At 31.3% G+C, this 50,951-nt stretch overlaps 1 protein-coding gene and 1 long non-coding RNA gene across 2 annotated transcripts; both read right to left on the bottom strand.

Annotated features, from left to right (window-relative positions):
- Window positions 1-12,380: 12,380 nt before the first annotated feature.
- Window positions 12,381-13,865, bottom strand: LOC115890613. Its single transcript, XR_004051669.1, has 3 exons — window positions 13,697-13,865; window positions 12,980-13,077; window positions 12,381-12,846 (listed from the first exon to the last, which is right to left on the bottom strand). It is a non-coding gene; the product is annotated as an uncharacterized LOC115890613 (long non-coding RNA).
- Window positions 13,866-18,157: 4,292 nt separating this feature from the next.
- On the bottom strand, window positions 18,158-32,623 carry LOC115890612 (fasciculation and elongation protein zeta-2-like). Its single transcript, XM_030910890.1, is given in 8 exon segments — window positions 18,158-18,230; window positions 21,434-21,499; window positions 21,588-21,663; window positions 21,723-21,959; window positions 21,961-21,974; window positions 23,183-23,315; window positions 23,377-23,508; window positions 32,501-32,623. Coding segments are annotated over 8 exon segments (777 nt in total). The 5' UTR covers window positions 32,603-32,623; the 3' UTR covers window positions 18,158-18,213.
- Between the last annotated feature and the right edge of the window lie 18,328 nt (window positions 32,624-50,951).

The following is a 50,951-nucleotide window of genomic DNA, read 5'->3' on the forward strand; positions in this document are numbered from 1 at the left end:
TTACATTAGAATTAAAAATTGTCATTTTTGTTTCTTAAAAATTAATTGATACATTTTTTACTGTACTTTGATTAGTGTTCTCCACACAAAACACATACACGTTCTCCAGTTCTCTGTCCAATTTTTAATATTATTTATTATTTTTAAACTTTTGCTGTTCTTGTTTCTTTATAATGTTGTCTTTGTCTAATAATAATCCACAGATTATAATTTGAGCATAATTCTATATCAAATCTGTGGCTACCCATGTTTCGAACCATAAATTAAAAAAGCTTTTTATTCTGTGGTTCCGTTCTTTTAATGCCTGAAATACGAAAAAGAAGAAGAATGCAGGTGGCGCCATTGTGCAAAAAGTGAGAAAATTTCGAACTAAACTGTTTCCAAGGTTGCCAAGCTATTAGCGAAATCCTGAAACTAATCTAAATCAATTATTTTTGTAAGTCTAAAAAAAATTGAACCGGTCCAAAATCAAGATAAATCTAACAAACATATAATACAAACTTTGTTTCGGTAGAATAAATAAAATAATATATTTTCTTTTAGACGCGGTATTAGATTTTTACGCAACAAAAAATTACCATTCTGTTTTACATGTGTTCAATCTGACAACGATGACGTGCGACATTTTCCGTTGTTAAAAACAAGTCGTTATGTCGGTCTTAAAATTTTTCTGATTTTTTGATAGAAAAAGTGAATTTTATGTACACTATTTCTGTTTATTCTATTCCTTAAGGCCTGTTTAATCTCCTGAAAATGTAAGTAGCCAATATTTTGCCTGTTTTTTATCGATTTTTTCACTTTCAAATATTTCAATTACATCATCACAAGCTTACATTTTTTCCAATTTTCTTTTTCAAAATCGAGTATATGGAAATATAGATACATTCCTTGATGTTTCTATTATACGATAAAAGTATAATTACCTAGAATATTGCTTCATATTTAGAAATATTTGATATTTTTCCTGTCATTTTTTTTTGTTAGAGTTTAAAGGTGTTTTTTTATTCCTAAACCTAAAGATAATTTTTTTGGTGTTTGTTTGTACAGGAATTGAGGTATTTTCTACGTCTTTTCGAATAAGTTAGTGTTAGTATACCTAAAGGTGCCCCTCATTCATCACAATTATAATATAATATTTTTCGATTGAAGAAACGTTTTTCAGTTTCAATATGATGCTTTAATTATAATTTTCTTTTTTAGGTATGTTATTAATAATACACACCCAGGACATAAAGACCACCTAAAATCAGAGACCTGGGTCACCCCTTATATATAATTCTGATGTTTGGCTATTACTTCAGTTTACAAGATTGATTTCATATTATCCGGTTAAAAGTAAGTTTATATATTTTATTATCGAAAAGCAATTATTAATATGATGAATGAATGAATAAACCAAATGAAACAGATTAATATGAAACAAAACACAATTATTATAGCATAAATCATTAAATGTAATATTATTTATTTCTTTTTTATAGATTTTGTACAAGAAATCGATGGATGTATACAGTTCCAGGGCAGTACATTTATCTTTTTGATCAATATATCCAACAATGCATCAAGTAAAAGGTAAATACATATATTTTTTAATGGGTTTTAATGTTCATCAGAGGATTTCATAATTTTTAAAGTTAAGTAAGAAAAAATTTCCAATGAGTTACAATTTATGGTACCTTATTATCATAGACAAACTCAGACCATCTATTTTCGATCTTTGGATTTTGGTCACTTTTTTCACACTAGATTTTACTTCATATGTTGTTTTTGATTTACTTTTATTTCCCAATAATTACTTGCTCCCATTTATTTGTGTTTGTGGGGAATTATATCATCATTTATGAATTCTATCAAATATTCCTTTGACTGCATTTCTATAGGTTCTATTTGTTTGGTAAAATATACAATCTGTTTAGAATTTTACTTCACTTTGTTTATGGTTTATTTTCATTTTTCTATAATAGCTTGACTCCATATTTTCTTCATTGTGGCAGTAATAACATCATTTATTGTTTCTATAAAATATTTCATTGGCGTTATTTCAATAAGAATTATTTTTTTGATGGTGTCGGTGTCATTCTTCTAATATTTTTTGGCTTGTGTAATTTCTTGTATAGAATTTTACTTTTGATGGATTCATTTTCAAGGCATTTTTTCACATCATATGACATGAATTTCTGTAATTTTACGAACTCTGTTGGCCGGTGTTTAAATATAATTTAAACACAAGATAATACACTTAAAAATCTTACAATAAATAAATGATTTCCTAGTCTATTCGTGGCGCATTCGCCATTTATTCACAAACCCTGTCTTCTACTGGGTTTTCTAGTATTTTTCTAATGAATTTTCCTGAGTAACATCGAATCCAGAGCATCATAGCTGGCCTCCCTAAGAGGAGGAGACCAGGTCACCCCTAACCCTGATGTTCGGGCATCGATGACCTATGTAGCATGCATAGGTACCCAAGGGAGTCACCACCCTCTGGTTTTAGCGAGCTAGGTGTTCTAACGCTAGAGGCTTCGGCCGGATACGACCTGGCACCCAAGCTACGAGACTTCTTCGTGCACGTATCCCGTGACGTCTCGACAGTAGAGGGGGCGGGATATCGGACACATTGGAGATGATGAGGGGGGTCCGCCTGTAGGGGGTCCCGGTGGATGTCCGCTCGATGGGTGACGAGGGTGACCCGAGACGAGGCTGCTTAGCTGGGATGGGAACTGACTGGCGAGGCTTAATCGTCGGCCAAGGGTTAAATCTAATGAAGGGGGCGAACTTATATGCTCTGGAGGATTTTTCCTTAAGTGCTTCATGTCAAATTTTCACTAAATATCCTAGATATTCTAGAGGTGGCTAAGCATAATCTTTGATCAATTTTCCAGTTTTTGTTGACCTCTTTATTTTTTCTCTTGCTTTTGGCCTACCTCTGTTATACAATTTTTGTCTGCCATATTTTTCTTTATTATTGGAATATAACCCATCATTTCCATATATACTCTTCCAATGATCTTATTTTGTATATTTGTATCTTTCTTTTAGTTTCTTACCTTCTTCAATTTCATGCCATTTTTTCAATTCATCAAATCATTAATTATTTTTCACTCATATTTTTCTTCCTTATTGAAATATCATTATTCATCACTCTTCTATTGGTTATCTTATTTATATAATTGTATAATTTTTTTGTGTCATCCTCAAAATTTTCTAAGACATTATATTTCACCATTTGTATTGCCTAAATTAAATATTTTTATTCGTTTTCATGCAATTTTTTTTAATTCATCATTTTCTTGCGCAATTTCTTTTTCTTATATTCTTCGTTACAGGAATGAATCATTCATCAATTCTATAAACGCTACCATTGATTGTTTTTCTCTAAGTTTATTATATATATTTGTATACATTTTGTCATTCTTCTGAGACTCTTCTAAAGACATAATTGTCACTTCTATGACCTGTATAGAATTATGTTTTTATTTTCATGCCAGTTTTTTCATTGCATCATATCTCTATTTCATTGTTTGTCTAGTTATTTTTCTTTTCATATTGTCTTCATTCTGGAGGGGTGCAAAGCTAGTTCGCCTCCTCGTGGTGCACCCTGGATAACGCTAAATGAACTAGCAAATTCTGGCAGTCAAACAATCTTAGGATCTTGGGACCGTAAGACACATTTCACCAATTTTCACTTTTCTTCAGGAGATATGATGCAATCAAACAAGCCTAATGGGTTTTCTCCTTATTATTTTTCTTCTATATTCTCTAAATATCTTTTATGTTTATTATTATTTATTTTACTCTATTTCTTCTAAGACTTTCAAGTCTTTGATTTTGTTTCTATTGATGCTTACATGGAGTTGTATAGTTTTCAGTTAATTTTTGAATTGTTTTTTTTTTCATTCCGTTTCTAATTCTTTTTAAAATTGAGTTTTTGAATGGGATATTGTACTGCTTTGGAACAAGAATTTTTTGGACAACTGTAGTTCAATTCAACCACCCTCTTCAAGATGCCATTAGGAAGATTAAATTGAATATTCAACAGTGCAATAAGGATGAAGAAATTCATCATTGAAGAGGAACTGAATAATTTTAGGTAAGTTGTACTATAATGTTTTTTTTAATTAAATATATTTAATAAACACCTTGCATTTTGTAAAATAGGTTGATATAAATTATAATGAAATATAATTTTTATTTCTTTTATTACAGATTTTCTACAACATTTGATACAAGAAGATCCAGTTCCAGGGCAGTACATTTATCTTTTTGATGATTTACCAACAATGGCATCATAACTTATAAGTATATCTAAAATTTAATTTCTTTTGAGTAACTATATTTTTACTGGTTTTTAAAATTCATCAGTCGATTTCATCATTTTTAAATTTGATTATGTAACAAAAAAATCCAGTGTATCAGTGAGTTACATTTTTATGGTTCCTTGTTGTGATAGACAAATTCAGACCGTCTATTTTCAATTTAGGCCAATTTTTATCTTTTGGCTACTTTTTGATAGAATACTATCTACTTAGAATTTTACTTCATGTTGTTTTTTATTTACTTTTATTTCCCAATAATAGCTTGACTCCCATTTATTTGTGTTTGTGGGTAATTATATCATCATTTATGAATTCTATAAAATATTCCCTCTGCTGCATTTCTATAGGTCCTATTTGTTTGGAAAAATGTACTATCTGATTAGAATTTTACTTTATTTTGTTTATGGTTTATTTTCGTTTTTCTATAATAGCTTGACTTCCATATTTTCTTCATTGTGGCAATTATAACATTATTTATCGATTCTATGAAATATTTCGTTAACGTTATTTCAATAGGAATTCTTTTATTTGCATTATTTCTTTGATGGTGTCGTTCTTCTAATATTTTTTGTCTTGTGTAGAATTTACTACAAACAATTCCTGGCGCATTCGCCATTTATTAAAAAAACAGGACTTCCACTTCTAGGCTTTCTAGTATTTTTCCTAATAAATTTTCCTGAGTAATATCGACTCCAGAGCATCATAGCTAGCCTCCCCTAAGAGGAGGAGACCCGGGTCACCCGCTAACCCTGATGTTCGGGCATCGATGACCTATGTAGCATGCATAGGTACCCAAGGGAGTCACCACCCTCTGGTTTACCAGCTAGGTGTTCTAACGCTAGAGGCTTCGGCCGGATACGACCTGGCACCCAAGCTACGAGACTTCTTCGTGCACGTATCCCGTGACGTCTCTCGACATTAGAGGGGCGGGATATCGGACACATTGAAGATGATGAGGGGGTCCGCCTGTAGGGGGTCCCGGTGGATATCCGCTCGATGGGTGACGAGGGTGACCCGAGACGAGGCTGCTTAGCTGGGATGGGAACTGACTGGTGATGCTTAATCGTCGGCCAAGGGTTAAATCTGATTGAGGGGGGCGAACTTAGCTGCTCTGGAGGATTTTTCTTTATGTGCTTCAGTCATATTTTGACTAGATATTCGTTAGAGGTGGATAAGCATTACTTTTTGTCAATTCTCCTGTTCTTATAGCCCACGTACCTTTATTTGTTTTCATATCACCTAAAACTTTTCTTTATCTTTCTTTTGCCCTACCTCTATTCCACTCTTTTGTCTGCCATATTTTCTTTATTATTCCATTCCATTCATCAATTCTACAAACTAACCCAATGATTGTTATATATATTTTTATATTGTTTTTGTCATTCTTGTAAGACTTTTCTAAGACATATTTCATCGAATTATACCTATTTTTCAATCATTTTATGCCATTTTTTCATTCACAATATTTCTATTTCATTATTTGTCTGTCATATTTTCTTTATTATTGGAAATATCACCTTTCATATATTCTATAAACTCTTCTATTTGTTGTCTTATTTGTGTTATTTTGTATGTTTCAGACTTTGTATCCTTTTCTATGTCAGATTTTTCTAAGACATAGTATTTCCACATTTCTATTGCCTGTACAGAATAATGGCTTATTTTTATTCACATTCAAGACTTCCAAATCTTTGATTATGTTGCTGTTGATGCCTAATGGGATTGTTTAGTTCTGGATTCATTTTCTAATTAATATTCTTGTAATTTCTTTTAAAATTGGGTTTTTCAATGGGGTATCGTACTGCTTTGGAACATGGATTTTTTGGGACAGTTGCACAGGAGGAAGCTAAATAATTTTAGGTAAATTATACAAAAAGATGTATTCTCTAAATGAAATATGTTTAATAAAGACGTAATAACATTGTATTTTGTAAAATATGTAGATATAAATGATTCATTTCAAGTAAAATGTTGTGGCGCGCAAGTTATTTATTGAACAGGCAACTAAAAATACACTTACCGTGTATAATGAGTTGCCTGTATAGTAAGTCTGAAATTTTTTGAATTTAGTTTTTCATACTTTTTTAATATTGTAATTAAAATATTTGTTAATTACAAATACAGCTAACTTAACCATATTTTTTTCTTGTAGTTTTATCAAAAAGAGTTCTCTATGTTACGAAGATTTTTGTATATATTATATATTATTTTTTATATACCTCACTTTACTATCATCACTTCTCTAATTATTTAAACATGTAGAATAGTTTTTAATCAAGGCTTGTTAGTGCAATAAATACATAAGTAGTTAGTGCAATAAGTACAAATAATTAATTATTTCTTTATATTTTTTTTACAGGACCAGAAGGATGGCCAGAAGGAAGATTTATTTGCCTCAACAAAGACATCAGCAAGTACATCAACACCTTGGATTTTAATATACTTTTTATATTACTCTTTTTAATAAAAATAATATGTAATAAATAATAATTAAAAACAAATGAGTTAAGTTTTAATTGAACCAAAATATACCTATTAGAAATACTGTCTAATCCCGAACAAAAAGAAAAAGTCATTTAATTATCACAAAAATAATATATTTTCAATAATTTTCATACTAAACAACTTAACAAGTCGTTCCCCTGGAATAGACAGCCATTTCATATAAAAATATAATACCTACGATTACCTCCTCGTTCTTATGCACTCCTGATACAAGTCCCAGAAAATTCAGCTTTTAACAAAAATCGAACGAAAATTTTTAATCCTTGTCCAAAAACACTGGTTTCTATCAGGAGCACATAAGTGTGAACAGGTGTGGAGTAAACTGAGTACCAATATTTATCTTTTCGCTCTTATGTACTCCTGATACATATCCGAGAAAATTCAATTTTTGTCAAAGGCCGCACGAAAATTTTTCAACCGGGTCAAAAATCGCCGATTTTTATCAGGAACACATAAGGGCGAAGAGGTAAGGATTAAATTTAGTACCACATGTAAATAAAGCATCGATCAACGATATTTCTGCTATCTCTAGCACTTCGACCTCGTTTCCAAACTTCAACCCTTAATATCTCGGAAACTATAAGGGTTAGAGAGGAACGGAACTCGGCATTCGATAGGCATTTCAACCCTCTATAAGGGCGCAAAACGAGGGCGCGATCGGAGACCAAAATTTTTTTTGGCGAAAAATGAGGTAAGGTAAAAACCTTCCTTCATTTTCCCTCAAAAAATTTTTTTGTCTCCGATCGCGCCCCAAATTTGCACCCTTATAGAGGGTTGTAAGGCCAATCGAATGCCGTCTTCCGTTCCTCGATATCTCTTATAGTTTAGAAGTTATGGCCGTTTTTCGAAAAAATCTAACTCATTCTAACTCGTTGGTCGGGTACTGCGATTTTTGCCAGGTCGAAATTATTTTTGGTCGGTTTTGTCAAAAGCGGAGAAATGTTGAATTTGTATCAGGAAAATATGAGTGCGAGGAGGTATTTTTCAATACCAGGAGCAGCCAAATATTTATTTAATTTATTTTTACCTCCTTTCTCTTTATGTACTCCTGATACCAATTCTTAATTTTTTAGTCTTTGCCTAAAATCCCAGATTTCTATTAGGAACACATAATTGTGAAGAGGTAGTTTTTACTACCTTGATCTTTATTTAAGGGATAGCCATTTATCTTCTCGCTCTTGTGTACTCCTGATACAAATCAAAGATATTCGAGCTTGTAACAAAACTTGTACTGAAAATTTTCATTTTCAACAAAATTCCGATTACTATCAGGAGAATATAAGAGCTAGGAAATGAACTGTATCCCTTGGAGTGAGTAAATGTAAGTAATTGTGAAATAAAACAACAATAATTCTTAATAGTTTTATTAATTTATAATATTTGACAAAGACACACCTAAATCTAAATAGGAATAAATTTATTCTGGATGCAGATTACACTAATTTGTTAAACTAATATACAGTATAAAAGAACTGTTTTATGGTCAAGTGGGCATTGATTTTGATCGTTAAAATACCGTACGATCGAGAAAAAAAAACGGCGTCAGCGATGGCTATAAAATGAAGAACGCTGTCATTTTATATGTAAATTTAAATGTCATCGATCGTCATTTCCCAGCCAACTGGACGCCATCTTTTTTTCGATCATACTGTATCAAGATAGTGCTATTTTCCATACGTATTGTTTCTTTGTAGTATTATACCCCATAATTACTCCTTTGATCATAAAACGTTTTGATCAGGGATGGTTATGGCGTAAAATACACGTAAAAAAGTTTAGCAAAAAGACAAAAAATACATTTATATTCCTTCTAAACATACATTTTATATTATTTCTGCTTATATTTGGATTTCTACATAAAACAAAAAATATATTTGTATTATCGAAAAAAAAACGGCGTCCAGGCTTGGAAATGAACATGATGACATTCCCCATATAACTTTACATATCTCTCCATATAAAATGACAGATCTTCATTTCATTGCCTTCGCTGACGCCGTTATATTATATTACAACTTAACTAAAACATTACATTTAATAAATACCGTATGATCGAAAAAAAAAAAACGGCGTCCAGTTGGCTGGGAAATGATAATCGATGACATTTCCCATATACATATAAAATGACAGCGATCTTCACTTCATAGCCATCGCTGACGCCGTTTTTTTTTCGATCTATTATATTACAACTTAACTAAAACATTACATTTAATAAATACCGTATGATCGAAAAAAAAAACGGCGTCCAGTTGGCGGGGAAATGACAGTCGATGACATTTCCCATATGCATATAAAATGACAGCGATCTTCACTTCATAGCCATCGCTGACGCCGTTTTTTTTTCGATTATTATATTACAACTTAACTAAAACATTACATTTAATAAATACCGTATGATCGGAAAAAAAACGGCGTCCAGTTGGCGGGGAAATGACAGTCGATGACATTTCCCATATGCATATAAAATGACAGCGATCTTCACTTCATAGCCATCGCTGACGCCGTTTTTTTTTCGATTATTATATTACAACTTAACTAAAACATTACATTTAATAAATACCGTATGATCGGAAAAAAAACGGCGTCCAGTTGGCGGGGAAATGACAGTCGATGACATTTCCCATATGCATATAAAATGACAGCGATCTTCACTTCATAGCCATCGCTGACGCCGTTTTTTTTTCGATCTATTATATTACAACTTAACTAAAACATTACATTTAATAAATACCGTATAATCGAAAAAAAAAAACGGCGTCCAGTTGGCTGGGAAATGACAATCGATGACATTTCCCATATACATATAAAATGACAACGATCTTCACTTCATAGCCATCGCTGACGCCGTTTTTTTTTCGATCTATTATATTACAACTTAACTAAAACATTACATTTAATAAATACCGTATGATCAAAAAAAACGGCGTCCAGTTGGCTGGGAAATGACAATCGATGACATTTCCGATATGCATATAAAATGACAGCGATCTTCACTTCATAGCCATCGCTGACGCCGTTTTTTTTTCGATTTATTATATTACAACTTAACTAAAACATTACATTTAATAAATACCGTATGATCAAAAAAAACGGCGTCCAGTTGGCTGGGAAATGACAATCGATGACATTTCCCGTATGCATATAAAATGACAGCGATCTTCAGTTCATAGTCATCGCTGACGCCGTTTTTTTTTCGATCAAGTATATTACAACTTAACTAAAACATTACATTTAATAAATACCGTGTGGTCGAAAAAAAACGGCGTCCAGTTGGCTGGGAAATGACAATCGATGACATTTCCCATATACATATAAAATGACAACGATCTTCACTTCATAGCCATCGCTGACGCCGTTTTTTTTCGATCATACGGTATCGACATCCAACATAATTATAAATGGTACTCTAATTATTGAATCAAAAATAATATTCTTCGGAGTATAAAAATTTATAATATTTTTAATGTAATTCTTCATGGGAAAAGATTATTATCGATGGTCAAAGCCTGCTCGATCAGGAAACTTTTTGATTGTACAGTATTAAGTCCCAAGAAAATGTTCAAGAATAAAAGTAAAACTTTGATTGTCTTGAATTCTGTGTTTTTATACAACTGGAACCTACTAAAATATATTCTTGATGATATAAGAATTTTTTTTAACTTAAATTTTGAAAAAGTATATGTATAAATTACAGAATTCAACATTACAAAATTTTATTTTTATAATTTCAAAAAAAGTAAAGATCAATTTATATAAAACAAAATTCAGAAATCGTTTAAAACATTTTCAGTGTTTCTAAAAATCTTCTTGAGATGTGTCCAATGGAGGAAAAATAGAAGTACCAGAATCAGCTGCAGCTTTTAACAAATGTTTTCCAAAAATTTGACGATCTGAAAATAAAAATAAATATATATTTAGACTAATTTAGACTCATTATAACAAAAAATATTTTACACTATTTATTACTAATAAACACTTTAGTGTAATTTACCTAAAATTATTTAGTTCCTCTTCCAGTGATGAATTTTATTCTTCATCCACTGTCGAATGTTGTATTTATCAAGCTAAACGCATCTTGAAGAATGTGGTTGAATTGAAGTGCAGCTGTCCCAAAAAATGCTTGTTCCAAAGCAGTACAATATCCCAATCAAAAACTTAATTTTAAAAATAATTAGAAAATGAATGAAACGAAGATCAATGAGAAAATGAATCCAAAACTATACAATTGAAATGTAGACAATAGAAAGACCTAGAAGTCTTAGTAAAATAGCAGTAAAATAAACAATAATTCAAATATAAGAGGGGACTTAGAAATGCAATCAATGTAAAAGAAAAATAATAAATTATACTTAACAAAAATAAAATTTAGTTTACTCTGTATGATATGATGAAATGAAAGACATGAAAATTATTCCACAACTACAACTCCCCTCATAAACAAACAATAGAAATAAAAAAGCTTTAGAAAAAAAAACTTACACAAGTAAATAAGATTTTAGAAATAATAAATGAAAAAAAGATTTCACAAAATAAAGATATAATAGAGAAACAAAAACAGAATAGAGATATGTAGAATTAACAAAAATGCATAAAAATGAGTGAACTAAGACAATTATATACATATAAAAAGACTTTATAATGAAAGAGAGATAATGATGTATTGAAAAAAATAGCATGAAAACGATTAAGAAAATATAAAAGGCAATAGAAATGTTCAAATGTCTAAGAAAAGTTTGAAAAAGGTGATACCAAAAAATTAAAAAAATAAATAAGACAATTGCAAAAGTGATAAGTGATGAATGATAATATTCCAATAACAAAGAAAACATGAGTGAAAAATAATGAAATAGGCATATGATAAATTGAAAAAAGCAAGAGAAAAAATAAAGAAGCATGTGGTCAATAAGAACTGGAAAATTAACCAAAAATTATGCTTAGCCTCCTCTAGCGAATATCTAGTAAAAATTTGACATGAAGCACATAGGAAAAAATCCTCCAGAGCATATAGGTTCGCCCCCCTTCATCAGATTTAACCCTTGGCCGACGATTAAGCCTCACCAGTCAGTTCCCATCCCAGCTAAGCAGCCTCGTCTCGGGTCACCCTCGTCACCCATCGAGCGGACATCCACCGGGACCCCCTACAGGCGGACCCCCCTCATCATCTTCAATGTGTCCGATATCCCGCCCCCTCTACCATCGAGACGTCACGGGATACGTGCACGAAGAAGTCTCGTAGCTTGGGTGCCAGGTTGTATCCGGCCGAAGCCTCTAGCGTTAGAACACCTAGCTCGTAAACCAGAGGGTGGTGACTCCCTTGGGTACCTATGCATGCTACATAGGTCATCGATGCTCGAACATCAGGGTTAGGGGGCGACCCGGGTCTCCTCCTCTTAGGGGAGGTTAGCTATGATGCTCTGGAGTCGATATTACTCAGGAAATTTTATTTGGAAGAAGACAGACAGAAGTAGACAAGTCAGAATTTATTATATATATTTATTTTTAACCAAAAACAAAATGAACAAAAATGCAAGTAGACGGTATTATTAACAAACAAAATGATGATATTATTTCCATAATCCAGAAGATATGGGAAGCCAAGTATTTAGAGAAATAGAAGTAAACAAAAAAAATCACAAAATAAAAAACGATCAAATGAAAATATAACATCTTGATGTACGCAATCAAGTAAAGTTCTAAGTAAATGGTATTATACCAAAAAGAAAATAGTGGCCAAAAGTTGCCAACAGCCAAAATTGACTCAAACTAAAAATAGATGGTCTGAATTTTTCTGTGATTATAAGGAACCATAAAAATGTAACTCAGAGACTCATTGGAATTTTTTTCCTTCTTCATTGAATTTGAAAATGATGAAATCAACCGACGAACATTAAAAACCAGTAAAAATATATTTACCCAAAAGAAATAAAATTTTAGATATACTTATAAGTGTTGATGACATGTTGGTAAAATTCATTAAATGTACTGCCCTGGAACTGTATACATCCATCGATTTGCTGTATAAAATCTGTAAAAAAGAAATAAATAGTATTACGATGGTTCTTCTCTGATATTACGTTTCACTAAATATGCTATATTTTTTTGTTAAGGCTGTTAATAAATTTTTAAAGATTAATTTCTAAGTAATAAATTAAACTTACTTTTAATCAGATGTTTGAAGATCAATCTCGTAAACCAGAATAATGGCCACACATCATGAATATAGGGAGTGATCCAACTCTTCTTAAAATATAAATATCTGTAAAAAAAGTAAAATAAATATACTTTTAAATCAAAGCAATGAGACCAATGTTGTAAACCAGACAGAGAGAATAATGGTCAAACATCAAGTAAGGAGTGATCCATGTCTCTAATAATAACGCTCCTAAAAATGGAATAAATCATTATATATTATTCTACTAACTTAATTAAATGTGACAACAGTCTACCTAGATATTAAACATGCTGTGATGTGTAAACGTTTTATTATTTAAAAATATTATATAATTATTGAAAATGGAAAGGCCCTTTTAGGTATAATAACACTGATTTATTCTAAACGACGTAGAAAATCTTATTTGTCTATACAAATAAAAACCTAAAAAAAAACCTTTGGGAATGCAAAACATCTTTAAACTACCAAAAAAAAATGCTCCAAAAAATACCAAATATCTCAAAGTATAGAGCATTATTCTAAATAACATTATTTTTAATGTACAATAGAGACATCAAGGAAAGTATCTATATTTCCGTATACTCAATTTAGAGAAAGAAAATTGTGAAAACAGGAAAAATGTATCAGCTCTTAACGATGATGTAATTGAAATATTTGAAAGTGAAAAAAACTATAGAAAGCAGACAAAATAAGAGGTACTTACATTTTTCGATTGAATAGGCCTTAAGGAACAGATTACACTCAAATAGTGTTCTGAATAATCACTTTTACTACCAAAAAATCAGAAAAATTGTAAGAGCGACATAACGACAAACTGCAAACAACGGAAAACATGGCGCACTGTCAATGTTGTCAGATTGAATAGATGTAAAACAAAATGATCATTTTATGTTGTATAAAATAAATAATGCTGTATCTAGAAGAAGAAATATTATTTATTCTGCTGAAACAACGTTTACGTTATATGTTTATTAGATTTATCATGATTTTGAACGGTATAATTCGTTTTATACTTACAAAAATCCTGATTTTGATTAGTTTCAGGACTTCGATAATATCTTGGCAACACAGGCGTAAAGAACAAAATGTTTGACCAACAAAGATTACGAAACTGAACTAGCAATTAATAAACAATCTGTGTTAATTAATAGAGAAAAGTATGTTTTATTTATTTGTAATGGTTAATTTACTTCTACTGGTAAAAATATTTTAAAAATGTTTAATTATGATTTTTTTTAGAATTTTAGTATTTCGGTAATATTAATCGTATTGCATTTAGTGCCATCTATGAACCTAGTGCTGTATTACACTAAAGGCATTTTATTTAGTGTATATCCTAAGTAATGAAAACTTAATTTACAGATTTAGTATTTCGGCAAAGTTAACTAATTTTATTTAGCGCCATCTATGTTTTAAATCAGAAATTATACGAAAAGACGTTTTATTAAATCTATATCCTAAATTTTAAAATTTAGGAAAAGTATTTTTGTTGCAAAATTAATTTTATTATTATATTCAACAAATTTTTATCAGATAAATTCTGAAAATTAAAAAACACTATTTCTTCTTTAAAAATAAAACAAGACAATTATTTAATTAGTCTTTATTTAAGCTTTCTGAACGAAAGGAAAGTTAATATTCCTCGAAAGGATGAAAAAAAATCCTGATTCATATCTTTAAACTTACATACTTTAGTAAATTCAATTAAACATCGTATATAGGCTATAGCTTTAACAATTACAGAGCAAGAAATAGTCTTATAATTTAAAAATCCTATTGGTTTGAAACATCAAAAATAAAAATCATAAATACAGGCAAGAAAGCGTGAACTAGATACAGAGGGTTGTTTAAAAAAATAAATAACTTAATAAACATTATGTAATTATATGTTACATCGCTTTTGTACAAATTACTGCAAATATCTACCTATGATTTAAAACAATATAAAGTTATAATAATACTATTGTGTTTTAACTGTCAGTTTTTAAAATCGTTGAAATCTAAATATATTTTGTGTTAATATATTTTTAAAACACCTATTTTATTTATACATATAAACGTGTATGATTATTTAGTTATTGTTTAATTTTTCTATAGGGCTTTTGTGGTGATTAAAAACACCACATTTTTTATATACAGGGTGGCCCATTATTCCAAAAAAAATCATAAAATATCAGGATATAAAGATTAGATTTTTACACATTTTAAAAATATTTATTTTATTATACAGAGTGATTCAAACGTATAGTCCGAATCGCTCTGTATATTTTTAACAGAAATAATATTAAAATATGAGCTACAGCTAATAATATAGGCGTTTTACGGAATGAAGAGTCCCCTGTATATTGAGTTCTAAAGATATTTATTAGGAAAAAAATAAATTTGAATTACTTTGTGATAATCTGAAAAATATATACAAAGGAGAACAAAAGATTCTCTCTGAAAGATCCGAACATTTTTATAATTCAAGAACGTATTAAAAAAAATGTCCATTCACGCAGTATATTCGCAATTTTATACAAATAAAAAATAATTATATTTATATGACATACGATCAATACAAGTTTTTTAAAATAAATATCAAAAATCACAGAAAGCTGCAGGTTGGTATGAATCCACGTACACAACATTAAATACTACGCGATCGAAAAAAAAACGGCGTCACGGTAACCTTTATAATAAAAATGAACGATAATTTTTATCGCACCGTCAAAATTCGCCAAACTATACTATTTAAACGATGAAGTAGATTTGACTCGCTGGACTGTGTGACGCCGTTTTTTTTTTCGATCACACGGTATGTCTCTATATTAAATGATCAAAAAATACATCTATAATTATATAAACTTAGGTTCTAAGTCTAAAATAAAAGAAGTAGACTAGAATCAGATATGACACAATAAAATGCATTTTTTATAATAAATCAACTTCCTTTGATTGATTTTGTCCCTATCAATCTCTTTGATACAGCGTGTCCAAATCTTTTGACACAAACAGTGGTGGCCAAAAGTATGGAAACTTTTTACTTTTTAAAATATCACAGAAAATATTGCTATGCTTAAATTCTCAGGAATATAAATGAACAGCTTATCAGCAAATAAAAGTATTCCAAAAATTACACAGCGAAAAAATCTGTTTAGCAGTTTTTGTAGGAGAACAATAGATTTCTTGTGGCCAAAAGTATGGAAACCATAAATAAATACATTAAAATTATTTAGTTTAAGCTGATAAACGGTACGATTTGCTTCAGATAAATATAAACATCATGCCCAAGTCTAAATATTTCTCTACGGATTTAAAAAATAAAATAGTTGAATTACACAAGAGCGGTTATAAACAAATTCAAATAAGTAAAAATTTAAACATTTTAAAAGGCACCGTTTCGAAAATAATTTGTAAATTTAATAAAACAGGAAACGTTTCAACAGCTTTTAAGTCAGGAAGACCAAGAAAGTTGTGCAACCGGACAATGAAAGTAATGAAGAGAATATCAATGGGAGATCCAAGAAAAACATCCACAGACATTTCTCGAGAAAAGGGTGAAAGGGGAATATCGGTGTCTGCACGCATGGTGAGAAGAAGGTTGGATGACATGGGACTTTTTGGAAGAGTTGCGGTGAAGAAACCACTAATATCAAAGAAAAATAGGATGGCCCGCTTTAAATTTGCTCAAGATCATCTCACCTGGTCTTATCAGAAATGGAATACTGTACTGTTTAGCGACGAAACCAAGTTTCAACTGTTTGGTAGTGACGGGAGACGTTATGTCCGAAGACCAAAAGGTACACGGTACAGCCATAAGTACAAGATGCTCACAGTAAAACATGGGGGTGGGAGTATAATGGTATGGGGGTGTTTTTCTCGCTCAGATGTTGGTCCTCTTGTTAAAATTGATGGGATAATGGACCGTTTTTTGTAGAAAGACATATTGGAGAATAATATGCTGCCTCATGCTGATGAAGAAATGCCACTCAGATGGTTGTTCCAGTAAGACAATGATCCCAAGCACAAATCTCGGTTTGTTCAAAATTGGTTAAATGAACATAATGTTCCAGTAATGGATTGGCCCTCACAGTCTCCGGATCTTAACCCCATAGAAAATTTATGGGACCATTTGGATAGCAAAATTCGAAACCATTCTATTTCAAATAAAAATGAATTATGGGAAGTGCTAAAAACTGAATGGGCGGCCATTTCCAGTAAAGATTGTACGAGATTGATCGATTCGATGCCACGAAGATGTAGAGAAGTAATTCAAAGGGATATTCCACTAAATATTCGTAATTTTTATATTATCTTGAATTTTAATAAACATTCTTCTTAAGTTTCCATACTTTTGACCAAGAAAATATTCATAATTTTTTATATATTTTTTGATAGCTGTAATTTTTTATTTAAATGTATTAGGTTTTGTAGGAAATTATTTGTAGGTCACGATTATATAAGTCGTTTTATTTCATATTTTAATTTCTCAGCATAAATGACAAATTAAAAAATTTTCCATACTTTTGGCCACCACTGTATATTGGGAAAAGAACTCAAAAATTATTATTTTAACTACAGATAAACTAAAAAAAATAAAAAATATTATTTTCTATACAGTGAATTCGCTCAAAAGTAAAATGACTTTCTGAAGTAAAAAAATAAAACAATACTTAACCTTCAATCGAAAATATAAATTCTATTTTTTTTCCAATACGTGTCTAAATATCTTAAACAAACTGTACCCATAAATATTTTAAAATGCATTTTTTAAATTAAAAAAACTTATTTTTAATTCAAAGAATAATTATTTGAAAATAAAGAGGCATATATATTTTAGGGAAACTATATTGAGTTAACACTTCATTTATGTTTGATTAATCATAACAATAATATTTTTTCTTGAATATTCCTCATTTTATGTATGATCGAATAAAAACAATGTCATAGTAAGAAACGTCGTAATAAAGCCCAAATGAAAAAAAAAATGTATATACGTTATTTCGCTAAGCCTACCATGACATAGATTTTATTCGATCACACCGGTATATTAATCGCAAAAAATTACAAGGAAAAAAATGCAAAAATACCTTAATCAATAGTCAAAAAAATTTGTTGGAATCCATTCCTTCGTAACGTCATATATAGACGTCATATATCAGTGACAACTAAAAATATTTTGCTAGATCTGTCAAAAAAACCACTCTTGTGCGAGTTTATTCTATCCTAGGTATTGGTTTACGTTGGGCATATAACTAGAAAAAAAAGGTTGTTTTTAGCTATGTATATAGAAATTATCACTAGATTTTCTATTTAAGTTTAGTTTTATAACAATATGCAAAGTGTCCCAGAAATAAGTGCAAGTATTTTAACTGGTAGCAACCCTAGAAATACGCCTATATAACATTTTTTTTTGAAAATCCGCAATTTGTTGAAAAATTCTTTGGAAATTTTTTTAGTGTTTATTTAAAAATAATAATTTCTTGATAATATGGCAACATAGGTAGTAGATTAAATGTACAAGAAATTAAAAAATACCCCTTAAAATACTTGCACTTATTTCTGGGACACCCTGTATAAGTACTTGAAATAATATTATATAGATTGATTGCTGTAGCTATAGTCTGTTCAAAGAGCCAGGGAAGGTTCTGACAGACAGAACCGTGGCTAACGTCATATTCAAGGCCTGACTGTTTTGACAGTTCTACCGAAGTGGTCGAGAATTAGTAGTCGTAAACAAACCAATTGTTTTCATTAGTTTCGCAACAAATCTGTGTTTTTTACGCGTTTCTATGCTAATAAAATTATACTAAATAATTTTGAGTGAATAGCGAACTATCTAGATCCGATTCATAACATCGTACCCACGAAAAAAACTATACTTTCGGTAAAAATTATAGTAACACCGGCGATGCCGGCTGTGTATCCGGGCTAAGAAAAAGTTGGGGAATTTATATAAAAACATAATTAATAGAGTTAGTGTTAGTGTATAGTGTTAAACCAACGTAAGTGACGTGTATTTTTAGGTAAAACAGTTGTCGTTTCTTTATTTTTACTTTGTGAAATAAAAAAATGCTGCGACATTGTTCTGTGCCTGTGCCTTGTAGCAGCAATTATAATAAGTACTCAGGATCTGTCTACATTCTCTTTCCCAACAATATTAACTGTAACTAAGTCACGTCCAAAACCTACAGAAGATGCTGTGCCTACAATTTTTCCAAATCAACCCTCTTATATAACTGTGCATATTTCCCATAAAGAGAAAACATCCCGATGAAAGAAAACAAGATTTGGAAATTCAGGATGAAATAAATATTGAAAATTATTATTATTATTATGAAATGGCAATATATTTTAAAGAAATTAAATGATTTGTACTTTATTTCAGTATTTTATATAAAAAAATATCTTTATCATTTTATTTACGATTTATGGAAATGGTTACTTGAACATCGAACTACAAATTACTTAATGATAATATGTTAGGCAAACTTTTACAATTATTTTTAATTAAACTTTAAAATGTATTCTGCCCTTATCATATACAATACATTTTCTAAACTTGTCGATAAAGTATAGTTTTCAAATTTTTTAATATTTGGAAACTTTATCACAAGATATATTATTACTAGCTGCTAAATACTCGCTAACGCAATTTTAGGACATGCTTTTTATTATCTGGATTTTATTCTGTTCATCTTATGCTGTTGTTTATTTCATATTAATATTCGTGTTTTAGATCTAAATTTTAATGCTATTCAATTACTTTAACGCGATAAAAAGTTAATGTTATTTTTTAATACCTTTGTGTATAATATTTTTCATATTTATATCTGGCAAAACTATACTCTGTTTTTTTTCTCAGGTAAGATTTCGACAGACGATGACAGAAGAAAAGCAGATGACGTCCCATACCAATCTATTTATTTTACTAAAAAAAGTTTCTAATAATTTTTAAGTTATCTATGGATGGGTTTTAAATATAAATCCGTCATGCGTCGTGTCTTGTTGTTTTAACCAGTTTTATTGGTTTATTTAAAAATGACAGATCGTATTTCAATTTTATTGGTTTGATGGAACGATGCGTATGAACTCGCTCTTTAGATTTTGTCATTTTGACGCTTGTCAAAGTCTTGCCAAATTATAGGTTATAATTTTTGTGTCAACTTTTTGTTAAATACCCTGCGTTTTGGAAGATGATGCATTTTGATTCGTATTATTACGTGTGTTTTGTGTCTTTTTGAAGTCAAGTGGAGAGAAAAATCGGAGTGAAAATTAACTGTAGACCCAGAGCACAGTTTATGGTTAATACTCGCTGCCCAGGCAGAAAGTCTTATACACCCCATCGTTAAAGTTTGTATACCATTTCGTCGTAGATAAGTGCATCTCGTATATAAGGATCAAACTAAACACATACTAAAAACTGGAGTAGCTGTAAAATATCGACATCACACGATAGATAAATAATGGATTTTAGTACTGCAGAAAAATAATGTCAAGAGGTAACTGGTTTATTAAAAATTAAGATTAAAGTTAATTAATCAACCTTCAAGGTATAAAATTTGGTAGGTGTTATTATTAATAAAATAGTTTGTTTTATTTACCTATGTTGTTGTTTTATTTATTCCTGTGGAATATTGCAAATTTGTATTTGTACATAAGTTATATTGATAAATATAATCATAAATGCGGGTAGTTTCCATAAAGCTTGAAAGTAAAAAAATAGTTCTTTTTTATATTTTTTGGTATGTAGTGTCTTTTTTTTCTGTATGTAGTTTGTTTTGTATTAACACATACCGGTTTTATTAAATAAAAATAACTCGATTACATTTTTTCAGTTTTATACAGTTTTTTCACAATATTTTGAAGTAATCACTTGTCATCTTGTCAATCAAATTTTAAATATTTCCTGCTATGCGTTCCAGTTGTACCAACTTATTTCTTTGTAAAATAAAATAAACTACTTTGAAATTAAAATGACAGACACATCTATCACTGTCAAGGATCTTCTCGTTGGACAGACTATATCAATAAATACTATTATTTATGCAAAAACTATAGGCAGTACCATATGGCACAATTCAAAAGCCCGACTATTGCGGTGACGTCACAAATCGATGTCTCTGGCCTGTATCTCTTGTTGGTTATGACAGAATATCCAAAACCGACAGAAAATACAACTGACCGGTGAATTGGACAGATTTAAATTCTTATATTCTTGTAAAAAACTTAAAAGTAGTTTATTAAAACAGTACCATACAGGCTAAAAACACTATGAAATATGTTATAAGATCGAAAAAAAACGGCGTCAGCGATGGCTATGAAATGAAGATCGCTGTCATTTTATATATAAAATTATATGGGGAGGGAATGTCATAGATGTTCATTTCCAAGCTGCAAGCTAACTGGACGCCGTTTTTTTTCGATCGTACGGTAGTAAAAAGAACGGATCTTTTACCTTTTAATATATAATCTGTAAGCAAGGTGGGTACAGTGGGACTATCTTCATTAATAGCTTTTAGAACTAGAAACAATAAACAAATAAATATTAAAGAAAATTATTTAATTATAGCTATAAGATATATTTTATTCATAATAAAAAACAAACATACTTTTTATTAGAACTTGTAAAGTTTGATTATCTGGTGTACCATTATCTATATGGTAAGGAATGACAGTGGTCAAATACTGAAAAAGGCAGGGACAAAAATTAAAAGTTATATTTTGACCAAACTAAATAACATTACCTTTGGGTCCAGTCCACTGGGCGTTTTAACTGAATTACTTTTCGAACTTCTTTTCCTTTCAACGTGGTACTGCCTTCTCTTGTTCTGGACGGCCAACAACAGCGAAATGAAAGTGTTTTTGAGTTCTTTCTCATACTCAAGCTCGTCTCTGAGTGCCAGTTCCGTAATAAGAGTTTCTGAGAACTCTCTGATCAGTACTTCTAATTCAAGGAAGAGTTCATTTAGTTGAGATAGACTTCAGATCCTTCAATTCTAGAGAAAAAAAAAACAGAGAATGTATTAAAAAATCGTATTTTTGCTTTTTGAAGTATTAAGACAATAATATGGCAGGTGCGTCTCAAAAGTGACTCACCCCTTCAACTTTTTTTTTTTTTAGATAACAAAAGAGATTTGGTATGTTAGTATATGACATAAATTGAAGTTGATCTTTACGAGTTATCGCCGATTTCTTTTTAAATATTTCTCCTTTCTTATGGCCCTGTATTTACTTATGAGCACCAGTCAAGGTAAAAAAGATAACTGTCAAAGGAAGTTGTCATTTCAGAAATTTATCTATTTAGTACTTTTATTATTATTATTAAAAACCTCATACCTACATCGAAAATATTAGCCATGAACTATACTACCGAAGAAAAGTATTGATGATTAAATGGTATTATCAAGGAAATGGTTATCAAAAGTGTCGGACATGTTTGCTGCTCTGTATCCGAATAGACCGATACCTGGAAAATCTACAATCGCAAGGAATATCCAGAGATTTGAGACTAGGTGGTACCCTAATAAATAACTGAAGATAAGTGAAGTAAGGCATGAACAAAGAGAAGATGCAAGAAATGATATCGACTTGGAAGTTTTATTGTGCGTGGAAGGGAACGATGGAAAGATCAGCACAAGGAAGCTTGAGGATGAAATAGGAATAGATCACACTACAGCGTTTTCGGAATATTTGAACATCTTCTTAAATCCTAAAGTTCTAACAATTTAATAGTACCTACCTAAATTAATAAGTTATTGAATATTGTAATAATACTATAATTAACCTTGTAATTGATTACTTTATTTTACTTTAATTCATATTAATTTGTAATACATCTTTAAGATTTATGTAGGAATGAGTTTTCAATAATAATAAAGAACTAAATAGGTAGGTAAATTTCTGAAATGACAACTTCATTTGACAGTTATCTTTTACCTTGACTGGTGCTCATAAGTAAATACAGGGCCATAAGAAAGGAGAAATATTTAAAAAGAAATCGGCGATAACTCGTAAACAGCCAAATCAAAAATATCTAAAGTTATTCTTTTTGAATGTGGGTTTTAGTGCTCTTCAATAAACCTAAATAGAATTATTCTCTAAAATAATTAGGAAAGCCAATAACTGACCCCATTAAAATTTACATGGGATTTCCTATGTCCCGCCCGACGATGCAACACCCGGCATACATATTTATTTGACTTACTGTCTTCATATAAAGGAGATGCCAAAACTTCTTTAGCTTTTTCCATTACTTCGCTGTTCTCAAACGAATCCCTAGGACTCTCGTCCATAGAATATTCTTCTTCTTGCATCATGTCATCAATTTCTTGAATAACCTGCAAAAATATTAATAATTTTGTTGTAATCTGGTTTAAGCATAAATAAATAATGACATACTTCATCTGCTGTTTTTAAGGGTTCTGCTTCCTGTTGAATACCACCCAAAATAAGGGCGTGCATGTCCAAATCGTTGGCTACAGCCTCGTCTTCAGAGGAGAGGTCTAGGTCGTCTTCAGGTGTTTGTGGTTGCTGAAAAATTAAAAACAACACTCTCAAAATAAACCTTTTTTGATGTGTCAAAAAATAAGTTTCTGTATAATTTTTCTACAACTTGTTTCCAGACTAGGGCAACAAAAATTTGTTTTATCGCTGTTTAAATAGTTCAAATAAAATAAAATCAATGTAAGGCACACCAAGAAATAATACTCTTAAAATGTATCAGTTAATTGTTGAGTCATAGCTCTGGAAAGCCATATTAGTACATTCCTTGTGGTAAACATCGGAATCCGTATAAAAACTATCAAATTAAATTCCTAGATTGTGGTTAGTGTGCATCACTGAATTCAAGTAACAAACTATTTATGTAATTTTTATTTTTTTCCAAATTATATCTGAACTAACGTCGATATTTGGATGAAAATTGGTGACTGGGTTTTTTTTGATATTATAGATCATTTTTTTTTTCAATATCATCATGACTCCTACTTGTAGGGTACGCCACCTAAATGTTGTTTAAGTGTTGTTGAGAGTAACAATTTTTCGTCCATACTTGTGTGCACTACTTCACGAAAAAATATAGTACATTTCTGTCGATTTTAGTATCTTGGTAAAATCATAAATTTGGAAATATTTGTGACAAAGGTTCGACAAAAACTGTTTTATCATAAATTTTTAAGATTGAAAAAAAATTCAGACATAAATCTATTCCCAAAAAAAATATTCTCATGTTTTAGAATAGAATAGAATAGAATAGAATAATTTATTGATGTCAATACCATACAAATAGTGGCGTACATAAGTCAAAATATAAAATAAAATACATATATAAAACACAATTAACTTAAAAATTAACACAAAAGACATAAAGTTAAAACCATCATATTAGATGGGTATACAATGACAGTTATATATGTTGGAATATTGTATCAAAAATTTAAATTTACCGGCACCCTAGCGGAAGTAGATGAGAATGTCATATGGGAACTGTGTATGGGAATTATGGGTAATAAAAAGTAGTCTGAAATAAAAGATGGTGTGTGTTGTATCGAGTACAAAATAGGTCGTTTTGGTGTTTTATTTATCCTAAAATCTAATAGGTTATGGGCCCAGACACCAGCCCAAAACGCGAGTTTCGGTAGTTACGGCAAGTTTACGGAATTTCGGTAGTTACGGAGTGAAAGGGAAGAGAAAAAACGTCGTTTTTCGTTGCGTCGTAATCGGGTATCGGTGGCGTTCCTTTTTTCACAAGATGGCCGTCAACTATTTGGCAAGCGTTCCGAAGCTAGTTGGTCGAGAAAACTACGACGAATGGTGCTTTGCGGTAGAAAACGTTTTTGTACTCGAGGGACTTTCTAAATGTTTGGAAGGCACCGAGACAGACAGTGTACTTCTGGCAAAAGCTAAAGCGAAGTTCGTGTTGACATTAGATCCTTCCTTATATGTGCATGTTAAAGACGCGGCCACATGCAATGAAGCTATGAAAAAGATCCAATCACTCTATGAAGATGTGGGATTTACCAGAAAAATAGGGCTTTTGCGACATTTAATATCCTTGAGATTGAGTAGTTGTGAAAATATGGAGTCGTACGTGAATCAAGTGATTGAAACATCACAGAAGTTAAGGAAAACCAAGTTTGATATAAGCGAAGAATGGGTAGGTTCCCTTCTGCTGGCCGGTTTACCAGACAAGTACGCCCCCATGTTGATGGCGATCGAGCATGCAGGAATCGCAATCACAACAGATACCATCAAAAGTAAATTGCTTGATATGCAAGAAGAAAACTCTGGCAGTGTCGGCAAAGCAGGTGCCTTTGCAGCAAGCGGTAGTAACTTCAGAAATCAGTCAAGAGGTGGCAGTAATTCTAACAGAAAAGTGTCAATTAACAGTAGTAATCAATCTGTGGATGACCGGCGTGATTCTGACAGACGCCAAATTGACAGAAGTAAAATAATTTGTTTCAAATGTAAACAACCTGGACATTTTAAGTCGAAATGCCCAAATTTAAGTGTTTCTTCGTCGAATTCTTCGAAATATGCTTTCAGTGCTGTATTTTTAAGCGGAAAATACAATAAGAATGATTTTTATTTGGACTCTGGTGCGAGTAGGCATATGTCTCCCAATGAAAATGCATTATACAACAAGAGAAAACCAGACATTGAAGAAATTACTGTTGCTAACCACGAAAAATTAGCAGTGAAATGTTTAGGCGATATGGACATTTCTACAAGTGTAAAAGACACACAGAACAATATAACTGTTTATGGTGTTTTGTGCGTGCCTAATCTGACGACAAATCTTTTGTCAGTGAGTGAACTGATTGCTAAAGGAAATAGAGTGTCATTTAACCAAGAAGGTTGTTCGATATACAGTAGGAATAACGACTTGGTGGCTACAGCAACTCTAGTTGGAGGTGTGTATAAAGTAAACATGAAAGTTGAAAAATGTATGCTTGCAGCGTGCGATGACAGTGAACTTTGGCACAGGAGGCTTGCACACATAAATTGCCAAGACTTAAACAAGATGAAACACTGTGTAAGTGGCATGGAGTTGAAAGGAGTAGCAAGAATTGACAAGTCAAATTGTGTGGTATGTTGTGAAGGCAAACAAACCAGGCTACCTTTCCCAACCACAGGAACACGAAGCAACCAAGTGCTTGAAGTTATACATGGAGATGTTTGTGGACCTATGGAGACGATTTCTATTGGTGGCTCAAAATATTTTTTACTTTTAGTCGATGACTTTACAAGAATGTCATTTGTCTATTTTTTGAAGACAAAGGATGAGGTGTTCAAGTATTTCCAGGAATTTAAAACAATGGTCGAAAAACAACAAGGCAGAAACATCAAGATATTCCGCAGTGACCAAGGTGGTGAGTTCTGTAGCAATAAGTTCGAGAGATTTTTTCAGGAAGAAGGTATTATACACCAGAAGACGAACGCTTATACTCCTGAACAAAATGGACTTTCAGAAAGACACAATCGAACATTGGTTGAAAAAGCAAGATGTTTACTGTATGATGCAGGTCTACCAAAAAGATTTTGGGCAGAGGCAGTAAATACCGCTAACTATCTACGGAATAGATGCATAGCCAGTGGACTAAATGGAAAAACACCCTTTGAGAAGTGGACAGGGAAGAAACCGGATGTTTCAGGTCTAAGAATCTTTGGCAGTACAGTAATGGCTCATATTCCTAAAGAGAAGCGTCTTAAATTTGACAAAAAAGCTTGTAAACATATTTTAGTTGGTTTTTCAGATCATATCAAGGGTTATAGGATCTACAACCCAGACACTGATGATGTAACAACAAGCAGAGATGTTATTATACATGAAAACCTGAAAACCAATAAAATGAATGTTAGCTATGGCAGTGAAGTAACAGAGGAGTCAGTTGAAGTGGGGGAAAATAAGCAAAATACACAGGTTAGTGAAAACAGCTTACATAGTTCACTTGACAGTCTATATCAACAGTCAGAAGAACAATCTTCAGTTCATATGGACTCTACAGACAGTGACTATGAACCAGATGTGCCAGACACGACTTTGTCTGATCCAGAAGCAGCAAGACGATCTCAGAGGCCAAGGCGAGAAAAGCAGTTCACTGATTATGTTACGTATCTAACTACTGCTGAGCAAAATGAAAGTATTGTTCCCGAAGAAGTTCTAGTGACAGATGATACTCCTGTGAGTGTTCTAGAAGCCATGTCGAGGCCAGATCATGCAGAATGGAAGCGAGCTATTGAAGAGGAACTAGCTTCTTTTGAAGAAAACAACGCTTGGGAAATTGTGGACAAGCCAAAGGACGCCACAATAGTGAAGTGTAAGTGGGTGTTCAAAAAGAAGTGTGATAGTGAAGGTGATGTTAGATATAGAGCTCGTTTGGTAGCTAAAGGTTTTTCTCAGAAACCAGGGGTGGACTACAATGAAACTTTTTCTCCTGTAGTGAGACATTCTAGTTTAAGGTTATTATTTGCATTGTCTTTAAAGTTAGACTTAGAAATAACACATTTAGATGTAAAAACAGCTTTTTTGAATGGTTATTTACAGGAAATAGTCTACATGGAACAACCAGAATGTTTTGTAACTAAGGGTAATGAGAGTAAAGTGTGTAAACTGAATAGAGCCATATATGGTTTGAAGCAATCATCAAGAGCTTGGAATCTTAGGGTTAATGAAGTTTTATTAAAATTAAATTTTAAAAGGTCAATATTTGAACCCTGTATTTATACAAAAAAGGATAACAATCTCTTGACAATAATTGCTCTTTATGTTGACGATTTTTTAATTTTTTCTAATGATTGTAAAAACAGTAAAATTTTAAAAGAATGTTTAAGTTCTGAATTTAAAATTAAAGATTTGGGTCAAGTTAAACAATTTTTGGGTATGACTATTTGTAAAAAAAAGGATTGTTTAATGTTAAGTCAAGAAAATTATGTTAATCAGGTTCTTAAAAGATTTAATATGCTAGATTGTAAAAGTGTTACTACTCCAATGGAAAGTTTTGATTTTAATGAAAATAATTGTGATACAAATGTTAATAATTGTCAATATCAAAAACTAATAGGTAGTTTAATGTATTTAGCAGTATTAACACGTCCAGACATATCGTTTAGTGTTAGTTTTCTTAGTAAATTTAACAATTGTAATAACAGTTATCATTGGAAATGTGCAAAAAGAGTACTGAGATATTTGAAAGGAACAAAAAATTATGTAATTAAATTTACTAAGGATGATATAAATTTGCTAGGATATGTTGATGCTGATTGGGGATCAGATAAAGCTGATAGAAAGTCTTATACTGGATATATTTTTAAGCTTTCAGGTGGCCCCATATCATGGAAAAGTTCGAAGCAGAAAACTGTAGCCTTATCCAGCACGGAGGCAGAATATATGGCACTCAGTGATGCTTCTAAAGAGGCCATATATTTACGCAATTTAGTTTACGAGCTGACTGATAAATTGGATAGTGTAACAATTTTTAATGATAATCAGAGTGCCATTAAGTTATCAATGAATCCAATTTTTCATGAACGCTCTAAACATATAGATATCAGGTATCATTTTATAAGAGAAACAGTTGATAAAAACACTATTCAGTTAAAATATTTAGAAACAGAAAATATGATAGCTGATATATTAACAAAAAGTGTTGGAGGTACAAAACATATGTATTTTGTAAAGGGGTTAGGTTTAGAAAAAGGTTAGTTATTTTTATATTTTTGATAAGTGGGGGTGTTGGAATATTGTATCAAAAATTTAAATTTACCGGCACCCTAGCGGAAGTAGATGAGAATGTCATATGGGAACTGTGTATGGGAATTATGGGTAATAAAAAGTAGTCTGAAATAAATGATGGTGTGTGTTGTATCGAGTACAAAATAGGTCGTTTTGGTGTTTTATTTATCCTAAAATCTAATAATATATTCTAGTTAATACATTGTAAATATAAATATAGAGATTGGGAGTTTCCAGTTCCCCACATTCTGTTGTAGAAGGAATTTCCATCAAGTGAGATTAATATGTATATCACTTGAAAGAAACTCCCCTCGTGTCATACAGTGGATTATCAAGTAACCAGCCACGAACCCTGCCCTTAAACACCTTATCGGACAATAGTTTATACCCATCCGGGAGTTTATTGTAAAACTTCACACCCCAGTATCTAGGTCCATCTCAGGACCTTTCTAATCTATGTATAGGGATACTGAGGTGCTCCGCCCTACGAGTGTCATGAGAGCCGTGCTGAGCATTTGTGGGATATTTTTCCGTATTGGCTTTAACATATAATAGATTTTCCAATATATAAAGATTTGGGAGAGTAAGTATATTTAACATTTTAAAGGTTTCCCTGCAATCCCTGTAGCCCAATCCTCCGACAACTCTCACAGCCCTCCTCTAAAGCGCGAAACCCTGCGCCACTGAGGTGCGTGACCCCAAGCCAAAACAGCGTAGGACATCACAGAATGAAAAAAGAGCGTAGTAAAGCCGTCCGCAATACGCAACAGGAAACAAAGTACCTGACAAATTACGCAGAACGAAGAGCGCGCTTCTTAGCTTCTTGCATAGTTGCTCAATATGAGCATTCCATCTCATTTCACTGTCCAACTGAACCCCTAAAAATGGAACAGATTCCCCGGAGAAGCGACAGTCCTCAGGCACACTCCTCAAAGAAAAAAATTACACGATTTGTTTTGGCCTCATTTAAAACTAGGTTATTTTTCCGGAACCAGTCAGCCGCCCTCGCTTGAGCGTCATCCGCGCCTCCTCTAGGTCTTTTTAGTTCTTTTCCTCTGACCGAGACCGCTGTATCATCTGCGAATAAAACGTAGTGGTCGTCACGTCGGATATGTGGTAAGTTGTTTATATAAATCAAAAAAGTAAAGGGCCCAGTACTGAGCCTTGTGGGACACCATTTTTAAGAGGTCTTGGGTTCGACCACACACCATCAACGACCACTCTCTCTATTCTGTCCCCATGTAGGATTTCAAAAGGGCAACACTACCCTCACTAAATTTTATAATAGTCGAGTTTTTAATGAGCAACTCGTGAGACACTAATAATCGAAGGCTTTACTTAAATCGCAAAATACCGCGCCAACATGTTCTCTACCCTCAAAGCCATCCAAGATGAATGACACGAGGTCCAGAATAGCCAGCACAGTGCTGCGTCCGGACCTGAAGCCGAACTGTTGGTCGTTCAGCAATAAGAGGTCTCTTCAAAGGAATAACGCCAAAAATAAAAATAACGGTTTAAACTACACTATTTCAAAGTAAGTTTTCTCAATATAAAAATAAATTAACTAGAACTTTCTTAAGGCCAATTGGATGTAATAATCCAAGAAAATAGGTCTTCAAATACGAAGTTTTGGTAAAAACTTGAATTTTTGATATGTTACTTTGGAAGATCTAAAAACGAATTGTGAAAGATTTTTTTTACATTCACCCCCAGAAGGGGTGAAATAAATAAACAAAATTATTTTTTCTCGAGAAATTCGAGAAACATTAAAAACTAGAAAAAAAAAAGTTGTAGAGCATCCAATTTTACATAAAAATTGTCTCTAAATTTTTTACTCAAATCAAAATTAACCGAGATAGGGTGGCTAGAAGCTATAGGGGACAGCTTTTATTGAAACCCCGGGGTGAATTTAAAAAAATCTTGATTAAAATTTATAATTTCCCAAGCAAATTGAATAAAAATGTTAAATACATATATGAATTTTTCCGCAACTTACATATATATTTTTTTACATTTCTACTATAATCCCCTAGCTTCTAGCCACCCTATCTCGGTTAAGTTTAATCTCACCCCTTCTTGAGGGTGAATTTAAAAAAAAATCTTTCACATTTCTTTTTTAGATCTTTCAAAAAATGAAAAATTCAAGTTTTTACCTAAACTTCGGCGTATTTGAAGGCCCATTTTCTTGGACCAGTAAGCGTCATCAAAAGGTAAAGAAAAGTACGGGTTAGGTAAATGACGTCAAGGGCTTGACCTCGCCGAAATTATCATCCACTGTCATTTACCAGCCGTCTTTGACACCGTTTTTTTTTATCGTATGTTTATAATATGTAAAATTAGTAGTTAATTGTGATTTACCCGTATAAGTCGTATAACATTACAGAATTCATACATATTACACTAAAAAATAAAAGAAGAATTTTGGATAATAAGTGTTATTCTTTTCAAAATCAATTGTTATTATGTGTCATCTGACTGACAATCATAATATACACCAGATGTGCGTTATTTTTTTTATTTCGCCTTTCTAAATAATTTGTCCCACACACATTGTGCTTAGTATGGAGAGAGACAAATATATACGGTACATTTATACCAAACGATAATGGCAGACGAGGACTACCTCATCTGTTAAAATAATTATTTTAAATTAGAGCTCGCTTGTTAATGACGTTTGTCGTTTCGAAGAACTGTAACACAGCTTTTTTTAACACGTGAACGCTTCAAAAATATTATACAGGGTTCTGCAACAGTACACCGGGCATTTGTAAGTCATTTAAAAAGACTACTTAGAGATTTTTTACTAGGCTCTATTTCAAAAAACTATTTTAACTTCTACAGGGTAACTCAAAAAAGTGTGAGTAAATTGAGAGGCTTTTTTACAAAAAAAAAACAGTAAAATACCAGGCAAAAGTCTTTAGGTGGCTTTGATAAAAATTTACTGTTGAAAAAATAATACAGCGAATATCTACGAAACCGTTAAAAATATGGAAATACTTTAAACACAAAAAATGTTCATTTTTTGATTCTGCATCTAAATAAAAAATAATATACACGATGTTCCATTTAAAAAACTTAGAAACATTATTTATACTTTAGAAAGTTTGGCGTGGAATTTTGAACGCCCTGTATAATTTAAGATTACGATATTTAAATTAAAGTAAGTACACACGAACTATAATAAATACCTAGTATTTATTATAGAACTATAATAAATACCTAGTTTAAACAAGTTATTGCCGTTTAAAGCTAGTAATTATTTAAAATAAAATTTTAGACACTCTGTATGAGGTAGTATAATTTTTATTATTGCAACACAATAACTGATCAATAAATAAACTTCAGTAAATATTTAGTATTAAAAACTTTGATACCCTTGGAGAAATGAAGCCTTAAAATTTTGACTGCAATTTCACAAAATTGAAAATATTTCTAAAACGGTAAGGTTTAAGGTTTAAGTGTAATAAACCTTTATCAAATTAACCTTATTTTTAATCGTAGAAACTAAAAATGTAATAATAAACAGGGTGTTCCATTTAAAAAAATACAACTTTGATATTTTTTATTTATTTGGGACACTCTGTATCCTGTAAAAATATTTTTAAATTGTAGCTCTAATAGTCCTTCAACGAACCCAAAACTTACAATATGTAAAAATCTAATCGTTTAGCTACAATACTCCGTGTCGTATGTGGTGAACAACCCTGTATACGCATTTGAACAAAAAACCATGCCAAAAATTGGTAATAATAAAATGGCAGATAATAAAAAAAAGAAACTAATATTTACCTGTTCTAAATGTAGGGAATCGATCTGTAATTTCCTGGCATACGATTTGGACCAATCGATTGGCAGAATGTTTCCAAAATTTCCCGTAATCGTCCACCACATCCTGCAAAAAAAATAGTGCTGAGTCAGCCATATCACTTTACAAATTAAACGTAACGATGATGTACTATGTACTTATTTGTTTTTACAATTAGATCATTGTGGTTTAATTGTGGAAGAATAGTGTTATATTTAAGATTGGAAGTAAATATTAATAAAATATTAAACAGTATTTTAATGCAATATAGTATAAGTTATACAAGGTATAACATTATTTTATATACGATACAAAGCAAAATTCAAAGAGTTTTTTGCTATAGACAGTATTATTCTGTCAACTTCCTGTCTAACATCGCCTACGTACTTCCGTTTCACGTACTCATCACGAAATTTATTTTATTTGCCAATAATTTGATAATCTACAGACTTGTTAAATACTACATATTATATGTGAATGCGATAAATTTTAAACCCTTAAATGTTCGAATTAAAGAACATAAAGATTATTTTTTAAGACAGGGAGATTTTCACAAATCTAAGATTTGTCAGCATTCATGGAACACAGGGCACAGAATAAATTTTAATAACGCCACAATTGTAATGAAAGAAGCGATAGCCTCTCTAAAAGAAAAATAAAAGAGGTTTTTTTAATTCAATCTAATAAAAATAAATTTGTAGATGTTAGTAATGTATGGCAACCGCTTCTTTGATTTTAAAGAACATAACGTAAATAAACATAACATACGTAAAAATTAAAAATAATCATACAGAAAATTTGGGGTTTTTTTGGTTTTACCTTATTAAGTAATTGTTATCAGGTAGTAATTGTTAAGTTTAACTTGATAAAATGGTCATTTTAACAGAACGTCAACGGTTTTTTGTAGACGTATCTGTTTTAATAAACTAAAGTGTTCTCGAATAGTTGAATTTAAATATTTTAAATAAATTTTTCTTTATTCTTTATATTTTTTTTTGCTTCCGACGACGGAAAGAGATAAACTTTCCAAAACGTTAAGAATTTTTTTGTTTGTTAGGCGAATTTGTATATCTGTAAATCTAACTTGTGATAAGTAGATTCCGTTTGGGATTAACGCAGAAGTGTTAACAAAAAAATAACTATTTTATTTTGTAGATTTTCTTGCAGTGGCGAAATACTCATATAGGATTTTTTTTATTCTTTGTATTTTTTTGCTTCCGACGACGGAAAGAGATAAACTGTCCGAAACGTTAGACATTTTTTTGTTGGTTAGGCAAATTTGTATATATCTGTAAACCTAACTTCTGACAAGTAGTTTCCGTTTGGATCAACGCCAGAAGTGTTTACAAAAAATAACTATTTTATTTTGTAGATTTTCTTGCAGTGGCGAAATTCCCATATAGGATTTTCTTGGTGAAATGGAATACTTATTTACTTTTTTTATTTTTAACATCATTTTTATTTAATTATGAACATTTTTCAACTATTACATGTCAGAGTTATATCAATAAATTAATCAAATAACAAAACACTTCCTGTGCCCAAAAAATTTAAATAAATTTAAATTTCAGACCACAATTAGATATAATACACCACCAACATTTTGCAATCGAAACAAAAATTTAAATCCAAAAAGGATAAAACCAAACAATTTGAAATTTAAATTTACGTCCATATATCATGATGCCCTATTTTACAATTTATATGATATGGCTTGACTGCATAGAGTTTCAAATGTGCATATTTGAACTACTTTATTATGGTTTATCAAAATTGACAAGCTAAAACCTATAAATGTTGAATAAATATTGAGTTATTCCGATTTTATTTCCATAGAAAAATTTGATAGATTATTTTTTATATATATAATGGCAATAGAAAATATTACTTAGTAGGGACACCATCTATAAGTTGATATTATGTATTTTTATACTGTTGTTGCTTTTATTGGATATGGCAGAGATAAACTTCTCGACCTAAAAGCATCTTTGCTAGAGTTATTGTCTACAAACAACAATAATATACCTTTTCAATGATAGTGATATAACAAAAAAATAGCCACTATTTCAGATGTCACTCCGTCTGTGTTGACGAGGATTAAAAGCAAAGGCATGCTTTTATGCTAAAATTGCTGTAAATGTCTTCTTCAAAAGGGAATATTTCCAATAAAAATAAAGCTAATTGAGATGAATCAAAAAAACAAACTATCGAGAAAAGATGCACCTTAATGATACAGTGGTTTTTAAATTCTTTACTTTGTTCAATAATTCCACAGGGCGTTTCAAAGTTTCGCCCAAATAACAACATTTTGTTTTTCCTCGTATAATAGACAGACGGAGAATTGGATGTTTAATTTAACAAGGAGCCTAAAAGCTATATAATCTGGCTACACATTGCTTAAAAAATCATCAAAATCGGTGCACTAGAACAAAATATATTGAACTTTAAAATAGAAGAAAATTTTAAGGTTTATCCAGAATCAATGTTTATTTTCTCTGTCGTATAATGATGTGTATAAAATTTTTAAGTACACTAATTGGGAAGTATTGCTTGTATATGGATATAGTATAGAAAGTAAGTATCCATTAAGTAATTGCTTTATTTTCTTCTTATTATTCCGTTCATTCTTCTGAAACGTAACGTAATGTAAGATCGACGAGTATTTTGACTAATTTATTTATTTATTTACTCTGGTAGACGGCAATAATGTGAAAGTTATTTCTCAACATACATATATATCTATTTAATTTAAATAAATGCAAGTGCATCTATTGGTTCTATTATTTTTCATTAAAAATAAAATCGTGCAGATAACTCACAGATATTTTTAGTTGAAAAAATTATTTTTATCATTTTGGCATTGAAATAGTAGGTCAAAACTATGGAGGTGTCTAAAAATAAAATAAAATAAGAAATTGTTATACATATAGTATTTTATCTTATACTTTTATTTGTCCACAAAAATATAAGATATATTCAATTAATTTCATATTTCGTACTATTTTCTAAACTTAATTACTCTGAACAAATTAAGGGCTTGCCATGTATAAATATATTGCATAAATCTCAGTCTTTATATGTTTGTGCAAATAATGACTTCATGTATTGCTACATAAAACATTAGAGATATCCTTAAAAGGCAAAAAGCTGGTAAAACAGCTTGCACTTGCGGAGATTTCTGTATTTTATCTTGTTCTATATTTTCTAAAACATATTCAGAGCGAACAAGTAAACTGACAACACTAAAAAAATATTTTTTTTTCAAACGTCACAAAAGTGTTAATTTTTGCGACGTTGTATGACAATAAAAAACGTCATTTTAACGCTTAGGCATAAAAATAAAGCACTTTTACGCCTAAGCACAAAAGTACAAAAATATATTATTAAACTGACATAAAGTGTCAAATTTAACAAGCGTAACTATAGTTTCTCGATATATAATTACCATAAAACATCCCCCTTTAGAACTTTTTCTTTAATGGCCATAAGCGGGAGTAAAAGCCCAACCGCCCGAACAAACACTAGAGGCGCCACCGGTCATCAAATGGTGTAAAAATTGCGAAAATTTAATCTTCTAATTTTGACACAAGGGGTCGGGCTTAACTTTTTCAATTTTAATTCAATATTCATTGTTTTCAAACTATATTATTAGACTTTGTTGTATTTTGTGAATGTATAAATGTTTTCTAAGTATAAAGTTGCATTATAGTAATTTAAATTATATTACATACATATTTAAGATTCAAATATTATGACATATATGTCAGTTGCCGTCTAAAATGTCATCTTGATAACAAAAAGTTAGTTATTGTAAAGGTTATTGTCAAAAGTAGTTAAAATCATGTTAAAATATTAAAATTTACAAGTTATAATTAGATATTTTATATTATTTCAACAACAAACACATAATAGTACAGCGTAATGTTGATATGCAGGTTCAAAACAAAAAGTGCCGTTATATTTTTCAGTTTTCGTTGTCAACCGCGGAAATTTCAGTGATTTTAGTGTTGTCGGATATTTTTATTTGTGAAATAGAAATATTGCGTTTGGATTGCAAAACTAAAAGTGGATGTTTTATTGCAATGTAAGTAAGCGTTTGTCCATTTTATATTTTACTTTTTTCATACCTACGACAAATATACATATATTGAAATTTTATAATTCGTTTTATTTAAAAAATGTTAGAAAACAAGCTTGTAATCCTGTAATTGACATAATTGTTATGTAATATATTTCATTTAAATGTAATATATTACTTTACAATTAAAAAAATGTAAATTTAAAAAATATATTAAAATATATACAGGCATTATTTGAAATTTTTTGAGTGCGAACAAACACGAGAGGCGCTTTATTATTTACTTCCATTTCTTAACATGACAGACGAAGTTCTAAAGGGGGATGTTTTGTGATAATTAATTACATACAAGGAAATTTCTTTTAAATCATTTTATATTATTTGGAACGTTTGAAATTGTTTTAAAAATTATTTGTGGCGTTTGAAAAATAATAACATGTTCTATACGGAGTAAAAATTACTTTTTGAGCCTAGCCTATAATGTCGAACGTCCAAAAAGCCACAAAAAGTGTCATTTTTACTCCTAATAAATCAATATACTATTTTTTCAAATATTACAAAAGTATTAATTTTTGCGACGTGTTTAACAATATAAAAACCTTAAGCACAAGAGTACAAAAATATATTAATAAAATGACGTAAAGTGTCAAATTCAACGAGTGTTACCATTTACCATCGAGGTAACCATAGTTTCTCAATATATAATTACTTACAAAGTATTACTTTTAAATTTTTTTATATTATTTCAATGTTTGAAATTTTTTAAAAAATTATTTGTGACTTTCTGCCTCGCCAATTTTTAATCCTAACAAAACAATATATTATTTATTTGTATATTTTTAGTTAAAAAAGTAGTTATTTACCATTTTGGCATTGAAATATTAGGTCAAAACGATGGAGGTGTCTAAAATGAAAATACTAAATTTTTAAAATATGATATCTTATCTTATATTTGACAAAAAAAACATAAAAAATAACTCATTGTTTCTTTTTACTGTGTCACTCTTATTTGCTACTCTGATGATTACGTGAACAAAGACTGTTTTTCTGTCAACAACGGTAAAATCGAAGAAGTTCTTCTCCTTTACAGTAAATGCACTCCCTGCGGTGCAGGCAAAGAAGAGATCGCTGAAGAACCAGTTTGGACCTATAACGACCTTGCGTTAAAGTTGCAGAGAGATCGAGACCATCCAAAGAAAGCTTGGGCTTCAGTAAAGCACTGTATTCACTTAATCCGTTAGTTAAAGAGAGAGTCACGAACGCAGATTCGTCTTTTTTATACTCCTTTTCTTCCTTATATTTTGTTTAAAAAATATCTGTGCCTGTCCTATTTTTTCAATCTCAAAAATGTTTATCTTTACCTTGTTAAACAGATAGTCTCACAACCTTCAAGCCCAAATTTCTACAAGTAAAACTTAAAAATGTAAACAAAACAGAAACATCAAAACCTGAGATGTCACATTGTAGTTTGAAAGCCTAAAACTGACGTACTTATATGATTTTTCAACACCTGAGTTATGTTATTATGAATCACTGATACAGGAAGAAATATCAATAGTTAAAAATCCATAAATTCCTGAATAAAAAGTGTCATAAAAATTACCCATTCGTACTAAAGGAGAAATAAATATGAAAAAATATAAATCTGTGCTAAATTATTTTTCTTACAGTTAGAAAGGAAAAACATCTTAATAAAAATAAATAAATACTCCCAACAAAATAAACAGCATTTGTTTATCACCTGTTTACCCCACATATATCCAAAACAATTTTTGACTCATATCCCCCCTATAATACACCCCTAGTGCGCATGACTCACCAGACGAAGAAGGTCACTGAACAACCCCTCTGTATTCCCCCCACTATCCCTACAACGTGACAAATCAATAATAGCGCTGTAAGGGCGGTAGCGTTTTCAGGGTTAGAAAACCATGAAAAACAATACTAATTATAATTATGGATGCGTTTTAAATGACCTGAAAGTAAAAACACATATCATGATCAGTTGTTGAAAGATCTCAGGTTGTTATTTATTTTTATTTTTACCCAATTTTTCGTCATGTCAAGATTATTTAAGATTTCTCCCATTTAAAGTGATTAAGAGTTGTCTGTTCCTCATATTAAGTCAATTTACATGATTACATGATCATATTTTATGAGATTGAAGATGTACCTCAGTCATGCGTTTAGCGTTTTTTGTATGCGATAACTATCACGAACATATTATAGGCTCTGAGAAAAAAAAACAGGTGGAACCAATATGGAAAAGGTGTGACAAGTCAAAAGCATTAACATAGATTAGTTTTCAACTTAAATTTAAGTAATCGCGATAAGGGCATAAAGGTACAATTGTCTAAGACTAGCATAAGCCTTTTGGATGCAAACAGAACATGATTGTTATATGTTAAAGACTGATCAATGTTGATATGGTCACTATAAATGATGATAGGTAATTGATTAGATAACAATTTGTAACAAAAGTTGTTGATATGAAACTAACTATAAACAAACTGACTAGGTTTTACATGAGATCTCACAAGTTTATGTAAATAAAAAAAAGTGTCATGAATTGTTTCGAGAAAAGGATGATACTTCTTGGACAGGGTGTGTTCGACTTGGCGGGGCACACCGTGCCCCTAGAACAAAATAGAGTTTATTTAAATAGTTTTATTTAAAAATACATATCAGTCTTCTTCTTTCTTCTTCCTCAACCCACATTCATTCACTTCTGGAAATAGGTCTCTCTTTGTGCTGTATTTAACCAGCCTTTATCTACCATTTCCCTAATGTCGTCCACCCAACGTTTCTGTGGACGTCCCACACTTCTTTTAGTTTATCTTGGTCTCCACACTGTTATTCTATGTGCCGATCTGTCTTTATCCAGTCTAGCAACATGCCCAGCTCATTGCCATTTTAGCCACTTGTTGAATTATACCGGTAACTCCTGCCTCCTGATGTTTTCGTTTCGAATTTTGTCTCGTAGACAGACCTCTAGCAACCTAGCATACCTGCATCGTTCCATAGCTCTTTGAATTGTCAAGAGTTTAATTTGAATGCTAACAAGTGTTATACCGGGTGTTGCATCGTCGAGCGGGACATAGGAAATCCCATGTAAATTTTAATGGGGTCAATAATTGACTTGCCTAATTATTTTAGAGAATAATTCTATTTAGGTTTATTGAAGAGCACTAAAACCCACAAGACATTCAAAAGAATAACTTTAGATATTTTTGATTAGCCCGTTTACGAGTTATCGCCGATTTCTTTTTAAATATTTCTCCTTTCTTATGGACCTGTATTTACTTATGAGCACCAGTCAAGGTAAAAGATAACTGTCAAACGAAGTTGTCATTTCAGAAATTTATCTATTTAGTGCTTTATTATTATTATTAAAAACTCATACCTACATCAGAAAATATTAGCCATGAATTATACTACCGAGAAGAAGTATTGATGATTAAATGGTATTATCAAGGAAATAGTTATCAAAAGGTGTCGGACATGTTTGCTGCTCTGTATCCGAATAGACCGATACCTGGAAAATCTGCAATCGCAAGAAATATCCGGAGATTTGAGACCAAATGTACCCTAATAAATAACTGCAGATGTGAAGCAAGGCAGGAACAAAGAGAAGATGCAAGAAATGATACCGACTTGGTAGTTTTATTGTGCGTGGAAGAGAACGATGGAAAGATTAGCACAAGGAAACTTGAGGATGAAATAGGAATAGATCACACTACAGCGTTTCGAATTTTGAAACGACATAAATACTATTCCTTCAAATATGAAAAGCATCAAGAGCTACGAGACGGGGACGAAATACGGCGGCAGGCGTTTTGTTTTGATATGATGGAAAGAGCAAACACGGATAGGGAATTTAAAAAAAAACATGTTTCAATGACGAATGCACGTTTACCTTAAATAATGAACCCAATGTTCAAAATTATCGATATTGGAACAAAGAAAACCAACACAGGTTTGTCGAAACAAGGACGCAATATCCACAGAAAGTAAATGTTTGGGCAGGGATATTCGGACACAATATTATCGAGCTATTATTTCTTACGCGAAATTTAAATGCAGAATATTATTTGGAACTACTGGAAAATCATATTTTACCTGCCTTACATGATGCCGCTAGGGAAAATCAGGAATATTCTCTAAAACAAGTAGGAAAGACAATAATTGACCCCATTAAAATTTACATGGGATTTCCTATGTCCCGTCCGACGATGCAACACCCGGTAAGGATCGTATTGTTCTTTAGAATATGTTCTAATTTGTCGAAGGCTATAAATGCTAATCTTATATGCATTTGTATCATTGGTATCATCATCATCATCATCATTCTCAGCTTATTCAACTATCTCCAATTATGGTGTAGCCTCTCTCACATGTTTAGATACTCTCTTTGTAGTTGGACACATTGTTGTCTATTGTTGGCTATGGCGGGCCCAAGTGATCCCTGCTAATTTCCTAATATCATGGTCCCATCTCAGATCTGGTCTTCATCTAGGTCTATTAATTCCTCGTGGGTACCATGCTGTAATTTTTGTGGTCCATCGGTTGTCCTGCTCATTGCCACTTGAGGGATCTGATTCTGTGGATGACATCTTTTACCTGGGTCGTTTGTCATATCCACTCTATTCTTTTACGGTCTTTCTTGGTTATTCCCAGTATATTTCATTCCATTGAGCGTTGTGCGATTTGTAGTTTTCTTATAATGTCCGTGTTATGGTGCGTTTAGACTTGAGCACGCACGCACTGATCCTCCGCGATTGCTCAAGTGTAAACGGCTGTGCGCGAGCAGCCGCGAACATGAGCCGTCTGGTGCTTGTCTGGTGTCGGTTTTTGGTCCGTGCTCAAAGGGATTTTATGTGTGCGCGAACGCTCAGTTTGCACCGGCAATTTGTTTTGTCTGCGCTCGTGCGTGCGTGTGTGTTTTTTTTCGTTTTCTTTATTAAAATTATGGAGTGGATCAATGAATCTTCGTTATTATTAATTGAAGGATATGAAAAGTTGCCTATTTTATGGGATGTTAAACATTCTTTGTATTATTAAAAAATAAAAAAAAATGCATGGCAAGATCTTGTAAATAATATTAATATCGAATATGTCGATATTAATGAAATTGCTATTCTAAAATTTGTAGGTATCTTTTGTTCGTATTTTGGTGTTATTAAATTTTGTAAGTATTCAAAGTCGGGTCTGGTCATTCTTGTAAAGTTTCTGAACTGATCATAGCCCTCCTCAGACACTAAGTTGTTGCAGTAAATTATATCGATTTCTATAAGTTTGGGTTTGCCACCAGCGACGATCTTTTCGATTTTTCTCCTTTTTAATAATTAAGCTGTGCATAATAATGACTGCAGCCTCGACTATTTCTTGGTCGTCCATTATTTTCGCCAACACAACTCTGCTGTGCGCGCACAAATGGATCACTTCATTCGTCGAAAAATACGTTTTATATTTGAACGGAGCCGAGAGCGCGAACGAATGCCGTGCGCGCTCAAGTCTAAACGCACCATTATGGTGTACGCGCACTGAATCGGTACCAGTCCGGCGAGAAACGGCGAAGGCGGTGACTCGACTATCGTAGATAGGTAGAGGTAGGAATCTGGCCTCTACAGGCCGAAATGTTTTAGTGGACGCCGGCGCCGTCTATATGTACGATGGTCGCAGTCGCTTTTGCTGGTCGGTCCGATCCGATGCAGTGCGCGCGGAGCCTTAGAGTCCAGGTTTCGCAAGCATAGGTCGTGACTGGTAGTACACATTGGTCGAATGTTTTCTTCTTTATATAAAGTGGCATTCTAGATTTAAATATGACTGAGTTTCTTCCATATTATGTACTCGATGCTAACTTAATTCTTCGGTTGATTTCTGGTAGTAGAGATCCCGAGCTGTGTATTATCAAATATATGTATTTTTCTACTATTTCCAGTTTTTTGTTATTTATCAGAATGTCTTTTCTGTCTAATAGTTCGTTGTACATTACTTTAGTTTTGGTTAAAGTCACTTTGAGATCCACTACAATAATTATTGGTATAATAATATTTAAATGAATACAAATAGTATTTTCTAGAGTATCTGTCTCGACATTGCTCTGAATTCTTTATTGAAAATTTATGACCGCATAGCGGGTCAGACTTTGAGGCGTCGTCGTCTATGAATAAGAGCGGCCGTCGCGACGCCACATACCATAAAAAAGAGTTTTCGCATTTCTGAATCATTGAAATCCATCCCTTAATCCAGTAGAGTAGACATTCTTTTTTATGAGTATGATTACTTCCAAGCCTGGTGGCTATAAAAATAAATTGTTTCCACTAAAGAGTCCCAGATAGAAACAGTTTCACTTATAAAATCTCTATGTTATGATATTTTTTATAAATAATTTAATATTTTTTTTTTAGTTTTTACGACTTTTGTTGCCTTGATTTGGACCATGTTACTTGCCATGTTGCCTGCACGGTTCTGGGCCTATGATGGTATTGATGAGTCTTGCTTGGCCATTTCAGCTGCCTTTTTGTTACCCCTGTGACCCTCGTGGCCTGGTAATTCAGTTATATAACAAACGTGTTTGCTAAAACTCCAAAAAGCTGCACGATATAAAGAACTTTTATTGGATATTGTCACGTAGAGGTAAAACTTTCTATATACCTGAAAATTTTATGGGTATGGAATAACAAAGCCCGACAGTATCAGTTTCGAGTTTCGACTTGAGGTAAATTTAGTAAGAAAGAATTTGAGAAGTATGGTAGCAGGAATTTCAACAAAAATGAAGCGAATTTATTTATCCATGTAGTCCTTCATAATAAAATCTAAGATTTTCCCTTATAACTTTTGATTTTTAAATGACACCCTCGGTATTTTGTTACTTTATTTAATAGAAAATGACACTCTGAATTGAATGACATATCATATGTCAATTTTGACATTTTTCGAATATGGTTTATTTGAAATTGCAACATGCGATTCATAACGACAATTTGACTCGAAATACCAAGTATGTGGTACAAAATTATTCGTAAAAAATACTTTTTTTTTTTCCAAATATGTTAATGATCCACCCTCGTTCCATTTGAAAAAAATTGAGATATGATTAAAAAATACGATTTGGGCATCTTTTAACTGGCCAGGACATGACACTAAAAACATTAGATGATCGAATCTATTTTTCAAAGGCTCCTGATTAAAACTTAATGTTTTAACACATCCATGGCACTCTAGATTGAAAGTTAAAGTTAAATTTTGTTTTAAATCGTTATAAAATACAGTAAAAATTATACTGTTAACAACCTTCAGAGCCCACACTTATTGTTTCTTTTTCAGATCATAATTATTCTAACAAGTGTTGAACAACGAATGATTCATAATATATTACTCCCACAAAAATTTCCTTAATTTGTTGACCAAATTAAAGTAAATTTAAAATTGTAAAGAGCTTAATTTAGCTAAATTGATAGTAGGAATGCTGATGTTCTGTTTATTATTTAGGAATTTCTTAATTCATATATTATTATTTGACTACTCATTACATAAATACAGGGTAAGTCTTAAATAAGTGCAAATATTTTCAGGACTGGTAGATCTCGATAAAAGAAACATATTTTCCCTTTATTGTTTTTCAAATTAGTTAAGTTATTTTTACTTTGAAAATTTTCAAAAAAAAATGTATTTTTTACTAAAATTTTGCGAACCACTGGATCTTTTCTGGAGTTTCTTTTTATAAATTTATCTAATACCTATGTTGTCATATTATCAAGACATTATGTTTTTTAACTAAAAAGTAAAAAAAAATTAAAAAAAATTCAATTTTTTAAAAATTACTAGTGAAGAGATGTTCCATTATTTTTTCACAAGTAACAATTTTTTTTTGAAGCTACATTCTTTAGATTCACAATAATCACACTATAATTCAAGTTCCGACACAATTTTTTCCAGATTTAGTATATACTTTGTATAAAACCCATCTTATTAAATAGTTGAGACAAGGGGTTACTGAGAACTGCCATCACTGGATATTATGTATTAAATTATTTAATATTCCTACTGCAGCAGTAATAAACCTAAAACTGGCTCCAAAATATCCGTATTTTTGACAAATTTACGGCTCTCTAGTTCTAGTTGGAAAGTTTCCACGAATTCAAAAACCTTTTCCTCAAATTTTAAATGTTTCTCGCCTGTAACCTGTAAAACTAGGTCAGAGAGTTTGAAAAATATAAAGAAACTTTCAATGAAGCATTTTTTTATATAAATTTAAATATACACCACATTAATATTGATTATATTGCTTAAAATTTAAGATTTTAAAAGAACACAAATATATATATACAGTGTGACCCACTCAAGACCGGGCACCCTCCATAAAATCTGTGTTTATAGTCCGATTTTGATGATTTTTTTTCAAATATAAAGTTTCAAAAAAATGTACTTTAGGGCTCAATGTCATGTTATTTCACAAAAAAAACAAGGCCTACTTAATAAAGTTTTGTGGTGAAAAATTTACCCAAAATCATATTAGCTATTTTTTTTTTTTTCAAAATTTGAGTACACCCTACATTCAGCATCCCCAAAACAGTTCTGTACCAAATTTCGTTTAAAAATATTAATTATTAATAATTCTGCAGTTAAATTAAATAATTCACTATTTTTGCCAATTTAACGATGAGTTATCAAGTAACCCTTGAAAAAAACAATCCACGACAACGAGTTTTATTACAAACAATGATAAAAATACTACAAAGCAACACAATAACCGAATAATAAGTTAAACATATTCAAATAATTCTAGTTGCTTCTACCAGCCCTCCATTCAGTTCAATACATTTGTCGCATCTTTTCTTAGATTAACAGTTATATTCCTAAGCTGCTGTGGTGTAATATTTGCAGAAGCCTCTGTAATTCTAATACGTAATTCATCTACAGATTGAGGTCTAGACTTGTAAACTTGTTGCTTTAAGAAACCCCAAAGAAAGAAATCAAGGGTGTTAGGTCAGGGATCTCGGTGGCCACTCAATTAGCAGGCTATTTTCGAGCCTATCCACTTATTTTCAAAATTTTCATTTAACCATTCCCTGACAACTGCCGCGTTATGCACAGGTGATCCGTCCAATGGAAATTTTAAATTCAAACGGGTTTGGCATGGTAAATTATGTATTGCATCCCAAAAGTCATTAATCAGAAAATTCAAAAACGTTGGAATATTCAAATTTCTCTCAAAAAAATATGGACAATTGATTCTATCATCAATGCCAAGTATGCCAAGTATGCCACACCACACATTTAATTTCTGAGAATACTGTCTTCTTGTATTGATCACCCATTCAGGGTTTTCGACTGCCCAGAATCGCGAATTTTGAGAGGATACTACTCAGTTTGTACTAAATGTTGCCTCATCACTAAATAAAATTTCTTTTAAGAAATTTCTATTATTTAAATACTCTGCTTGAGCCCATAAGCAGAATTCTAATCGTCTAACATCATCTCCGTTTTTTCCAAAGTGTGTAAAATCTTTGGTTTAAAGGGAGTTTAACTTTATTAGTTCGCAAACATCTCCTAATATTTTCCCTTGGTATATCCAAATCAACACTGGCGCCTCTAATGCTTGCACGAGGATTGTTACGAAAATATTCTAATATTTCCTCATTCCGCCTATTTATTCGATGTTTCGGCCTTCTGTTTTTTAGTAAGTATTTTGACACACAACCAGTTCCATTAAAAACTCTATTTATTCGTTGAACCGTGCTTCTACTTACTGCAGGTCTGTCAGGATGTCTGTTGTTAAATTCTCTGCTTTCTCCTGCTTGAAGATAGTTATCACCCACTAAACGAATAATTTCAATTTTATCCCTAATATTTAATTGTTCCATAATGCAAATAATATTTTGATACAACACTTTTCTGCGTGCTATTAAATTAATATTCAATTCTACGCTGCAAGAATTGACAGCTAATAAAACCCATTGTTGTGGATTGTTTTTTTCAAGGGTTACGTGATAACTCATCGTTAAATTGGCAAAAATAGAGGAATTATTTAATTTAACTGCAGAATTATTATTAATAATTAATATTTTTAAACGAAATTTGGTACAGAACTGTTTTGGGGGATGGCGAATGTAAGGGGTGTACTCAAATTTTTGAAAAAAAATCGCTAATATGATTTTGCAAATTTTTCACCACAAAAACTTTATTAAGTAGGCCTAGTTTTTTGTGAAATAACATGACATTGAGCACTAAAGTACATTTTTTGAAACTTTATATTTGAAAAAAAAAATCATCAAAATCGGACTATAAACACAGATTTTATGGAGGGTGCCCGGTCTTGAGTGGGTCACACTGTATATTACATTGAAATATTTTTAGAATTGCAAAAATAAATTGGCAAAATTGCTGAAAATGTTTTTCGAATAAAACCAGTTAAAATAATGGAATTTGTAGTATGTTTCTGATGGAATTTTTATCTGTTAAGAACAAAAATACATTGTTGTGTTTATTTGCTTTATTGCTTTTATTTATTAATGTTTTAACACGTTATTCATCAACTTTACCTAACCTAATTGAATAAAAAGCCTTTTTTATTTTTTCTGATACCTGCTAATCATTGTTTTAAAACCTTTAATCAAACACATTCATAATTTATAGGTAGCAATGAAATGTATATACAGTATGTCCCCGAACTGGTTGAAAATCAACCATATTATCATGTTTTTTAGTTTTCTCGAAAAACGGTAAGGAAATTTGGAAAAGTATAAACGGGATTAGATTTTAGAACAAGCAAAACTTTGTATGAAGAATGTATTTTTCTCAAAATGTGAATAATAAAAAAGTGTTTTCTCTTGTAAAAACAATCCGGGGACATACTGTATAAGTATGGTTAATTTATTAGTCGTATATTATACCTAAAAAAGTATTAGGTATAGATAAGTTACTATATTATATTCTAATCCTTATATCTCAATATTATATTATTCAAAGCATGAAAATAGGTACTGTACCGCACATGCCTAAATATAGCAAAAGACTGTATAGAACCATATTGAGTATATTCACCTAGATTTCAAATCAAGATATAATCTAATTAAATTAATTAGTTTAAACACCATTAGGCACTACAGTACATATATGGACTTTGAATCTAAAAAATTATAAAATAATGACTACGTAGGACAACAGTGTGCCAGACTCCACTTCAATAATAATGGTCTATTACCAAAAAAAGGAATTAAATTAAAAAACTACACAAAAATGAAAGAAGTAAATTAAGATCGTTGAATAAAATGACTGTAAAGAATATTACTTATAATTTAATCTGATCTTTTCCAATAAAATAAATTGTTATTTACTTTATGAGGTATAAAAATATTTATCTGTTATTGATACCAAATGGTATTATTCCTATATGTCACTTTATAAATAGGAATCAGTAGCGCGAATTCTACAGGGTATAGCAAATTCAAATAATCTAAAAAGATATTGAAATATATAAAACATACTTGAATCTTGAATCAAATGACAAAAACTGTCAAATCGATTTGTCTCAATATGGTCTCAATCATAGATTTAAAATAAAATATAGACTGAGCATCTCATTCATAAATAGCTGGAACATGCGGTCAGACAATGTCTTGTTATTGTTGTGTTATTGTTTTAGGTTATAACGAGTGCGACACGAGCGATAGATAGGTTGTCTCTGTCGTAACGGTCGTTCCCTGACGACTCTGCCGAGAAACACAACACTGTCTTTCGTTTCTCAAGTACACCTGAACTCTCCGTATCATAGATGGGTAATTTTTTTATTTTAATGAAGCTATAAATTAAAAATATATCGTTTTAAACTTTTTATATTTTATTAAGATTTAGGACAGGTTTTTAAATAAAAGTTTAGAAAAAACGTCTTTAGAGTCCAAAAAAGGATAAAAATAATAAAATACACGTTATAGAAAAAAATTTATAATCGAAATTACGTAATTTTTGAAATTAATATAATAAAAAAAAAAAAAAAAAAAAAAAAAAAAACACTAATATTAATCAAAACAGGATCTATTCCACAGATATACAGAATCGGCGATAGAGAGAAAAAAAATATGATTGTTGTAATTTTTTTTCTGGTTAAGTGCTGTCTTATTATGTAAATTAGAGAAAACATAAATTTCTTAATTTTTATAATAACTTTATAAAAAATGCTTCTATTCTTTTGCAACCTTTAAATAATTTGTTAAAGAAAAATGTAAAATTTTATTGGTGTAAAAATTGTCAAAAGTCTTTTAATAAAGTAAAAAGGGTGTTATCTTCTTCCCCAGTGTTAGTGCACTATGATCCAACCCTACTCGTAATTTTAACAGTAGACAGTTCTTTTTGTGGCATAGGTGCTGTAATTTCTCATCGTTATGCTGATAACGATTGCGACCAATTGCTTTTGCTTCACAAACTTTAACTAAAGCTCAGCAACAAAACTACTCACAAGTAGAAAAAGAAGGTTTAGCCGTAATTGTGGGCGTTAAAATATTTTTCCAATATCTTTATGGGCGTAAATTTATAATAAGAACTGATTCTAAATGTTTATTAACTATTTTTGGAAAAAGGGTTTGCCAATTTTAGCAGCACATAGACTGCAAAGGTGGGCCTTATTTCTATCCAGTTATAGTTATGATATTGAAAAATAGCAGGTTAGTCATGACTGACTAAGTTAAGAAAAATCCTCACTTAAAGTTTGAGTTTTTTGTTATGATATTGAATATGTTAAGTCAGAAAACAATCAAGCTGGTAAAGGAAAATAATTGTGATAATCCTTATTTAAATTTTATTGTGTCAAATAATGATTTACTTATAAATTGGGAAGATATTTCAAAAGAATCCAAAAATGGATTTAGAAATTCAGGATATTTGTGAATTTGTAAGATTGGGTTGGCCAAGATCCTTAAAACCACATTTGAAGCCATATCTGCATATGTAAATATTGTATAAAAACTCAGAATTTGTAATGAAGTTCATAAAAATTTCTGTACTCATTCCTGGGAGACCCTGTATATTGTGTTAATTAATATTATACTAGGATAAAAGGGACTTCATTTTGTTTTGATAATGACAGTCAATGTATTTTATTGTTAAATTATTATTGTAATGAACTTCATTAGTGTTCCGATGTATAAGTCATCGAAGAAACCGCTGTCGTTCGAGAACTTCGTCGAACATTTAAAAAGCAACGACTTCTTCACGAAGTGCTCCAAATTAATCCTGACGGAAGTTCAAGCCAAAGAATTAGGAGAGGCTTGCAGTACTCTCCAAAATCCGGAGCTGGAATCCACCTTATTTGCAACCACGGCGGAGACCACTACCACATTGTGCACGACTGTAGATATGGAGAAAACCGATGTCGATGTCCAAGATACACAGCTATCCGACTTAGTTGGAGTCAAGAATTCACAGCAGATCATTGGAGAAATCTCGCAGCATATTTCGAAAAGGTAAGATATAAAATTAAAAATAATTTGTATCAATAAATATTTATATAGGGTGGGCGATACCTTGTATACTGTGAAGTCGGAGGGAGAATTTGGACACAGTATAGTCAAGATAGAGATTTATCCATTTGCAGAATGTTCAAAAGTGGACAGGACACAATGGTGGAAAAAAGCAACCCTCGGGAGTGTCTTCTTGACTTCATCACCTGTGGACCCATTAGACATTCAAATTCAAAAAATAATGAACATTGCGGGTCACCAGCTAAAAAAGTTAAAAACGAAGAAGGTCAAACGACTCGGCTCATGGGGTGGTTATGCGAACATGCAACATCCCCAGTAAAGGGAATATTTACAACTAGGTTATGGCTTCAAAGTGAATTTAAATATCTTAATACACAGCGGTTTTGGGTTAAAAAAACATTAGAAATATATAATAATTTATATATGGATAAATCAACTTCCGAAATTTATTTATTATTTAAAGATAAACAGCCTTTATACAATGCACCTCACGGTAATATTTCTGAATATTATTATTCTCTTGATGAATCTACTAATTTTTTAGATGAATTATTATTATTTCAATTTAATGATAATAAAAAAGAAGTACGAAAATTTTTAATAGATTTATTAAATATATGCGATAAAGTTTTACCAAAAACTAATAGTTTCATGATTGTAAGTCCACCTAATGCAGGAAATTTTTTTTTTATAGAAGCAGTATGTAATTATTATATTAGCGTAGGAGTTATGGGAAATTTTAATAGATATAATTCTTTTCCTCTTATGGAATGTCGAAATAAACGCATAATTTTTTGGGATGAACCATCAGCAGAGCCTAGTGCATTTGAAACATTAAAAGTATTGTTTGCAGGAACAATGTTAAATGTTAAAGTA

The sequence above is a fragment of the Sitophilus oryzae genome, unplaced genomic scaffold (assembly GCF_002938485.1).
Source record: "Sitophilus oryzae breed Bouriz unplaced genomic scaffold, Soryzae_2.0 scaffold_889_pilon_pilon, whole genome shotgun sequence".
Lineage (NCBI taxonomy): Eukaryota > Metazoa > Arthropoda > Insecta > Coleoptera > Curculionidae > Sitophilus > Sitophilus oryzae.